Raw genomic sequence first — 72,089 nt, 5'->3', positions numbered from 1 at the left:
ATTCTATTTTTTTAATGATTTTTTTCCGCCGTGCGCGCACCGTGCGTGCACCGTGCGCGCACCTCGCGATTTAAAAAAAAAAGTTTTTTCACCCTTCGGGGTCCTTCAGGGACCCCCTGACAAAAGTTAGGGGGTCAGGAACTCTGTACCCTGCCCCCTTTTCACGTTCTCCACCTTTCTTCTTCACTGTCACACACAAAATGGCGGACGACACTTCCTGATTTTCACTTAAAAATAGTATTCTAAGTTGAAGACCCGGTTCAAGTCTAACCATATGGCAGTCAAAGCTAGTGCTGGAAAGAAAGCGTCTTGCGTGTGCTGAGCAATCTGCGCCTGTCGCCTTTGAAGCATGAAAGCGGAGGCAAGTGCCTGATTTTGCGCGCACGACTGACCACTACTTGGCGTGCTCTTGCAGTGGCTAGAAGCATGTCCGTCCAGTGACCTTGCTTAGTAGTGTCAGGTAGTCCCTGCCAGGTCCGCTAATCGTTGAAGGACGGGATCACCCCAATTTACTGCCCACGGAAATGCCCATTAAAGAAACACTGGTTTACACCCACCCAGGGTCTATTCAAAGAAAAGTGCAGTGTGAAGGGAAAAAGAGTAAGCAGGCATTAGTCATCAGAGCAGCCGCTCTGAGGACGTGGCTGTAGTGTGTCCAAAGAGGTTGATACTGTAGGATTGCTAGGAATGGGGGGGCGGGAGCAAGGGGAGGGGGGAGAGGGAGAGAAGGAGAGGAAAAGGGATTGAGGATTTCTTAGGGGGGATTTTAAAGTAAAGCTCCTCGACCAGAATGATATTATACATGCAGTGTCAAGGGACATTTGACAGTGCAACAGAGGTATATAATGACCATCTCTACCCTAGCCTAGATGCACATGGAGGTCCTTCTCATGGTTGAGGCCTCCAGGGATCTTGCTCTCTAGTAGTATAATATATTCAGATTCCAGGCGTCGCTGATGACGTTCCCGATCTCCTCCACGTGCTGAGGCTGGAACCCTGTCAATACCAAAGTATGAGATTTTAGTACTGATGTCCGTAACATTTCCATGCATTAAGCCACAATGCTTTGCCAAAGTGCAAGACATGTCACCATTTCTGATGGCATGTAAATGTTCTATGATGCGCTTCGTGACAGTGAAGATGGTGCTCCCCATGTATCGTAGGCCACATATACAAGTTAAGACATAGACAACAAAATCAGTGCTACAGTTGATAAAATTGTATATCCTCCCAGATTTGCCGTTTGGAAGATTGTATGATTTCACATTAACGCTGCTGCTACAAGCCTTGCACTGCCCACATTTATGGAAACCTGGGCGTTCCCTCAACCAGGTACCCTGTGTCTTGCTTTTCTGTGAGAGGTGACTGTGTAAAATTCTTTAAGGAGTTGTATTTCCTGTACGTGATATGTGGTATGGGGCTGACCAGCTTACCTATTATCAGATCGTTCTTGACTAAGTACCAATGTTTGCGCACTATCTTCTGTATAGCTTGTGAGGCATGGTTGAAAGTGGTGATAAGTCTAACTTCCTGTTTGCCACTGTCCTTTACTTTGGGAAGAAGGAGGCTATTCCTGTCCCTCTTGGCATCTTTCTCTGAAGCTATTTTGATGGTTTTACTGGTGTACCCCTAAGTTTGAAACGGCCATGCATGCTCTTTTTCTCCCTATTGTAAGCCTCAGCGGAGCTGCAGTTATGCTTTGTCCTAAGAAGCTCTCCATAAGGGATTCTCCCCTTCAGGCCCTCAGGATGATGAATATTGTCATGCAATATGCTGTTCCTTGAGGTGGGCTTCCTAAAAAGACTATTGTGTAGTGCTTCTCCATTAGCTTCCACCAGGACGTCAAGGAACTCCTGTGATGAAACTGTCTAAGTCCTCTTGTGGAACATCACTTATCAGAAAAATATAGTCTATGTAGCGGGTCTACAGGACAAGATTATTCATGTAGGTTTCATTTCCACTGTGCCACAGATGCTCCACCTCTCACCACCCCATAAACAAACAGGCGTAGCTAGGAGCGAAGCAATTTCCCATAGCAGTCCCAGTGTACTGTTCATACCATTTATCCTCAAAGAGGAAACAATTGTTGTGTAAGCAAAAATGCTACATTTTCAGTAAAAGCATGGTATGGTCATACATGGCCAAGGGCCTGTCTCTGAGGTAATATTTGCAGGCTTCAAGTCCCAAACTGTGCTCGATACAAGTATATAAGGCAACTACATCAACTGTAGCAAGAATGTATGAATCCTTCCAGGGAATCTCCTGTATTTTAGAAAGGAAATCCATGGTATCTCTGCAATAAGAGGGCAAATTGAAGACATATGGGCAAATCAAATAATCCAGATAAATCGAGGTGTTCTCTAAAAGGCTCTGATTTGCAAAGAATATGGGTCTGCCTGCAGGGTCTGTAGGATTTGTATGCAACTTCGGTAGCGTGTAGAAAACAGGGATCACTGGTTTCTTCACCAAACGAAAGAGAAATTTGTTTTGACTCAACATGTCTTTCTCGTACCAATTGTTTAGTAAGTTGTGATACTCCTGTACTGTTGTGCTGTATTTGGTTAAACTGGACCTCAGGTAGCTCCCTGAGAATTCAAGTTGCCGCTAAGCCTCTAATTGATATTTATTATGTCCCAGAGGACAACATTGCCCTCCTTACCTGAGGGCTTGATCACAAAGATTGTCGCTTGTTTCAAGGACTGTAGCCCTGCCCTTTGCGCAGGTGTCAAGTTTCTAGCAAAATTGTTACTCTCTTTCTTCCAGAGTTACATTAGATCAACTAAGATGGTTTCATGATACGTATCAATCCCATTGTGCAGATTCACAGGATTAAATTTAGATCTAGGTTTGAAGTCGTTTCTGGGTTTTCTATCTAGCACCACTTAGAGTGTGACTATTTCTATGCTCTTGAAAAAGGGGCACCATCTTTACAGTAAATAAAATGTTCTTGTAATTCACCCAAGTTAAGGTGTTTCCTATCACTTAATGACATTATCTTCCATCCTTATGTAGTTTTTTTATTTTCAATGATAACCCTAACTGCTGAACTTCATATCAACTAATTTCTCCTGGTTTTACCTCTCACGCTAAAGGTTCTTTCTAGCTTCTTTTAGGAGAAATTAGTATTGGAAAAAAATAAATCAGAACATCAGATCTAAATAGGGCTGATGGTTGGATACACCTACAGCAAAGTCCCCAATTCTGTTTGGCCATCAGTATAGGATTTCCACTAGCAGAGCCATCAAAAACATGACACTCTGCCTTTCTCTATATAGAAAAGGGTGATGGCCAGTTTGGTCCACACAGTACCTTGAAACACATCCGCTGAAATATAAATCCCTTAGGATATAATGTGATTTATATTTCAGCAGATGGGATATCCGTCACCATTATGACGGAGTAACCCGTCCACCAAGATCTAAATCAGGCCCTTAATCTTGATTTTATTTTGGATACTATCTTCCTTTCCTTTGTCTCACTGTATTCTTCTGACAAGCTTTGAAGGCCCTCAGGTTAGAATACCCTCACAGTGAGTTAATATTCTTGTACCTCTGCTCATTAATGCCGTCTTGAACAAATCATATGCATTAATTATTTGCCCAATCCATCTTATCATAACTGGATATTGATTCTATCCTCTTTGGTTACTAATGATTGCGTATTTGGTCTGAGCAGGAAATTTACATAGCTTGTCTCGTGATCATGAAGACAAACGTCTGTCATTCCACAAATTGTGAAATGTGCATACTAGATACACTAACATGGGTCCTCGTATAAGTCTATGATAAAGAAATGTTTCCAAAAAGATTCCAATTGAGATCTCATTTGGAGAGAAGGCATCGTTCTAATGTGTGGACCTGAAACATGTAGCTGTCTTCATGGATAATTTCTTGGTGAGCCTCAGTAAAAGTATAATAGGTCTGGCTTAGATGCGTGACCTAAATGTGTAGCACTTATGAAAAATATGCAGTGTATGCAAACCAAAATGTCATTAATAAGCGTAGAACAGGGATCGCATAGTGGAATGTCCGAGGAATGTTCAGAGCAGTGCATGTTAAATGAGGAAAACATCCGCAGCCTTGACTTTGTGGTATTCAATAGCTAGTAATGTATTTGCCACACATTTTCATGCTTTACAAATACTCAATAGTCTACATATAAGTTGCACAGACAGTAATGAAAGTGCACTTATGTCCCTGAGGAACTAATAGGAAAAGGCATTGAATTGAAAAATATTTACCATCGGGGAAAATTGGAAAAATGTTTATGAAAGTTCTTTAAATTCCTAAACGTACAAAGGGCTAGAGTATGCCAAAAATATATGGTTGTTCATACACTAAATTGTGTAACATTTGCAATATAAACTAAAAGACATTGTGAATCAGGTATCCAGTGCTTAAATTGACCCAGTGTTGGCAGGAGGGGCTCACCCGCACTTAATATTGGAGACCTGTACTTATTTTAGTTCATCAGGCTTTGATTCGAGTGACATAGAAGAGTAAAATTCAAAAGAGGGAATAGAAAAGAAAGGGAATAGAAAAACGGTGAAAATGCAAGAAAGCATAGATGGATCTAAAAGAAGTGAAGAAGAACGAGAGAAGAAGAGGAATCAAGGCTAGATAACCTTGGTATTCGGCAACCAGGCCATTCTGTAGCACTGGCCGCAGACTTCTGAACCAAACACTGGGCCACAGCACTTCTAGTTTTACAAATTAAGCCCTACGAGGGAGCCAGTCAAAAATCCCTGCAGTGCATTGATGCAGAACATGAATATAGATACATTCACATTAATGAATCATGCCATGATTTTCCATGCTTATTCTTCCTACTAATGAGAAAACATTTGAATCTCTCACTCCTGCCACCCTAAGATTCACGCTCCAAGACTAAAAACAATTACACATAAACGAAGCATACAATCCTTGCTTTCTTAGTACCATGGATTACTAGTACCAAGTTTGAAGGAAGTCTTTAAATATAATGCCTTCCAGGTGAAACTTAAAGATAATAATATTTCAAGAATGTTCAAAATGTTTCGGTTTTGTTAAGTCAGCAGTGCCACAATAGATGCATGAATGCCAACAGTTTACATGACCATCTTGCAGATGGTGTATGCGCGAAGCGCACACAGTTCACACACATCACCCAAATTCTACTTCTCTTCCACTTCAATACTGTATGAACTCCTAAGGAGCTGTGTCACTCTCCATAATGATATATTTTGAACAAGCTCAGAACATAATGAAATGAAACCTCAGCATCGTACTCGACTATTCCCTCTCCATGACCCGACAGGTCAATGCCATCACCTCCACCTGTTTCCACACCCTCCGCATGCTTTGCAAGACCTTCAAATGGATCCTCCCGAATCGAGAAAAACCCACGCACTCATAACCAGCAGACTAGACTAGGGAAACACCCTCCACGCTGGAATCAACAAGTCTCTGCTCTGCAAACTCCAGACCATACAGAACACCGCAGCCAGACTCGTCCTCAGCATCCCTAGACAAGAACACATCACCCAACATCTGTGAGACCTCCACTGGCTCCCCGTTGAGTAGACAGTAACCTTCAAGATACTCACCCACGCCTTCAAATGACTCCATAACACTGGACCCCAATACCTCAACGGGATCATCTCCTTCCACATACCTGAGAAACCTCGCCCTTGCGAAAACCCTGCACATCCGCAGAGCCAGAAAGGGCGGAAGGGCCTTCTCCTACATCGTGGCCAAGACCCAGAAAAAGGTCCTGATCGACATCAGACTCGCCCCCTCTCAGAACATCTTCAGGAAGACACTGAAGACCTGCTCTTCGACTGAACGGAGCAGCTTACCCCTCCCCCCCCCGCACGTCTAGACCCTCACAAGTGAGTATTGTGCTTTACAATTCCCTGATTGATTGATTGATTGATTGATTGATTGATTGATTGATTGATTGATTGATTGATTGATTGAACCTGAGCTTCCCAGAAGAATTAAGGTGAGAGGAACACTCAGTTTCAAGATCGGGCTAAATAGAACAGTGACAGGCATATCATTGTCTCTGCCTAAACTGCAGTGACAGGCACATCAATGACTATGTTCAATCATAGAGCTTGGTTTTGCAACAGTGATAGGAAAGCAGCACCTGTATTACTAGAATGGTGAGAAGCACGCTATCAGCAAGCAGTGCTTGGATTAGTGTTTTATTTTAATACCATGGTGACCGGCACACCCTTGACTCAATTATAGGACTTGTTTAAGCAGAGCTTGCATTAGGAAATTAATGATAGCACACTATTGACTCTGTAGAACTATACTGATTATCCTTTTGCAACGGTGATAAGGGCACCATTATCTATCTTTAAGTAGACATAAGGGAATACACTTGGTAGTTTGGTTTTTTTTACTTTGGACAATGCAGAATGTCACACCACCAACATTCTTCTGTCTAATCCTATGGAACCACCATTTAAGTGACAAAAGTGGAAAAAGATTTCTGGAAATGATAAAATGTATGTGGTGTTAATTTAAGTGCAGAACGTACAGTTTCACTACTTTAGTATTGTTTATGGGGAGTTGGACAGAAAATATTGGAAAATCTACCAGTATTGAGTGTGACTGATCAAAGATCTTTAAATGAATATGAAATGTGTATTCTTAAACGTGATCATTGTTATTTACCAAAGGTTAGAATGATAATGGAAAGGTACTACTTTGGATTAAGAGAACAAGGAAAAGATGAATTTGTGGAGGATTTTGTGACAGGTCTCAGAAAATTAGCATCAAGTTGTAAATTTCATGGACTAACAGAGGAGGGAATAAGAAATCAATTTGTATTGAAATGTTATAACAATAAGATAAGGGAAGACCTTTGGTCAAAAGACAAACTCGCATTGGAGGAAGTGATAGTGACTGCTAACCGTGTTGAACACATGATTAATGTGTAGGAGATCTAAGTAAGGAAAACAAGCAAAATAAAAGTACAAACTAGAAGAAGTTGTCTGTCAGGTTAAACATAAAACTATTGTTAATGTGAATAAGGGTTACATAAATGAGTCAAAAGTGGGACCTTTTTTTAGAGAACTTACTTGAACACAAGTCTAGTGCTCTTACATGTCTAGCAATTCATGATCGATTTAAAACTTGTGGGGAAAAAAAGGTAATCGTTGTAGGGGGAGAAAAAGAAGGAACAAAAACATGAGGTAATAGAGATTGTTTTTCAAGTGAATGAGTGTAAAAATTATCATCCCACCGAATGGGTGAAAATTGAAAATCTCAAGGTTATGATGAAATTTGATTCATGCTCGCAACTCACCAGGATTTCTTAAGACATTTTCGAAAAACACTTTAGGGGATGGTAAAAATGCACAGGAGGGATGTGAAACTGACTGGGTATTGTGGTGAACCAATTAGAATGTATGGCTATTTTGTTGCATGTCTGGATTACAAAGGGAGATTTGTGGTAGCAAAGGTATATGTGTCAGACAAAGAGGATAAGTTACTTGGTTGGCCTCATCAAAAACTTTTAGGGATAACCCTCAATCCCAGTGCAATTCCACATGTTCAGATGCAGGAGATAGATGGGGACAAAAGTGATTATGAAGTGACATTTGCTAAATTATTTCATGATGAATTGGGATGTCTGTTAGGTTACAAACATCATATAAAACTGAAATTCGGTGCAAAACCTGTGGTTGCCAAAGTGCGGAAAATACCACTTAGTGCACCAGAAGTAGTACAGTGAGAGCTTACATGATTGATTGACTTGCGGGTGATTGAGCCGGTAGAAGCCACTGAGTGGTTGGCTCCCATAGTGGTGGCGAAGAAATCTAACAATGAGATATGCTTGTATGTAGATCTCACAGCACTGAATAATGCGGTGATATTGGATAGGTACCTCTCCCAAACATTGATGAAATGGTGTTGGCTTTGGCTGGTGCTAATTATTTTACAACACTTGATTTAGAATCAGCCTACCATCAAGTTACATTGAATGAATCATCACAACAGTTGACAACATTTAGTACTCCCATGGGGGCTCACAAATGTCTTAGGATGCATTTTGGTCTTATATTGATGGCTTCAGAATTTCAAAGAGTTATGTCAACAGCACTGAAAGGGATACGTGTAGTACGTTGTTATCAAGATGATGTGTTGATTTTGGACAAAAGAAAAAGGAACATGACGGGAAAGTGTGTGCAGTGCTGGAGAGGATATTAAAAACAGGAATCACATTGAGAAAAGACAAGTGCAACATTTGTGTAAGTGAAGTCAACTATTTGGGATATCACGTCTCTGGGAAAAGGGATAAGACCAAAAAACAAACTTGTTGAAGCAATTGTGGATATGAAAGACCCCTGTTCCTATGAAGAACTGGTGTCTTTCTTTGGGATGGCAGAGTACTACAGTAAGTTCATAAAAAGATTTGTGAATGAAACAGTCCATCTTAGAGGGGAGACAGCGTTTACAACGCAGTCATTACATCGCAGTTCCTTTACAATGCGGTCATTACAACGACCGTATTGTTTACAAAGCAAGTCATTAGATCAACTTGCTGTAGGGGGCACTCTAACCTAAGGAATAGTATAATTTACTATACCAACACCTTCCCTAATGTTGCACAGGCTGGAGTTGGATTAGTAAATTATAGTATTCCTAAATCCAGCACACCCCCTACAGCAAGTCGATCTAATGACTTGCGTTGTAAAGGAATCGCGTTCTAACAACGCGTTCATTGTAACGACCGCGTTGTAAATGAACGCGTTGTAATAGCATGCGATGTAACATGCTATATTCTCTTAGAGAGTTATTAGGAAGGAAAGTGGAATTCTATTGGGATGTGGAGTGCCAGAAAGAATGTATTCATTTAAAGGAAGATCTAAGCAATGTACCCAATTTGCAGTCATTTGTTCGAGGCAAAGAAACCTGTATTATCATGGATGCCAGTAGTAAAGGAATTGGTGCAGTGATTGTTCAAAGGAAAGAGGGTACAGAACAACTGATTATGTGTACATCAAGATGCGTGAAAGGTGCAGAGTTGAACTACTCTGTGATTGAGAAGCAGGCACTTGCTATCTTTTGGGCACTAGCCAAATTCAGAAACCCATAATTGGAGAACCTCTTCTAGGGTAAAGTCTGATCACAAACCCTTAAAAGAAATCTTTCAGAATAAAGGCCTGGATTCAATTTCGTCTAGGATAAGTAGGTGGGTTATTGCTCTCCAAGAGTCTGATTTCACTGTTGAATATTTCCCAGGTGCACAATATTTCACAGCTGATTGCTTATCACGGTTGGTTGACACAGTAAATTCACAAGATTTGCAGGATTGTGAAATGATTTTCTAGAGCAAGAAGGCTAGTGTCTGTGAAGTTTCCCCAGGGGCAATAGAGGCGAATGAATGGGAAGGTGGAATTGGGAAGGATTCTTCTCTTTTGAATGCCATAGATACAATTTTGTAAGCAAAAATGAACAAACTGGAGAGACCATCGTCAAAGGTCAAAGAGGAATTGGCGGTGATTGATGGGATTTTAGCAAGAGGCCCTAGGCTGTTTCCTCTGGAATGATTGAGAGGTATATTGATTTCATTAGTGCATGAAGACCATATGGGGATAGCTAAAACACAAGAATGTGTACGTCAAGACTTTTGGTGGCCTGGATTATATTTGATGGTAGAACATACAGTGAGACATTGTGTGCAGTGTAATATGAGTGACAAATTGCTGAAAACTAGACATATGCCAATGATTTGTAGAGCATTTTCAAAATAGTCATGGAACAGAGGTAGCAATTGATATAGTGGGTCCTTTTCATGGCGAGCATCCCACACCTTATCTTATAGTACTGCTTGACTTACACTCACAATGGATTGAAGTGAGTTGTGTGCATGCTATTGCTTCAAATAATGTGATCAAATTCTTAGAGGAAGTATTTAAGCAGTTATCCACATTTTATGTTGTCTGACAATGGTCCACAATTCTGTTCAAAAGAAATGGAAAGCTAATTGAAGGTGAGTGTCACAAGTCATAAAAAAAGCTTGCTGTACCATCCCAAGTCAAATGGAGCAATTAAGAGGTTAAACATAAGCTTGCAAGAAAGTATACAATTGGCAATAGTAAACAGTTTAGATGGGAGAAGGGAGTTGCAAGAAATAATCACTGCTTACAGATTGTCACTACATGATACTAAAAGCAAAACGCTCTTTGAGCTGTTAAAAAAAAGGACTGCTAATAAACAATTATGTCCAGGTTGGATGTTGCTAGACATGGGTGAAGGGATTAATGGTATCGGTGAATGGAGAGAGAGAGAATTAAAATGTCGATGTGATAGGAAACATTATTTTGATGTACACAAGTGTGTTAAAAGGATTACATTTTAGGTTGGTGATTGTGTTAAAATTAAGGCACCAGTTGAGTGTCAAACTTGGTTAAAATTTACTAAGGAGAAACAGGTGGTCAAATTATTTAAAATGCCATTAAGACCAATGATGAGAGAATTTGAAATTTGAATCGGATAGTAAAAAAGCCTGATATTTGCTAGATGGTGACAAAACCAGGTGTATTCAGCCCGCTGACAAACGACCAGATGAGCAGAGATTGTTTGAACCAGGAGGATGTATCAGGAAAAGGCAGAGGATACACAAATGTCCTCAGTATTTAAAGGGTTATATAAGAGGTTACGGGAAAAGAAAATTGTATATTTCAGAAGTATTGTTATGAGCTGAATATCATTTTTAACGTATAAAAAACATGATACTATTGTTCTTGTAGGAATTTTTGTTTATATTGGGGCGGTGTGATGTAGTAATTAGCTTAGGATGTATTAGCATAGGGACATTCACTATTAATAATGAGGGAGAAGTGTGAGGTAGTTAAGTTCTAAGATAAAGTTCTCTCTCTTGTGATGTTAGAGAGAGAGAATGTGTAGGTTTAAATAGTAGTGACAGTTGTGTGTGGAGAGCTACTGGTGGATGAGATGAAAGAAAGAGATCCTACTTCAACCAACTGCCTGTCGTCTCAGTGAAATGCTTTTATCTGCAGCACTATACTCACCAAATGTGGTCTGGGATTCTTTTAAGGCATTTATAAGAGGGAGTATTATTAGCATAACTGTTCACAAAAGAAAAAAGGATAGGATAACCCCATATGGCTTGGAAGATAGAGGAGGAAAGTGTGGTGCTGATTTAACAAAGAGCGTAAAAAACATGAGGAGACAATTGTCAGGAGGTATGAGCATATAGTACTGAAACTGAGTAAATCTGTGTCAGTTTTTATGAAGATTTATAGACTGAAGGGGCTAGATTGTCAGGGGAAGATATTGAAGTTTGCATAGGAATGAATCCACTACTGAAAGTAAACTTAAGTAAAAAAATGGAGATACATTGGAAAATACAAGAGGAGGAGGTTAAAGATTCCCAGAAGGGTTGGAAGAGAGGTAGAGCAGCAGGCACTGATGGCTTACCAAATGAGATGTATGTGCTGCTAGACGATAAAATTGTACTGTCTTGACTAGTCTCTGTAATGCTATATTCATCAAAGATTACAACTTTTCAAACTCCTGGAGGGCAGCGACGATCAATGTGATCTTGAAGCCTAATGAGGCTAATCAGTGCAACTCCTATAGACTGATTTCTTTGATAAATTGTGGTATAAGCAGTACACACACATTTTAGCGAAACGTTCATGCAAAGTAATTGGGATGTTGATCCATGAGGACCAAAAGGTTTATTCCAGTCCAGCAGCTAGACAAAATAACACCCTGGCTCATAGAAGAAGTTGTTATAGCAACATCACAGCAGCTACAGCACCTACCACTGGCTGTTGTGACTGTCAATTCCACAAAGGTCTTCAATAGAGTCAATTGGAAATATTTTGCTGTAATCTTGAAGCATAATGGCTTAGGTGGTTTTGGTAGCGCAATTCAGGTGACCTACATGAACCCTCAGCAAGGAAACTACGGAATGCAAGACTTACATCATGATTTAATATACAGAGAGGTACAATACAAGGAGACCTGTATCTCCTTATAGAGCCTTTATCTAGGAGACTGAGGAAGGACATTAATATTATTTAATTTTTTCTTTAATGGATGGGAACAGAAAGTTGCATTGTATGTAGGTGACTTAATAATATACACATCAAACTGGAGAATTCACTTACAGTAATACATCAAATAATTTGTGAGCTCGGCCAACACATATAAAACAGAAATCATGAGGTGGAATATTGAGAGCGACACCACTTTAATTAAAATGAGACTAAGGGCCTGATTTAGAATTTGGTGGGTGGGTTACTCTGTCACAATATGCTGGATTTCCTGTCAGATGAAATATAAATCCCATTATATCCTATGGTAGTTATATTTCGGCAAACGGAATACCTGTCGCCCTTGTGACGGAGTAACCCGTCCACCAAAATCTATCAGGGCCTTAGTATCTAGATGTAAGGATAGGACAGGACTTGAATAGTTTAGTTCATTAAAATTTAAATAAAGTTATAGGGGACGTAGATAATTTACTTATTGGGCCAATCTACATGGCTGTTCTAATTTGATCAATATTATGCTACTTCCCAGGTTTACCTTTCTTTTTAATATGATTCCCTTGATCTTCAGGGAAAAACTGTTGAATAAGTTACAGGGGAAAATAAGTAGTTTAATCTGGGCTTTTACAGGGGTGAGGTTTTCCTGTAACAATTGCTGGGCCTTTCAACTGAAGAATAGCAACATGTTACTGAAGGGCCTGAATCAATCACAAATAGTTCTCATGCTGTGCACTATGATAAAGAAGATGCACCAGGGGGAGATGCAATTCCTGTATGTATTTGGAGCTCAAGGATTTAAAAAAAAAAATTTACGTTGAAAGTCCTTCAGTCACCAGGTAGAATTTGGGCTAACATTAGGAGAGCGGCAGGAATATCCTATTTTAGTCAACATGTGCCCATTTGGAACTTGTGAGGGACACCGGAATGTATGATGGATAAACTAGAAAAAACACTGATGAATGCTGCTTTCATCAGATGGGCGCGACACGCAAGGTTGCCTTGCGTGGCTTGATAAATCTGACTTTAGTGATGCGTCTCCCTTGTGCCCCCTTGTTGGGTGCAATGTCCACAGTACAATATCGTAAATACGGGCCACAATTTGTCACTAAGGGAACTCACTACATATATAAAGTTTGACTAGGAAAAGAATCCCACAGTGTTTTATATTATTAAAAAACAACATATTGCAATATTCTGGGGCCTGCACAGACCCTTAATTCACTGTCCAAGAAATAAGCTTCTAGAGCACTAAATGTTAATCATTAGATAGAATGTTTCAAACATAAGGTTGTTTACCTCAATATAGAAACATCAACTTGGGATGAAGTATAAGGAGAGCAAATACAATTCCTGTCAGATAGGTCTTATAAGTCTGATAAGAGAACTGTACACAAGGGAGTCCCTTCTTGCTAGAGGATTGCAATAAAAACCCTCAACTGGCTCAAATTCCCCTCTAGCTAAACAACAACCCAGTGTGGAGAAAGTACATATAGAGTAAATTTAATCCAGAGTGGGCGAATCAGACAAAAACATAGAGAACAGCCCCAAATTTAAATCATAGCTGCCAAGTACATCAGCCAAGTGTTAGCAACATTTCCTTAAAGCAGCTACTCTACTCAAAATTGTCATTACAGGGGTCCTCTCACATAGAGGAGCTAAATGAAAGGCTATGCCTCTAGCACCAAGGGGTAGTCCCTCAGGGTGCACTGCACTGCGTAGTGCATAAAATTGCCTTCGTCATTTAATTTAAGTGACGCCATTCCCTGAGCCCAACATTATTTAACTTGCATGTCACCCCCTTGGCTAGACTAATCAAAAGCTATGGCTTTGCTTTAGTGTCTTACGCCAACAAAACACTTAGATAATTGTTTCACTAACTAGTCCATCAAACACAACAACAGCCAGATTCCATGACTGCATGAGTAAATCAATCAATCAATGAAGTGTTATTTGATTTCTTGAAAAAAGAAAATCATAAAAGCATATGGATACACACATCATTAATAATGAAACATACTTTTTAAAACAGATAAAATGAAAAATTTAAAAATCAGTGCATAATTGGCCATCTGTATGGATCGCACACAAGGGGATTTTACATCAAGATAGATTTCCTGCATTTAAAAATATTCTTTAAAAACATAACGATAGAGAAAGTAAAATGTTCTCAAAAAGTTGTAAAACCAAGAGCGCGGGACACAATTGTCTTAAGTCAAGTATTCTTAAAATCGTGAGGATCCACCTCTTTCTCTGCACAGAGTAAAATTTACAGAGAAAAAGTGCATGTAAAGTCGACAGTTGGGACAAGTCGTCAGATGGGCACTTACACAAGTCTCTTGACCAATCGTTTAAATCAGGAAAACTGATTGATCTGTGAATTACTCCAAATCGGAATCGAGTTATCGGGAACATATCATAACCACCTGGAATATTTCTCAAGTACGGCTGCATACTCAATGTGGTCACTGTGAGCTGGTGAGCTTGTACGGTTGTTTTTGCCATTTCAGTAGTAGATCGATTTGCCTCCAAAAATGACAATCATCTGCCCTTAAGATCTTTCCTTGTTACTGTTCCCAGAGAGTTGGGATCATTGAAGTACTCAGGGTGTCCTAGGTTAGTTGTAAAAAATGTTACATACTTTAACCAGCTAATATTTAAGTCCCCTTGTAGTCTACAGCTGTCCTTTAGTATTTCGCAATTGAGTTTAGTATTGTCATTAGTCCAGATCCTGTGCCACAAAAATTTTTATGATGTCTGCTATATGTGATATTCCTAATTCAGCATGGCAGATATACGTTGAGGTACTGTTTGGGACCGCCAACAAGGATCTGAGGAAAGTATTTTCAGTGAGCTGTAGGGGATTGATGTCCACATGGCCCCAAGTTCCAACACTGTAAGTGGCTATTGGCACACACTTTGCTTTATACATTTTCAGCAGTTCAGCAGGTGGGCGTCTGCCAAGTTTTCTGCTGAAATGATTAAGGGCTGCCGTTGCCTTCATAAACAGTAACTTCCTCGATTGCACAGCCTCAGTCCAAGCCCCCGAATGGTCGAACAGTATCCCCAAATACGAAAACCTTTTTGTACATTTGTACATTTTACCGTCAATAAAGAAGTCTCTACATTTGTTGCTACCGGGACCGTATTTCATCACAAATGTTTTTGAGGTGTTAACTGCTAAACCCAGGTTGTGCATAAATGTGGCAATGCTTGACACCACCGGTTGGAGCCCCAACTTGGTACAGGCCATCAGGACAGCATCATCAGCATCCAGTAGGGCAGGTATTGGGCGCTTATCGATTAAAGGCATGTCCTGGCACTCATTTATCAGAGCCTGCCCCAAATCGTTTATATATAATGTAACAAAAAAAGGTGCCAGGATGCAGCCTTGTCTCACCGCTCTTAAGATACTGAACAGCACTGTTCATTCCCCACCCTGCCTGAAGCGGACTCTAGCCTTGGTGTCATTATAAAGTTGCCTCAAAAAATGGATGCGTGGCATGTCCACCCCTAGACCGGTCTAAAATCCTCCATAATTTGTCGTGAATGACGCAGTCGAAGTCAGCGGTTAAGTCAACAAATGCCCTGCTTGGCCTTGGTGTACTTTACCAGAATGATGTTTAAACCAAGGCCCTGTTCCACAGCCCCCAAACCCTTGCGGAAGCGAATTGAAGATCGGACACAATTGATTGCTTTTCCACCCACTCCTGTAGTCTAGATAGAATCACTCGGCCCACAATCTTGACCAAGAAGTCTAAAAGAGAAATAGGTCTGTAACATACAGGATTCTCGCGATTACCTATTTTTAAAGTAGGGACAATATCGAATCTGTCCAGGGTGGTATAAAACTAGTGATGCAACATGCGTTAATAACTTGTGTTAAAATGGGACCCCATAATGAAAAATTAGATTTAAAAAAGTCGACAGGGATGTCATTGGGTCCAGGAGCTTTCTCTCCCTTACTTGCCGTGATCGCACCATTGACCTCACTGAGGTCAAAATGTATGCCAAGAAGTTGACTAGTGGATGATGCTTCTTCAATGCCTGGAGTTACGCCGTCCCCATTTACCAAGCAGGATGGATTGTTAAACAGGCTTGAGTAGTGTTCCACCCATTCATGTTCTGTAATGGCTAACTCAATCCGCGGGGTATCTTGTTTGACCAAAAAAGGGGCATTTACTGCCCTCCAGAAGGCTGTATTATCTTTAATTACAGAGGCAGGATGTAGAGCAGACCAATCTTCTTCTCTCAGTGCCACTTTCCGATCTCTTAATGCCCACCTATTCTCTCTTCTAGCTGTTTTGACATCTTCGTGGTCTCTAACGGGATTGTCTATAGCATTCTTTAACCTGGAATATGCCTTGGTGCATTTTGTGTCAAACCACCCTTGATTCTTCTTGGACACTTTTTTGTTCACCCCACAAAGGCTTTTTTTATGTGTCCCGCTATAAGCATAAAATTGTGTACAATATCAGGGGGTGATGTTGTTTAATCAAGACAGGCAAGGAAGGCAGCTTCGCAATTTGCCACTGCCTTTTTTAAGAAATTATTTGGGTCCACATTGGCCCATCGGAGTGAGGACGCATTCATTCTGTTATTATTATTATTATTATGTGTGTTCTTATATAGCGCTCAACTTACCCTTGGGCATCTTGGCGCTTGCATTGGGAACCCGTCCTGGTTTTTCCCTGTGTGATAACCCGTACTGGGCATCCCCAAGGTGAAAGCCAGGCATCCCGCCGCGGGGGGGCCATTGTGGAGATTAAGCAAGCTTGTTGCCCAGAGCTGCATAGTGTGAACTCGTGCTTAGAGTGGGCACCGAAGCGAGAATTATCGAGTCCGTGGACAATTGGGTTCCGGACCCTGCCGCGTCGGGAATTGAACCCTGGTCCCAGGTCTGACCTCTGCTTCAGGGTATGCCTCCTCTAACCAGTGAGCTACACTTCTCCACAAGGCTATATTCTCAATGGTATGTGGAGATCTGCCCTTGGTATTTGTCACGTTACTGAGACTTATACTCAAGGGGGAAAAGATCACAGAGGGCGTTTTCATAAGTGGTGAAATTCATGACTCTAAATGAGTGTCTACTCGACATGAGAATATAGTCTAAAGTAGAGTAGGTCCCTCGACCATTAAAGGTAGTGTTAAAAGGAATATAAAAATTAAATAGAGCAAAACGGAATGATTTATCAATATCAATCGCAATGAGTTGGTAAAATCTATCAGTGACTTTCATTACAATGCTACTTGCATTCACATGGTTAGACACAAAAGTACAGAGACCGCCCTTTGATCTTCCATGAGGCGATGCTACTGCCGGTGTATGGAAGGTTCTATAACCATTAATATGTATGGGTTCCTCTACCCACGTTTCTTGTAAACATAATATTTCAAACTCACAAATAAAATCGGAACACAGCTGGTTACGTATTTTTGTTTTTAAGACGGCTATATTCCAAAATAATAACTGCGACAAATCGTTCCTCTTTGTACCAGGATAATTCTCAACCCTGACGTGAGTGGGTGAAGCACAAGAAATAGAGGCAGTAACAGGGAGTGGGGAATTAGCCTTGTTACCCTTTGTATCGGTAATTAAGAGAGTGATATCAGGGACAGAGCCGTTAATTACTGAGAGACCAGAAATTGTATCCGGATTGATAGATATTTCCAGGGCCTGTGTATCTGAGTATCTCATTGGATCTTTGGATAGACTATGCTCTTTTCTATGTACAAACCTAGGTTCGAGTGTTGGTGGTCAATCGACCTCCTCTAAGGTTGGGAGCATATCGAAAATGTTGTGGACAGGGACATTATATAAAAAGCAAGTGTTGGATATATACTCCCCCTAAGTGAGCCAATGTGTGTAATCTTTAGTGGCTGGTAAAAATATCCCAAGGGGACTAAATAATGCCCTGTGCAGAGATATGGTGACTTCCTGCTCTACTAAGGATGGTTTGTACCAACAGCGGGGTTCTAAAAGTTAGTACCACACAGTCCCCATAGAAGTTCTTACTACCTCTACCTATCTAACTCACTCTTCTCACCATTTTAAACTCAGAGAAAAGAGCTTCCGTTAAGCCCGTTTTAGTGCCCAATCAAAAAAGCGATTTATTCCTTAGGGTATCCCATGACTCTGACACCTGAGGAGAAAGTCTGGGCACGTCATCTAAAACTACAGTATTGGGAGTGGCGGCTGGTGGTAGGTCCAACTTTATCTTCTCGGTCTCTTGACTGATAGGCGCTATAGATATGTTCGAGGTATTGACCCTTAAATCGTCCTGCATGTAACTTCTTGCATTGTTACCCTTCCATGATGGTCCTATGTTGTCATTAGGTGGCTAGTAGTTGCGTGCAGACCTTGTGGGTACTAAGGATGGTAGGGGATATAAGGCAGTAGGTTTCGGGTCTAATAGCTGGTGAACCATATTTAAGGGAGCCCCAATTTGGCAATAGCTCTTCTATCTGGGAAGACAGTTAGTGGACTTCCCAACCTGGCCCTCTGCCAACCCCAACATTTAAGGCAAAAAATGTGAGTGTGAAATTTGACACAAAATTGTCATTTGAAGCCCCAATTAACTCCACTACCTCTGCTTGCTTTTTCATCCTCAAAATATTGAAGAAAATACTTCCTTTTATCGCTCTTGAGTTAAGTGAAACAGTGGTCTCTGTACTTATTTCATCTAGACTGGAAAACTGCAATTCTCTGTTTACCAGCTCACCACAACATAGTATTAATAAGCTCTAGATTGCACAAAATGCAGCAGCTTGAGTACTTCTGGGGATCACTAGATTAGAATTTGCTTCTAAGGCCTTGTTGCAACTGCACTGGTTGCCAAGCGGATCCATTTCAAAACCTTGTGCATAGCATTTAAATCTTTGCATGGACTAGGGCCTGAGCAGTTGTAACAATATCTGAAGCCTTTCACCTCTGCCAGATCCCTTAGATCAGCTGAGCATGGTAACCTTGTCATTCCCAGAGTGTGCAAAGTGAGCTGGGGTGGCAGGAGTTATACCACCACCATGGCTAGGCTCTGGATCTCCCTGCACACTATGCTTAAAAAATTAACTAACCTACTAAAATGTAGAAAGGGCATGGAAACCTGGCTTTTAAAAGGTTGAGCTTTATCAAGTCCATCTAGTTCTGTCTAGACACGTCAGGGTATATGCTGTGCTTCATAAATGTCTCATCATCATCATCATTGTCAAAAACATACATTTCAAATCGTCAGAATTTAGACAAGACACGTGATTATTTTCATTTTAGAAAAAGGTTTTATTGAAATTACCCAAATGAATCCATGGTGCAGTGTTGTTTTTTTAGGGTGTTATGTAAACAAGTATCATATAATTAGTATGAACTTGGAGAAGTTACTATTTTAACTCTAGTACAGCATGCATTTGTAGATAAGTATATAAACTGAGAGGCCATGTTTACTATTCCAATTCTAATCTAACAAATCCTGGGGAAAGTTGATGAATTAGAGGATCAGATTTACTAATCTACCTACAGTTTAACAAATGTGGTGGAAAGATTACATTCTCTTACTCCTGTCTAATAAACAATGGGGAAACTGCGCTAATTAAGGAGGTCAGATTTACTATTCTAACTCCAATAGATCATACAGTGGGAAAAGAGCATGTGAAGAGTTACTTTAACTACATCAAAATAATGTAATTTTTCTTAACTACCTAAAGATCATTAAATTATACTACATTTATTTGGAAAAGGTAAATATACATTTTAAAGTTAACATCAATTGGATGAATAAAAGTTATAATAAAGGTATTTAAAATGTTATTAAATGTAACACTGTGGCCCAATCTCACCTATAAAACACTAACATATTAAAGCATTTAGCTTTATCATAAAATATTTATTTAAAATTCCAGTTATTTATTTTTTCATTTTAGTAAAAATAAATATTCAATAACACTACAAAAAACTGCCAAAACACAATAAATATAAGAAAATATTACAAAGGCCATTAACAATAATAAATATTCTTTAAAAGTATATAAATTAACTATTATCAATAACATAGGTATTAAAAAAACCACTATTAAAATTTATAAATAAACATAGTTAATACATTAATCAATTAATTCTGATTAATAATTATTGTTTCAACTAAAATGACCTGCTAAAATTCTCAATAAATCCCACAATCCAAACCTCAAAGGTAATGCGTGAATAAAATAATGAATAAAATATTAAACAAATAAATAATTAATTAAAATATATAGAACAATCAACAAATTAATTAACAATATATAATATATACAAATTATACTCACCCAACACGCCTATGCCCCAATAAATAAAACAGCCCACAATTAAAATATAATATGTAAATAAACATTTCATTAAACAGTTGAAAAAGTAACAATAAAAAGAAAACATAACCAACAAATTAACATTAATTAATGTATCTTTAAAAAATACTACCCACCCATTCCCCAAATAATCTCAACAACCTGAAGGAAAAATAAATACCAATAATGTTAATGATTTTACATTTACATAGATCTAAAAATAAACAAATAAAACAAGACTATCAAACACCATAATATGCATTTTTTTTAAAGTAAGGAATATTTTACACTTTGATACAATACTAAAACAGATGTAAAAAATATACTTACACTCGAGGTTTGTGGGCCATGGTATTATATTTTGACCACACTGTCATGGTCAGACGATATTTTTAAGTCAATATTTTGGTAATTTTGGTGAAACACCTCATGAGGGAGGCTTCAATTATATTGCTATCAATCATTTTACCTTTTCTCTACTGGCCAATGAATTTACTCTGTTTCTATTTCACAAACTTTATTTTGGTCAAAGATCTTAAAAGCAAGTAGATCGACATGCAGTGTTACAATATTGCACAATTCTAAACGCAACAATTATGTCGAGAAACATATTTAAAAATTGGTAAAAATTAAAAAAAATACAAAAAATGTAAAGTGCTTGATATAGTCAATTTGTACAGCAGCAACAGAGGGCTTACTATAAATGAATCACATTTTAAAGATCACATAGTGTGCCTAATATACAAACAACTTCTGTTTTACAAGTTATAGGCTAAGACATAGTAAAAAAGTCAGCTATAAAGGATTTTAGTCTTCTGCAAGGAAAAAGAAGATAATTCATGTCCTTTCGCCCCAGCCCATAAAATAGAATGTCATAGTTACAGATATAATAAGAAAAATGATTATTGTGTAAACATAAAATCAATAAAAAGAACCGTAACAATAGTACAGATATAATCGAAACAAGGTGAGGCAATAGAGTGAACGTTGGATCTAATATTCCAGACACTTTCAAGATATTTTGCAATTGAAAATACAATTTAGGGTGCACTGTTGAACCTACAAACTCTCAATGCGACCCAAGATATACGCGTTCCCAACATCCGACATAGAGGCACAATCCAGCTCTTACGCTGTCTGATAGAAATTGGACAGAAAAAAACAGTGTTCGTAAGATTCCTCTGCTTTAGAACAGGGCAGGTTTTAAGACCTTCTGTGGGGACTTCCACTTAGCAGTAAAACCTGTGAGTGGGGCAGTACCTCGCCTGAGTCTGATATAGAGTGCTTTAGTATAGGGAGGGTCTATCTTGTCTAAAAAAGGCTCAAACCCCAGTGTTGGTTTTATTTCCTGGAATCTGTTTGCAAGGGAGCCAGGGTTTTGAGAGTGGATCCTAACCCTCACTTCGTTCTAACAGAAGAGGGTCTTAACTATTCCGTAGAGGAAGAGGTAATGGACACTGGGTTAGTCCAAAAGTCAGTAAGACCCAGGGAGGTTAATGCCTCATTCACAGGGCCTCTCCAAAATATCTCTCAAACCAGCCCTATGTTGTGCTACCTCAGCGGTATTCCAAACTCTCAGTCAGTGTAAAATTGGCTTGAGTGTCAACTTGGGGATAATAGATTATGGCAAAAAGAACAGCTGAAGGACGGAATGCTGAATTAATCAAACATTCACCCCCAGTCACAGATCTCAGTTAAATCCATAATTTTTTTGCATGCCAAGCCATTCCAGTTTGGACCCAGCCATATGCAAATCAGTCTTGACCCTGCTCCCCATGGGAACAGTCCAGCCTGAACTGCCACAGCCAGGTTCTTTCTGGGCCACAAACAAACATCCTCGGACAGGTTTCGGGGTATCTCCCCTCATCAGCCAGGCTAGATTGAATCTTGTGGCATAATGAGCACGGGACCCACATCTGGGCAGACCCTTCCCACTTAGGGTGACAAATGCAAAAACAAAAGCTGATGGACAGAATGCTGAATTGATCAAACATTCAACCCCAGTCATCTATCTGGGTTAAATCCATCATTTTTTGCATGCCACACCATTGAGCTTGGACCCTGCCATATGCAAATCAGTCTTGACCCTGATCCCCATGTGAACAGTCCAGATGAACTGCCAGGCCAGATCCTCCCTGGACCATAAACAAGCATCCTGGGATTGGTTTCAGGGTAACATCTTTCATCAGTCAGGCTAGCTTGAATCTGGTGGCATAGCGAGCACAGGACCCACGTCTAGGCAATGCCCATCCCATTTAGGGCGACAAATGCAAAAAGAACAGCTGATGGACAGAAGCTAAATTGATCAAGCATTCGCCCAGTCACAGATCTAGGTTAAATCCATAATTTCATTGCATGCAATGCCATTCCAGTTTGGACGCAGCCATATGCAAATCAGTCTTGACCCTGCTCCCCTTGAGAACAGTCCAGCCTGAACTGCCAGGTCAGGTCTTCCCTGGACCAGAAATGAGCATCCTGAGCCCAGTTTCGGGTAACACCCCTCATTAGCCAGGCTAGCTTGAATATGGTGGCGTAGCGAGCACAGGACCCACGTCTGAGCCTACCTTTCCCATTTAGCGCAAAAAATGCAAAACCAACAGCTAATAGACGCTATGCTGAATTAATCAAACATTCACCCCCAATCACAGATTTAGGTTAAATCCAACACTTGTTTTGCACGCCTCGCCATTACAGTTTGGACCCAGCCATATGCAAATCAATCTTGACCCTTTACCTCATGGGAATGGCCAGGACGGACTCTACATGGACCGGAAACAAGCATCCAAGACTGGTTTTGAGGTATTAGCTCTCATCAGCCAAACTAGCTTGAAAACAGTGGCACAGCGAGCAAGGGGCCCACGTCTCGGCATATCCTTGGCCACTTAGGGTGAACAGAGCAAACACAATAAGATGATGATGGACAGAGTACTGAAACTTTTCAACCACTCACCCCCAGTCACAGATCTGGGTTTAATCAATCGTTCTTTTGCTCACTATGCCACCCCAGTTTTAACCTAGTCATCTGTAAATTAATCTTTAGTCCAGCCCGAACTGCCAGGCCAGTCCCTCCTTGGACTGGAAACAAGTATCCTGGGACTGGTTTTGGGGTATTACCCCTCATCAGCTAGGCAAGCTTGAATCCAGTGGTACAGCAAGCAAGGGACCCACGTCTGGGCATACCAATGGCCACTTAGGGCGAACATAGCAAACACAATAAGATGATGGACGGAGTGCTGAAACCTTTCAACCACTCACCCTCAGTCACAGTTTTGGGTTTAATCCTTCGTTCTTTTGCTCACTATACTTTGAATGTTTGACATTGTGCAGCATTCTGTCCCTCAATTGTTTTTTTTGCATTTGCCACCCAGAGTGGGACGGGTATACCCAGACGTGGGTCCCGTGCTCTCCATGCCACTGGAGTCAAGATAGACTGGCTGATGAGGGCTGATGCCCCTAAACCGGTCCCAGGATCCTTGTTTCCGGTCAAGGAAGGACCTGGCTTGTCGGTTCGGGCTGGACTGTTCCCATAGGGAACAGGGTCAAGACTGATTTGCATATGGCTTGGTCTAAACTGGAAAGGCATGGGGATCAGAAAAGCAATGGATTTTGGCCCAGATCTCTGTACTGGGGGAATGTTTGACATTGTGCAGCATTCTGTCCATCAATTGTTCTTTTTTGCATTTGTCAAAGCGGGTAGTCTCACTGATTATTTTTAGACATCAAGCTCTGCCCCGCATATGAATCTTTTTTTGATATTCTCCTGGGTTCCATTACCCTGCAACTCTTCTTAAAATGGAGACATGGGGTTTTGCTGTTAAACAACTTCTGTTCAAAATGGGATGAGCAGTATTGTAGCTCTAATGTGTGTCCCGCATGCAAGTCAGCGGAAGAAAATGTGCATTACTTTGCCTTCTTCTGTAAGCCTATGTTAGACCATAAAAACAATGGCTGACGCCGCTATGTAACCTTTTGGGCTTTAGTCACTATGCTCACGCACTATGCACTTTACGATCGGACACATGAGTGGTAATTGTTGTTGGGGTGACAAAATATCTGCACTCTGCCTGGATCACTCACAGGTGCTATGTCAAGTCGTGGAGCAATGATGCCTAATAGTGAACCTTCCTACACTATTTATATATTGGATACTTCTTTCTCCTTTGAAATTTGAATCTATTTTTCTTCTCATGTCTTATCTTTTTTCTCCTACTCTTATTGTGGGATGGGGTTTTATGAGATTGCTGTCTAATGAGATGTTGAGCATATTGATGTCTATTTATTTGTTTTTACACGGTTATTTGCTGTACTGTGCTTTATGGATCCTTGCATTGGAAATCAACATTTTATGGGAAACAAATAAAGTTCTGGGAGATGTTTCTGAACTCTGAAAGCCCAAAAAACGCACTTCCTTTCATGATTCTCTATCTCGGTTACTCTAACTCTTTTTTATTACAGTATTGCTACTGCTCGTATTCCCTTTTCTACCTTCTCTTCATCCCATTTAAATCCTAATCTTAACCTTTCCCTTATCCCGTGACTTGGCGTGTGCTCGAACACGTTGATTTCTGATTCACTTGCTGTTTTTAACATTCTTATTTTAGTTCTCATTTTAGATTTAATTCATTTCAAGATGATTTTTGCGGACTTGCTCCTGTTCGATACAGCACCTTCTATTTCAAACTGTTGCGCGCACACACACACACACACACACACACGCCCACACACCCACACACACAGCACACATATTTGCTAAGCATTAATATCTTACTGATGTTCTTGCATCGTGACTCTGTCATTCTGTTTGCCATAACACCCTAAGGCCATGTTTGTGCTCTATAAACTGCAATAAATAAATAAATACAAACATAAATAAATAACCAAACTGTACGCTATTTCATTCTCAGGGTGTTTGACTCTTGCCATATGTTCTAAAGCAATGAAACGTTAAAATATTGCTTGACAATTACATTTAAAAAATAATGCATAGGTATCATCATTATATAAAAATACAACATTCTTCACCCTTCTCATTTGTAATTCTAAGACGCAAGTAAACAAAAAGAACATTAAAACCACTGTAAATACAGTCAATATAATGTTAAAATTGCAACTTAAAGAGTTGAAATGAAATTCAAAGTTACGAAACATTGACCACATTAGTTAGTTGCCCTTAACATTAAGTAGTTACAAAATCACTCACAGTGTACTATGAATCGGAAGCCGGTCTTCCACCTCTTTGGTTTGCTATGCACCTGTCTTAATCATCCCATTAACAGGGCATTATGCATCTCAAACATCTTGTATGTGTTCTTTTTCATATTGCAATTTGAAAATGTGCTCACTTGTTTAGCTTTAGCAATGCTTAGAGTTTATTTGATACACTGAAAGATGCATTCTTTAGTGTACCCAGTGTGTCATAGGCCTGAGGGCAGGCAAGAAAATGCTGGTTGAACTATAAAATACAGAATAATCAGGGTTCAGCGGGCCCCTTAGGCCTATGGGTCACTGGGTGTTCCCTAAACATTGCTGATTCTCTTGTAGTGACCTTAGGGCTTTGGGCAAGTTCCCACTGTAAATGCAGTGAGAAAGTGCATGTGCCCTTCCTACACACATTAGGAAATGGCACTTACCTGATCGTTCTAAACATGTGTCCAGCATGCAATTGCAGGACAATGTGTGTGCAATTGCCCTGCTGCTTGTATAGGCCTTTTTAATCACTAGCTATCCTTAGAGGACCTTTCACTATCACTAGAGCACCCAAGGGTATGTCTTAGGGATGAATTTAGTTGTAGATGAAAGGCCAGGCAGGTACACATGTGCGTTCTCTGCCCAGGTAGTGAGGAATACCCATGTGTGTTTTCACTACTGAGGTTTGCTCTTCCCATAGGCCACCATGGGGAAATGGTTGAAATTACTTCAAGCTGCATTAGTGGATTGCAGTGGAGCAGCCTGAGCAGCTTTCCTATCATTGGATTCACAATGACAAACCCTCTCCTGTGGTAAAGGAGGTTTTGTCATTACTAGCTTATAAATGGCTCTCCTAGAAAGTGAAAGACACACAAACAATGAAAGGAGTGCAGAACAAATCAAGCTTTCACCGCCAATCAAGATATCTAGGTTAAATCTATTGTTTTTGTGCCCACCAAGCCACCCCAGTTTAAACCCAGGCACATGCAAATCATTCTTGACCCTGCTCCTCATCTGAACAGTCTAGCCGGAACTGCCAAGCTATTTCCTCCCTATACCAGAAACAAGCATCCTAGGACCGGTTGTGGGGTATTAGCCCCTCATTTCCGTTTTCTCACCCGGCCCCTGACAACATTGTGTTGCCAGGTAATATTGCCCGGCTTGGGCTTGGTCAATGATAGTGATTGGCTGGGTTGAAGGAACGCTTCTGAGAGTGACCAGAAGCAGGTCAAGAGACTGCGGAACCTCCCTGTTCTTCAAAGAACTTTGCTGGTGCCGGAAGGCCCTTGTGAAAACCCTTTGAGTGACCAACTATTGCCCTCAGTCCGCTTCTGCTCCACATCTTGTGGGAGATCTTCCAGAGTGGCTGCCAAACCCCCATTTGATGACTGCCTCCTAATTGCAGACATCTACCCAGGGGTGGGGCTAATTATCTAGCATCTGTGGGCGTAGGATAGTTGGGGTGAGCTGGAGTTGGATGGAGGCTTAGGTCACGGGGTCTATAGTGGCTATCAGTTGATCTGCTGGTTATTTCGGTGCTGAGTGCATATATCTGTGAGCGGATTCTGCATGGACCTGCCTGATATTCGTTCCACCGTATATCGGTGCGAGTGCGTTTGTGTGTGTGAGAGTGGCAGTCTACACACTGCCTGTGATCCAAGACACCGGTCAGTGGTGTTGCCTTCCACATTAATTTCTTGCTAGAACAAAACTTCAGTTGACATTGGTTTTGCCCGTGCGGCTTCGGCCTGTGGTGCTGTTAAAAAGTATTATAATTCTTTATATGTACATATTTCTGATATTGTTGTGACCTGGGGTGCACCCTATAACTGTGTGGTATTAAATTATAAGATTTTCTAGAGTGGGTTTGGGGTTGACAACGTATTGCAACGCATAGGAGTGCTGGGGGGATTAGAATAAGATGTTTCCAAAGTATGCATATTATTGATGTCATTTCAACACGGTTAGGCCTAGTACTGATAGTAATATTTCCAGGTGTGATTCATGACCCCAAATACCGTGACATTCATGTTGTGTTGACTATTGTGTGTGTTGAATACAAACATTATTTACCTACCTCACATGTGAAGTCTCTTTTGTGGTGCTCAGTGTATTTATGCTGTACCAATGCTTTACACATTGTCTCTGTGAGAACCCTGACTGCCCAGTGCTAAGCTACCCAAGGTTATATAGTATTTGTAATCACCCACCTCTGCCAACTAGTAAGTGCCAGCTCCGACACAGGGCCACAGCACCTATGGCACCAATGAAAGCTACGTCCCTGGCTGCATTCTATCAAACATAGTGAATGTACTCCAATAATTTACGTTTGTAAAGACGATCAATGCCCAGATATACAAACTTTTGATCCAACACAATGACATAAGACACCTTACTGAACTCTGTAAGTAGCTTCTTGGAACTGCTAGTTTTCTGTAAAATAAGTAACTCAAATAATAAAAGTCCAACAGAACAGTTTTTATTTTTCTCATCATTCAATTATTGTTTTCTTTTTAGCTCTTGATAGTTCTCAGTTATTGTTTCAGCATTTCTTGGTTCTTTTTGTCACAAGCTTGCAATCAAGGTGGCTCATACAGTCCAAGGCTCGCATCACACAGTTCATCCAATGTGGCATTCTGTACCTTTTCATGCAGTATGACCACTCAGGTTCTGAATAACTCTGGCATTGCACCATCAATCATTTGGACTTTTTTATCTGTAGTTCTGCACACATCATCTTTGAGGACTCATTGATAGAATGAGTCGTTTGATATGACTTCAGCGAAACTCGCAATCTATACCTGGGCATCAGTTTTTGCAAGAACACATTTGCCACTGTGTAGTTGTCACTTTACCTGTGTGTGTAAGCTTTTACCCTTCTCATGAGGATGCACACTACGACTAGGACATATTGTAGCTCAAACTTCCCAAACTTTTGGTGGTATCTATCCTTTCGGAAGAGATGTTTCATTGAATCCCTCCCTACATGTGTGTGTCATGCACCTATCATTTTACTGAAAATAACAAACTATCTGGCAACAATGGTCTCTCATCAGATGACATTAGGGTGCTATTTGCATTTTTCTCAAAATCTGTTTTGATCCAACCTTATTGTTCTGCCTCTAAAACATTTTCTTGTACCCCCTTTAACTCTTTCCAAGTGTAAGAAATTGACATCAACATTAGATAGACAATGTTCTTCTCAGATTCACATGTGAAAACTCCATTCAATGTGTACGCTAACAGGACACAATATTGTGCAACTGAATTTGCATCTCTCTTTTCCATGACAATATTGACTCCCATTTAAACAGTTAGACTGCATGCTATGGTCAGGGCAATCAATTTGCATTTTAGGCTGAGGTAACTCCTTTAAGCCATGAAGCTTTGACAACATAATGTATAGGGAGCACGGCATGTGCTGCTCCTAATGTGCCATTGTTACCTCTCAAACATGGGCCATCTACAAAATGAACATGGTTGGGCTCAATCAGGGGTTCATAATTAATGTCTAATCTTGGCTTCATAGATTCATGACAACTAGACATTCATGTTCAGTTTCATCACAAACAATTTCATTTGCTGGCAGTAGACTCAATACATATGAATTTAGACATGTTTTGATCACAATATTTTTCAATAGCACCTCCGCAAAGTAAGGGACCATTCAGTTACTAGACATTTCCATCATTATATACTCATTCTTTTTGTAACTGACATGAACCACAGCTACTAAGTTTAGGCAGCTGGTCATTTCTGTGACGTTAGGGTAAAGGGTTATTGGGAAATACGTCACAGACTTTTGAACATCTTCATGTTTTTGAACAAGCACTAAGAGAGTGCAGCCCTCCCACTCACTGCAAATTGGTGTATTTTCTCTTAAAATAGACTGATATCCCTAGTGCAGGGGCAAAACACATTTTCTCTTTCAACTCCAGGAATGGTTTTGTACAATCGTTGTCCAATGGAAGTGGCTCAGCCACATCCTTTCGAGTCAACAGCAGCCAACCATTCCCAAAAGCATTCTGACTTCTTTCTGAATTTGAGGTGGCTTCATGTGGTGAATTGCTTCCACTCTCTCTGGGGACACCTTTCTAGTTTCTTTTCCAATTAAGTGTCCCAGATATTGATCTTCTTTTTAACAGTACTCCTGACTATCCACATTCAATGGTACTGTGATATAATCCTGATAAAAAGACAGTAAGCCATTCTTCAGTGCATGGAAAGTGAACTCCCATATTTCTGGGTTTCCTATTATTTTCAAATCAAAAGGTAATTTGTCAACTGTCATTTCTGAAAACCATACTACAGCTGTCTCCTGTTGGGCCATTTTAAACTGTACATCCTCATCAGGAGTCTGATATTTAACATCACCCAGTGTATAGTAAACGGTGTTGTTTAATTTGCAATACAAATGTTTTCCTGTCAGGCATACAGTGATTGAGTCACAAACAGCAAATTGATAACTTTTCTCAAATGAACCTCTTCTTACTGCAAACTTCTCTAGAACTGGGTTTGTAATGTGTCTGTTTAAAACTCCTGCAACTTAGATATTCTTCCCTAATTGGGCTAAGTCTGGAGCTTCCACTGTTCTCACAATGGATGGGGAAATATCAGAAATATTGGGGCTTAAACTCTCATTTTCAAATACAGCAAACTGTTCAAACGGGTTCTGATTTTGTTTCTTAAAAGAATTCACATTTGCTTTGGACAACTGATTTAAATAGATTTTAGTGTTTCCCATATTTTGTGGGAGCATCTGGGCTTGGAGAACTTGTGTCATTGGTACCTGTTTCTGAACTGACATTTGCACTTTTTGAACTGGCACATTTTGCACCTGCATTTCTCCGTGTGTTTGCGCATTTCCATTTACTGTGTCAGGTTTAAGTCTACACATCCTCTTCCAATGCTCAAATCTGTTACAAAGATGGCAAAAGGTCACTTTCTCCTGCATTGCGACATCCATACCTGAATTTGAACCAATCAAAACATCTCTTCCTCTATCCTGTGAAAATACCAAATCTTTCTTGAGAACCTTTTACTCCTGCTTGTGGAACAACACCCTGCAACTCACTTTCATTCCCCGCAAACAACTGATTCTGAAAACTTCTCTGAGCAAACTCCCTTTGAACAATTAGTTTTTCCCTAAAACTTTTTCTGCTTCATTCCTTGTTCAGCACTATAGTACCCTTCATCCTTCAGAATCCTCTTTATCACCTTTCCATGACAACAAACCAATATTTGCTGCATGTGTACACTGATCTGATCAGAGAGCATTAATCCAATACCAAACTGAGATGCAAAGAATCTCATGTCACTGGCATCAGAACTCTCTCCCACTGTGCTGTTGGAATTCTTTTAGTTCTTGTGTGGTTCTATTAATCGATTAATATCTTTTGGTGGCACTCTGCCCTTCAGAAAATAACCACTGACTAATTTTTCTCCATAACTACAGAACATGGTGCATCAATGCAAACATTTTTCATTTTCTCCTCCCCTAGCCCTTGTACAACAACTTTACGTTCAAACCACAATTCAGTTTGCATTGCAGTGTCAAAGAACATTTCGAAATTCATATACAACACCTTTGAAATTTCAACAAATCCATCAACTTGTAGGTACAACAGCATAGGCTTGTCTATCAACTTTGGGAATGTGTTCACAAATGCTGCAAGTTAATCTTTGTTCCATGGTCCATGAACACATAAGCTTTTTTCTTTCATGTAGAACAGGAAAGGGCAGAAAATGACAGTGCTAACTCTTTCAAAGCAAACTAAGTCAGAGCTGTAGTTCAGCTTTTTTCTACACTTTAAAATAAAAGTTAATTCAGTACAAATATATGCTATTTTTCAAGTTCCAAACAAGTTTTGCAAATTAAATTTACATTCTATGGTGAGGTCAAATCTAAACTAGCCCAAGAAGAAAATGTGGGTAGATGTGCACACCTAATTTACTAGAGTAGTATGAATTCATAATTTTAACGCAATAAGCATGCCACGCTGTCAAAAAGTGCCTGCCTGGCATGCACTAGATGTATTTGACAGTGGCCAAGTTCCAATGGGCAAGTTGGACTAAAGTGTGCACAAATTACTGCATTTCAAGCAATATATTTCCTTTTATACTGTTGAATTATTTTTTCTCTTATTGTTCTGTGGTATTGATTAAATGTTCGAAAAGATATGTAGAACATAACATTCCATAGTTTACATTTCCATAATTAATATAAAGCAGAATTAACAACGTAAATTAACATGTGCTATGCAATATAAGCATTCGATTTTGGAGCCCAATGCATTTTGGGACTTCCTTCCCTTCGTCAGGGGAAACCTGTTAAAAACAAACATAAATCAACTTATGTACAAAAGTGGTTCAAAACATTTCATCAGTTACAACCACTTCTCCAGGTGCGATGTTTACATTAAACCAGCATGTCTGAAGTGAACAAAAACCTTCAGTGACCTTTTTCACGCATGCCACCACTATTCAATGATTACCCACCAGTGTGCCAAAATTACGTGCTGATGCCAACACTATTACCAATGGTTTGTATATGCTAAACACCTCTACTCACAATTAATCGTCTCCTTCCAAGACTGGCCACCATGCGCCAAAACCTGCAGTGATCCAAAAAATCATGAACCTCAGCAGCCCAATTACTATCATCCCATCATTCTATACTGTCAATATAGCTGTGCACGCTTTACTCCAAGTTGCCCATCGGAACTTGGCCACTGTCACAAATCTAAACTAAACACATTTACATCAACCATGAATTAATTGTGCATGGTTTTACATGATTTATTAAATGGAAAACATCTGACTAGGCCTCATGTTTTCACTTTTCCAGCACCAAATGTCTGCGTGCCAACTAAGGCCTCATGTTTTCCTTTTTTCCAGCACCAAATGTCTGCTTGCCATTTTCTAAATGCCGTTTTATGTCTGAAGCTCAAGGCAGCTTTTGTCATTAGTAATGCGTAAATCTATGGGAGATATCTACGCTCTCTCAAATGCATGAGGATTGATAGTTTAGCCCTCTAATTGTTGAGTCACTATGTTTCTAACTGGTCACAGCAACTCAAAGTTGACAATCTCCTATCCAGTCCAGTTATCTTTAAGCAAGAATCCCACAAGGCTCCATTCTAGCACTAACTTTTTAAATCTTTCTACCAATCCCTATGCTATTCGATCAATATAATCAATACGCTGATGATACACCAATTTATTTCACAATATCCTTCATCAACTATGTTTAATTTCAAGTTGCTCATGACTGAATGAGCTCCTATTATCTGGAATGTAGACCTTACCTGTCCAATCCTCGAGTGGCACTTGTGGAATTCTTAGCTGCAAGCCAGCCATTATTGACAATGTGAAATCTCTAGGAGTCACCACATCAACAGACAAAGGGCCCGATTTTGAATTTGAGTGTTGGACTGTCCTCCACCAGGACAAACGAGCAAATTACTCTATCGCTCTGGTGGCAGTCCAGAGGACCAAATTTTGACATTTCTGTGGGAATATTTTGTAGTTTTCACTGCTCCTCACCACCAGGATTTTTCTGGTGATGACACACTTTGAAAGATAACCTGTATGTCTGCCCATCTAAAGAGATGAAGTAGTCTCTGCAGTCTTTCCTCCAAAGATCCATCCACACTTAAAATGGATAGGCAGACCATTATGCTGGCAGAAAGTGTACTCTTTCATCAGGGCAACAGAGGTACCCTTTCCACCAACATATGAATCGGTTCCTTAAACTGCAAACACAAGTGAGTGATAAAGTGTGACCACTACCAACTGCGTCACCTGAGGGGTACTCACCAGTTCATCCCTGAATCTGATCTAATGAATCTAGTCCAATCCCTCATCCTAACAAGGATTGATTATTGCAATTCTCTACTGCCTGGGCTTCCAAAGATACACCTGGTCCTTCTTGATGCAGTGCTTTATTTTGAAGACCATTTTGTTTCTGGAGAACCTTTGATCATAGCATATCAATAATGCTAGCTCTGCAATGGTTGCTATGTAAACACAGTGCCAGATACAGTTACCTTGCAGCCAAAACAAAAAGATAAGGTTTGACCTGGTTTACCAATCCAATAATAATGCACATACAAATACATAATGTTTATTCATATAAATTTAATACTGAATGTTTATTCAGAAAATTCCTCCATTAAACAAATACTCAGCCGCTAATACAGCAACATTTTGTAAATGTTATTAAAGCTTCTAATCACTACAGGATTTATGTGTATATTTTTACTTGCTGGTACTATGCTGATATCACTTCATTGGTTTTCCCAAGCCTTGAGAAACCCCAAGAGCCACAGCCCCGGGGTGAAACATGTTGGCACTACAGCTATTTCTTCGCTTTAGAAATTGCTTTAATTTACTCAAAAGAACATAAGGAAAGATCACTAATTTAATAATTCATTGCTCAGAGGTAATCAGCTTGATGTGAATACTTTATCAAGCATTTTTGAAGGGGTATGCGGACCTACATGTGGCCTGCGCCTACTGAAACATAGTATTTTCCGTTTATTTAACAGTAATATCATTTCGATCAATGTTTTTCAGCATAACAGTTTAGGTTCATAGATCTGTGAGGTGAAACTAGTAAATAAGACATTTATACTGAAGAGTAATTATACCAATTTTATTGATTTTTTATGAAAAGAAACATTAACTAGATAGACATTTCTATGAATAATGAAACAGCAGGCATGATTATCACACATGCATATATGTGTGCGTACACACACACGTACACACATTCACATTTATATATACGTTGTTCTCCTGATTGCTCTGCTTTTTTTGCCATTTTGCAAATTGGTGTTTGGAGCGTAGTGGATGGTGCAAGTGAACTAATTGTAAGGTTATGTATCAGTCTGTATTTAACTGTACATATCTCTTGTGTTTTTAGGACAATGCACTTTTATGGTCCTTGAGACTAAAATAAAGTTATTGAATGGAATGGATTTTCCAATAACTTTAGGCCCCATCAAACAATCTGCACCAAATTTGGCACCTGCTTAGCATAGTGAGATAAAGGTCAGCATGCAAAATGTTGTGCAGTTCCATGTATGGAAAACAAAATTTAAAGAGGTCAAATAAGATATGAATTCCCATTTACCTTTCACGACAAATTGTGCTCAACTTACAGCCAAAACCAGTGTAAGGAATTACACCAATGTTATCTTGAAAGTAGAACTATACTCAGAAAGCATGCTTTTGTTGGTTTGATTGAAATCTATAGAGCAGTTTTTGAGCTATTAGCATTGAAAAAGGTGCTGCCTGGGCTTTAAAGTGTTAATACATTTATGATCTTTTCAGTTAAAAAGCCATTTGTGGATTTGGTTAAAACATTGGCACCATTTGCATGAACTATGCACGAATATGAATGCAAACTTGCAAAAACGTAGGGGTGTATTCACAAGGATTTATCGCCGAGTTAACAGTACATTATTGCAGCCCAAAGTTGCAATAAACTTATCGCCCCATCACAAACACGTGTTAACAGCCCACAGCACCAGTTTACCGGCTATAGCAGCCGCAAAAAACATCGCCACAGATGACCGCCGCAACTATCGCAAATGAGATCCAGAGTAGGCATTCCCGTGCCAAAAGCCGTGAGAACACCACACCACAACATTCACAACGACCAGCCAGAACTGCGATAAGAACACAAACAGGCGATAAGGCGCGTCAGCAGCAGGAAAATAACACGTGTTTTGACCTGGTGCAAAGTCGGATGGCATCCTGCACCACAAAAGGGAGCCCAGCCCACAGCCACACCTGAAGAACAACAGATGCACCCGGACAACTGAACATGCAGCCTGGAGGGCTGAAAGGGCAACAACACCCGCCGCCACCACCCCAGCACCCCCCTCCCCGGCAACCTCCGACCAAAGACATGGCACATCAGTTACACCTAAACATGTACAAAATAATCTGCTTGATGTCGCAAAATCACAACTGGTGACATGCATGGTTCCTGGTTCCAAATTGGTTGCATCCTGAGGTGTCCACTCGCTACCTACACCAGTGCCTCTTACCTCGCTGTGCTGCTGTCCCCCGCCACCGCCACCTCCACCAGCGGCCTCAGAGCGAGACGGGGACGGACTACACTCCCTAGCATCCTGTGCGGCAGCGGAGCCGCTGACGCCGTGTTCGCGCCGGGAGGCGCCTAAAAGATCGTCATTGCCTCGACGGAGCGGGTTCCTGGTTCCAAATTGGTCGCATCCTGAGGTGTCCACTCGCTACCTACACCAGTGCCTCTTACCTCGCTGTGCTGCTGTCCCCCGCCGCCGCCACCTCCACCAGCGGCCGCAGAGCGGGGACGGGGACTGACTACACTCCCCAGCATCCTGTGCGGCAGCGGACCTGCTGACGCCGTGTTCGCGCCGGGAGGCGCCTAAAAGATCGTCGTTGCCTCGACGGAGCGGGTTCCTGGTTCCAAATTGGTCGCATCCTGAGGTGTCCACTCGCTACCTACACCAGTGCCTCTTACCTCGCTGTGCTGCTGTCCCCCGCCGCCGCCACCTCCACCAGCGGCCGCAGAGCGGGGACGGGGACGGACTACACTCCCCAGCATCCTGTGCGTCAGCGGAGCCGCTGACGCCGTGTTCGCACCGGGAGGCGCCTAAAAGATCATCGTTGTCTCCGCGTCGCGGGACGCGCGCGGGCGGTGCCGGGCTAAGCCCGGGACAAGGGCGGGACCGTCTGTGGCCGTCCGGGGCCGAGGGAGGCCGGGCTGGGCCGCATCTCTTGGTTTCTAAACCTGTTCCTGTCGCTGCAGTATAGCGTATTGACTGTGGGACTCTAGAGACACTTATCAGGGTGGGCTTGGAGTGTTGGCTAGTGTTTTGTGTTAGAATTCTGTGTGCCACCATTATCGGTCATTTGTTGTTAAAGAAGGGCAAAGCAATACATAATATATTATTACATTATATTACTTAGTCCCTTAAAGCCCCAACATGGGTAAAACAACAAAAAAAATCCCTTCCAAGACAGGAGGCGGAATTAAGGGAACTTTGGATGCCTTTATCACGAGAGCAGAGACTTTGCTGTCGCACGAAATACAGTTAACGGAACGAAGGCTGTCTCTCGACTCCCTTTTGGTACACAAACGCTCATCACTGGGGAAAATATCAAAGTGTGTCACGCCAGGTACAACTATCCTAGTAGACCAGGTTCCCCCTGCTCATAGCGCAACCCAGCGAGTCACTATAGCACAAGTTCATGCTTACACGCCTCCGTCTGGGGAATTGGAATTGGAGTTGATGAATTCTGTGGGGCCTGAAAAGACCACGCACCAGCCCGAACATTCCCCTTTGAGTTTAGAGCTAGAAGTGTTGGCAGATTTGTCGGGGAAGGGGGTGAAGGGAGTCCGAGAGCGGGGGGTGCCGAGTTGGGAGTGGAGAATGAGCCTAATGCATCAAGGAGAAAGGATAGGGAGGTGGTTACCCATTCCAAAACATCATTACTCGTTTTAGCTTCTCCCACAGACGTAGGCGCTTTAGAGGCTACAAGTACTATGGGTAATCCACATAACAACGGGGTGTGCAAAAAAAGAACAGATACCAAACCCAAAAAAGGAGGGGCGAGAAAAGCACCCTTAATGGTAGAGGATGGGGTTAATAGCTCAGTGTGTCAACATTGTAAAAATGGCTCCTCCATAAATGGGGCAGATTGGTCTCGGGAGATAACGAAAACATTAGAGGCCAACCTGGTAGCACTTATTTCTAAACATCTGGGCCCCTTAGTGGATTATATTAAGATAGTGGACGAGAAAGTCAGTAGGCTTCTAGAATTAAATAATGGAGGACCTCCTGCGCCCCTATCAAATTCGCAAAAGGAAGGGACAGGGACTGTACCTTGCTCAGGTAGTGCTTGGGTAAATAACAGTAGGAGGGAAGGAAACACAAGGGGAGTTAACTCCATCACTGGTAAGGACAAAGGTACTTTCATTGCTCCTGTCTCCCACATGCCACAACAGGAAGGCTGCACAAAAACGGCCGCAGTCTCTAATAGTATTACAAATGAGGAGGTGCATTGCACAACGGGGCTGCAGACGCTGGACTTACCTCCTGCTTCTTGCCCATACACGGTAGTTCTAGTGGGGGTCCCAGCACTTAACCAAGCTAGAGAAGAGACAACAAGCTCCCTGATAAACAAGGTCAAACATTGGATGCTTAATAACATGAAGGTGCCTAATTCGCAGAGTAGCCATATTCTCATGGCAAGGAGGGTAGCCTGGGTTGGAGCCTCCGAGAAAAAGTTCGCAGGAGACTGCGTTATTGTTAATTTTAGGTACCCTGAGCTGGTGAAAGAGTTACTAATTTCCAGTTAAGGGGTTTTTGATAGGGGAACGAACATAAAAATGCTCCCCCTGAACTTTTTTTTATAGGGATAACTTAAAAGACTCAGATCATATGGCACTCAGAAGAAGGGAGATCACCCATGGAGGGATTATTAGACTGGGTTTAACATCAAATAGGTTCACCTTGTTGTCTGAGGCGGCAGCAATGGATGAACTGGATTGACTGGCCCAAGGTGGAAACAAGAAGATTGCCTTTGCTCCTGTTAGCTCAGTGTCAAAGGGCATTGTCCTGTGGGAAAGTCACCTTTACCTGCCATCCCCCATAATGAGGCTTTACACAACCCTTTAGGAAAGTGTACTGCATTATCATCAAGTAGTGTAGTTAGATCCCCTCCGAAAGGGCAGATCAACCCAGTTAGGAGAGTGATAATACAAGTGGCCGAAGAACTCAGGGTAGTTTCGTGGAATATTGCAGGGATCTCAACTAAAATAAAAAATAAGGAATGGTTAGACTTTAGTCGACAGTTCCACATTATCTGCTTGCAGGAAACGTGGGAAACTGACAGTAGTGCCCCACATCTGGAGGAATATAAAATGTTTTTTGTTCCTGCCCAAAATTCTGTAATGGGTCGAGCAAGGGGGGGCTTAATAACGTATGGAGCTCGAGCTGGAGCTCGGATAACATCCAAGGTATTGGTTATTGCAAGAAGGGCCTAAAATTTGTTTTGATAAATTTTTACAATGCGGGCCAATCAATGCAGAGGTTGAACGAGCTCAATGAAAGATTGGCAGGTTTACATGATATGGAAGACAGTCACCCCAACCGGATTTTATTGGGCGACTTTAACTGTCACCAATGCCCACATTTGAAATGGGGAGGGGGTAAATGGGATTCCTGTCCTGTCACAACAGATTGGCATCTAGAGCATACAAGGGAAGGTGGTGAGTTAAGTAAGATCCTGGGTCTGTACGATCTTGCCCTCACGATGGATGTAATCAGGACCAGGAATTAATTCCTCCTTTAAAGGCAGGGGGAGGGATACAATTATCGACTTTATTTTTGTCTCACATGTTTTTAAAGGCAGGATTATAGATTTTAGTATAGAAATCAGCATTTTTAGCGATCATAACCCTTTGGTATTGTTTTTGAGGGATACAGATTTATTTACCCAGCCAAGGAATTTGATGACGAGGGGAACATTGAAAGCAGTTGATCAGGGTAGGCGCATAAGATGGACTAACATAGATGGGGAAGCATTTTATAAAAAGCTTATTAACCACCCGGAAAGTGGCATATGGAAGTGCTTAGACCAGGAAATCGAGGGTAGAGAACTCATAAGTGCTTTTGAAAGTACGGCAAGGGACATTGATAGGTTATTAAGGGGAAAACCAGCGCCCACGTTTAATCATGCACCAAAATGGTTCGATAAAGCCTGCTCTAGAGCTCAAAAAGAGCTGAAATTGGCACTCAAAATGGTTCCCAAGGATAGGAGTAGGATAATGGTCTGTAGGGCTCAATACAAATCGACCATAAAAAAGAGAAAATACACCATCCAATGTGAGGCCTGGGAGAACCTGAGGGAGGCAGCCGACAATAGAGACATGACGAGATTCTGGAAGGTGATCAACGATCCCAGTTTTCAGGTACCGAATAATGAGAAGATGGCTTGTCATGTCTTGCCTGAAGCATGGGTATCCCACTTTAGGAATTTGTATAACCATGGTAGCCCTACTGCTCGAAAAATCGCAGCTGTTGGCCCTCCTCCGGGTTCATTGCCGCAGTTTGAGGTGGGCGAGATCAAAGAAGGAATATATGCCCTAACAAGCAATAAGGCCCCAGGCCCGGATGGGATTCCCCCTGACTTATTTTTGTCACAGGTTGATCTCTGGGCACCTATACTCACGCGAGTTTTTAACACTGCAGTGGAAATGGGAATGCCCAGGTCATGGTCAACGGCTAGCATTGTACCCCTATTTAAAAAGGGCAACAAGTGTGACCCCAAACGTTACCGTCCAATCTCATTAATAGATGTGACCGTAAAAGTACTAGGGAAGGTTATCCTGAACCGTCTGACGGACTGGGCAGAGGAAAATGAGATCATTACTGATGTTCAGTATGGGTTGAGACCTGGTCGTTCTACCACGGACCAGTGTCTTAACCTGTATAACTTGGTGGCAAAGTACACCGTAGCAGGCGAGGGGACGGTCTTTTTGGCCTTTATGGACCTGACAGCAGCTTTTGACCGGGTGAATCGTGAGAAGTTGTGGGAGATTCTTGAGCTGCTGGGGGTCGACTCAGGACTAATATATATCCTTCGAACACTACACCAAAACACAACAGCTCAGGTGAGATATAGTAACGAGGGGAACCTTACCGAACATTTCTCATGTACTAGAGGCGTGAGACAAGGCTGCATTTTGGCGCCCTTTTTATTAACGTTATATATAAATGGCCTAGATAAAGCACTTGTGGACTTGGGGGTTGACTGTCCAAGAGTTGGCAAAAGAAGTATACCCGTCCTTTTATATGCGGACGACGCAGTCCTCTTATCCCGTACAGGGAGGGGACTTCAGTCTCTCATCGATGGCCCTAGTAGGTTTATGGCAAATTTAGATTTATCTCCTAATCTTACAAAATCCTACATAATGGAAGCAGGAAAAAGACCAACAAAGAATTTTAGCTTTAAAATTGAGGGACATAAATTAGAGAAGGTCGAGGTTTTTAATTATTTAGGGATATTATTGGACAAACACCTCAATTTTAATTCACTAATCACAGAGAAATGTAAGCAACAAACGAGTACAATGGGCTCAATTATGAATCGAGCCTCGAGATTAGGCCGTTGGTCACCAAATGAAATATTGCATTTATATAATTCAATTTGTTGCTCTAAAACCATGTACGGGAGCGAGGTATGGGGATTCCGAAATACGTCCTTGATACAACTGGAGGAAAATAAGTTCCTTAGAAGTATTTTGCAAGTTCCTCAGAGTATACCTGCCCACATTGCCCATGAGGAGCTAGGGATTCCCTACATTAGTGACAGGATAAGCACTAAACCAATAATGTGTTGGATTAAAATCTGGACCAACCCTGAGGCTAGTCTAAGTAGACAAATAATAAAGGACTGCATTAACAGGGACAAAGGACTCCGGATACCCTGGCTCAAATATGTGAAGGAGACTTTGAAGTGGTTGGGATTCGCAAACTACTTTGATGAGCCCACGACCTTGATGCCCCAGGTAAAAGCTGCCATAAAAGCTGAACATCTTAGGCGCCTTGCTTGTGCACGAGAAGACAGTGAAATATTGAAAGGTTCAGTGAGAGCCCACATTTTAACAAAATCTGTAGCAGGATTAGAACCTTACCTGGCATATATATATAATAAAAATGACAGATTTTTAATGATCAGATTTAGATTAGATATTTTGCACCATATTTAAGCCGTCCCTGCAGGGTACACAAAAGATGTTTTGTCAAAGGGTCCCTGCGGCTGCGATCTGGGATCTCCGCAGGATACCCTTCATTTTGTATTTTTTTGTCCGTTATATGAGTACCCAAGGGCAGTCTTTTTAAAAACTATTTTAAGAAAGAACAAATTTACCCAGGTAAGGGTGGCACTCTTATACCTGAAACTCTCAGCGGACCCCTTCACGTTGTTTTGCACAGTGAATTTTTTAAGACTAGCTGCAAAACTAAGGAAGACTAGACGCAAGGTGTAAACAACTCTGTTCTAGGGTAGAGAGGGTCGGGTATTATGATTAAGGTTGTTTTTAAATGCCCCAATGCATATTTTGGCCCCACTGCAGTCTTAGATAAGGTCCCAACCTAATTATGAAATGAACGGTTTATTGAACTTGGGAAGCGTTATGATATTTTAAATTGATATAGTCAATATTATTGTCTTAATTTGGTTATGATTATGCATTCTTAAAATTGTCGGTTGACCATGTGGTTCGTGGCCATTTTGTGTAGCCAGCCAATGTACTTTTGCCGTAGGCCTGCAAATAGTCTTTGTTGAGGCCATCTCTCCTTGATTGATGTTGTTGGTTGACCATGTGGTCAGCGGCCATTCCGTGTAGCCAGCCTATGTGCTTTTGCAATAGGCCTGCATGTGTTCTTAGTTGTGGCATCTCTCCTTGATTGCTGTTGTTGGTTTACCATGTAGTTGATGGCCCTTTTGTGTAGCCAGCCAGTGTGCTTTTGTCAAAGGCCTGCATGTGTTTTTGTTGCAGCCATGCCTCCTTGCTTGCTATTGTTGGTTGACTATGAAGGTGGGGGCCATTTTGCGCAGTCACCCTTATTTCCAGTTTTCAAAGGGAGATTGATAGGAGAGGGCTATACCTTTTTCTATCTGTAATTTTTTTTAACTATTCCATGTGAAGGACGGAGCCCTCTAGGGCAAGGTGGGTTCTAATTACCACCTGCTATGCCTTCCCAAAATGAAGAGTCAGTCAGACAGTAGAGAATGAAAACTTACATTTATTAAGGTATGTACTCTGCAGAGGAGCCCAGTCAGACCTTCACCCTAAGATGTCTGTCGAGGGGACTGGCTTTCCCAGACATAAAAGTAACAATTATACATTTTAGCAGGAGCACAAGACACACCCACCCAGTAACTTTCCACAGAAGGCAGCAAGAGACAAAGAGGGGCACACAAGGTTGAGCTAAGAGTCTGAGGCCAGGTACACACTATCTCTCTCTGGCAAGATCATTCTGTTTGTGCGTGCAGCTGAGCGAGTGGGAGCAGGCTCCGTCTCATGGGAAAGGTATGCATAGATATAAACAATATCCACTAGTACAGCGAGGCCCAACCTTAGTCGAAAATGCACCCCAGCAGCTTTCTGCTGAAGCAAGCAGTACATATAATAAAACTTAGTTCAGTCAAAATCTAATATGAATTGCGAAATACAAAATGTCACACGAGCTAACCAAAGTTTATATGCTGCGAGGATAACTCAGTGGGTTGCATAACGTGAATGCAAATGGCATCTATTTAGCCACATATTGCTAACCTAATATAGCATAACAGATGCATTACGGGGAAGGGGAATTTCAAAGCTAACAGACCCTCCTTTTTGCATATGTGGCTGAAAGCTTTATTGCTATCCGGAAGGGTATTTACAATTCTAAGTGGGGAGAAAGGAAATGCATGGTCACTCAAATCGCAAAGGGAAACAAGACAGCACAGGTATATCAACATGCATATAAACTTCTGGATGTAAGGCACCCTCTTTTTCAGATGATCTAGGTGTATAACCTTGGTGTACTACTATGTTCTTCAACACTGTGTCATAGTCAGACTGTATCAAAACTAATCAAATGTTCATTATTAAGATAGATCTAAATCAATTGCTCAACAACCCTCCTTCTGAAACATGATCTCAGCACTTATACTGTATGGGTGTCCTTTCCTCTACAGTTAATGCACTTACACAGTAAATGCAACAAACTGGGAGACAGTGTATACAAGGGTCTGTTTGTCGTGTCACATATTTTATATTATGAATGAGGATGAGCACAATTCATAGGTGAGGCAGCAAATACAGTGGGGATACGAAAACAAACTGTCATACTAACTATCATGAGAGGTCTCTGCCCAATATCCACATTCTTTTTTAGGGCATGAATCACTAAATGCATTATTGAGGACTGGAGAACTGAATCGAAGGTACACCAATCTGAACAACAGTATCATCATTTTATTTCCTTCTGTGCTCCTCTGTGCGAGGAGCCAAAGTAACAAACATGTTCACAAGAGAAGCAGGTGCTGTATGAACTTGGGAATGCACAAAATACTACTTATTCTGGGAGTAGCATGTTCCTAACACTATCATTAGCACAATAACAACTATGGATGCAACTTGTACTTTCTATGTACTGACCCCGCTCTGAACAGGGAGGGTCAAAAGGGCTGTTTTCCTCATCAATTGGTGAACCAAACGGATACATGGTGATTGGGAGAGAAATGCAACACAAATGGAATTGGTGGCCAGGGAACAAGGGGACGGGCAAAAACTCTTCTTTCCAGTGTCTTTTCAGAGAGCCATCACTGGTAGGCTCCTATTGTTCATCTCATGTAGGTTCTATTGAGCACCATGGTGGAGCTGTGCATCTAGCTCGGGTCCTGGTCCCACGTTGCAGGGCAAGGTATTTCTCTTTCCAGAATCACAGTCCCTTTGCCACATTTGTTGACTGTCCACACAATGCACCAACTCTCTTCCTCTACACTATCGCTGGTACCTAAGACAGGGTACCTGCACCCTATTCTTCATCCATGAAGTCCATCCCTACTAATACAACTTTCCCTCTGGTGCACTGTCCTTCCGTCGGGGCACAAATGGTGTGTTCAATACTCCGGGCACAAGGAGGTAAAGGTGAAATGGGGTCAGACTCAAGAGGACTAGGGGGCAGAGACTCAAACACAGGTGAACCAACAGGCTGATGCTCCTGGATAGCCCCTCTCTCTGTGGTGTTTTTCGGTGGTACTGCCTCGTCAAACACTTCTTTGACCTGCAGCTCTGCCCCAGTCACATTCATGGATGCTCCATAAAAAGCAGCCAGGCACGTCCGGGGCCCCTCTCTCTATGACTGCAGGTTGTCCCAGACCTATTAGGGGGTAGAATGCATAGTTTTAATGAACTGGCAAGAATAAAACGTCATACAATTGGTTGTTGTTTCTCCCAACACCAAGTAGCCGGGCAGGCCATAATTCATTTACTAAGCTCTGAAAGAACAATCCGGACATACTTCGAATCATTGCGTCTATCTATTCCTATATTATAGGGAATTTCAAAGGAAAGGCTTATTTTGTATTTCTCTAGCAGCTTGTGTTCAATAAGTCATAGAGATTACAACACAACTTCTACTTTGTGAACCTTCGCTGCTGTGCAGGACTGCAGATACCTCTAGAATTTTTTTTCTCAAAGAAAAACAACTACATATTACATTTGTGACCATGCTCTCTTGTTATAGACGTGGCTGGAGAATCTAAAACTGCAAATTTAACAGAGATCCTTATTGTATAAATAACTGACAAATTAAGCATAATGTAGCAAGTACATTAATTCTCCAGTAAAACTTGTTGATGCAAACAAACTCCTGTAGAGCTATATTTTCTTCAAAAACTGTTAACCACTAAAAATGTGTGTTGCGCATTTACCAAGGGCATACAGGCACCCTTCCTAGTATTGTGAATCATGTGCACCATACATCTCACTATCTGGGCCATGTGTCATCATATTCAGGGGAAAAACCTATTCACCAGCTCTAGTAAGGGCTATCAATTACACAGGCTAACTGATAAGGGGCTTGTGATGCCTCTGAGACTGTACGTAGTGTTGCAATAACATGAACAATAATGGTGTTGACACCTGGGAATTTTAAACAAAAACCACGACATATAGTTCTCATTAAGGCTCAAATAAGGGAGCATCAGTCTAGTCTACCCGTCCTTTCATCTTCATCCAATTCCAATTCCATCAATTTACAGAAAGGAGGGGCAGTAACATGGTGTGCATCAAGGTGACACATGTATTTTTATTATTTATTTATTTTTTAATCCTGACAATTGTTCAAACAGTGTTATTTTATAGCCAATTAGACGTGCACTGGTGAGGTGCTGTGTCTTTGTTTATTCAAAAGCATATTCACAGCATCCTGTGAAATGAACGGGCTAAAGCAAGCCCACCCGATTGTCTCATGGACGTTCCTAGACAGCTCGGGTAGGCTCAAAAGAGAGATAAAGCCCACAACAACAATCTGTCTTGCACACTTACCACGCAAAACAGCACACAACAATACACATAGTAAGCACATAAGCCAAGGAAAACGTAAAACGCACGGCCGTCTTGTGTATGCACAACACAAAAGAGGGCACAACAATACATGTACCAAGCACAGAAGCCACAGACAAACGCAGTGTTAGTTGGCCAAAAATACTTTTTCATGCACGTCATGCATCCCATGCGTTGTTAATGCACTTAATTTGCCCGGGAGCTAGTCTCCTAATTTGCCCAGGAGCTAGTCTCCTTCCCCCTTCAACATTAGGTGACCTAAGCAGGTGACCTTCTGTCGAAAATACTTACCCCATTTTGCGGAAAAAGAACCCCCCCGTCAGTCAAAAGTAAATATAAGAACTATGTGTTAAAGAAAAACTGGTGTCATTAGCTGGCAAAGGTAAGTACCTTTGTGCAAAATAGGTACCCTTCGCTCCAATCAACACCAGGGGTTTCGCACTTCAGACAACCCCTGCTCACGCCATCGGGAACTTGGTACGAGCATATAGTTGCATCCCAAAGGCAATGAGTCAAGTATTTGTGGCAACACCCACAGCAACACAATAAAAACACCACACAGAGACACCATACAAAATGCACATTCTCAGTCTCTGTCATACTGAGACCAAACAGCCTATCAACAATCAGGCAAAAAACACACAAGTAAACTGGACAAGAAAATAGCCACTTTCTGAAAGTGCTTGTTGCAAACTCAGACTTTAAAAACCATACTTACCAAGAGACATATTTTCATATTCCGAGCTCAGTCCTATTGTCTATCTTACCCCTATGAAGGATATACTCGTACTCTCCATTCCGTCCTATCAGCAGGACCGCCTTTCAAGAGTGAAATAGGAAAATTATATCTTTTCACCACAGGGACACAATACACACACCAGCACCCATCAGTACATATCCCACTCTTCACACACACCGTACCCCACCCCGGGGCCTTGTCTAGCAACTATTCATTTACCAGCCCTGGTACCATTTTTGCACTTCACTAGGGTCAACTAGTAAAACAAATATGCCAATCAGGGAGAATGAAGCACAATATCCATTTGCACAGAAAACACTAGCACTGTGACACTGATCAGCAGTGGCAAAATGCCCACAACATCTTAACCAGCAAAAACGAAATCCAGCACAAAATCAAAAACATAGGTGGTAGAGGCAAAAAGTCATGTAAAACCACACCAAGGACGACAGGTCTAACACTGTCTAACTGTGCTGTCCCTACAACTTAGTTGTGTGTCTGAAACAAGGAGCAGGTAACTCCCCTGTATTTCAAACTTTTATAGATGCCCTGTCTTTCTGCATGGTCCTAAAAGGCGCAGCAGAGCCTATATCTTTTACCAGCCAATGTTACTCCAAACAAGGACCTATTATATATATTCTATAAGCAATACTGCCAAAGAATGCCCTTTAGATCAGCGACAGAAAAAATATCGAGCAGCAGAACAAGCGTAATAATAGCCAAACTGGAATGGCATGGTGAGCAAAAAAACTGTGGATTTAGGCCCAGATCTCTGTACTGGGGTGAATGTGTGACATTGTTCTGCATTCTGTCCATCAACTGTTGTTTTTGCATTTGTCACCCCGAGTGGGACGGGTATGCCCAGACGTGGGTCCTGTTCTCTCCATGCCACTGGAATCAAGCTATCCTGGCTGAAGAGGGGTGAAACCCCGAAACCGGTCCTAGGATGCGTGTCTCCAGTCCAGGGAGGACCTGGATTGGCAGTTCGGGCTGGACTGTTCCCATGAGGCACAGGTTCAAGGCTGATTTGCATATGGCTGGGTTCAAACTGGAATGGCATGGTGAGCAAAAAACACGATGGATTTAGGCCCAGATCTCTGTACTGGGGTGCATGTATGACATTGTTCTGCATTCTGTCCATCAACTGTTGTTTTTGCATTTGTCACCCCGAGTGGGACGGGTATGCCCAGAAGTGGGTCCCATGCTCTCCATGCCACTGGAATCAAGCTATCCTGGCTGAAGAGGGGTGAAACCCCGAAACCGGTCCTAGGATGCTTGTTTCCAGTCCAGGGAGGACTTGGCTTGGCAGTTCGGGCTGGACTGTTCCCATGAGTCACAGGGTCAAGACTGATTTTCATATGGCTGGGTTCAAACTGGAATGGCATGGTGAGCAAAAAAACGATGGATTTAGGCCCAGATCTCTGTACTGGGGTGAATGTATGACATTGTTCTGCATTCTGTCCATCAACTGTTGTTTTGACAACTGGAGAGCCACATTTTTATTTTCCGTTTGAACTGCACACAGGTCAGTCACAGATAATAAACACAATTGAAATAGGACTATTGCAATGTACCAGCCTTCTCCTCACCAGCACCGTTCTCAACCAAATCCGGAATCATACACAACAAGGCTCTTTAACTCTGCAGGAATCCCAGCTCTACATCGCCTGTTGCCCACAAAGTGGGTGGCACATCCGCAAATACACGGGGGAAACAAACACAACTCTCTACTTACATTAAGGTCCATCAAAATCTCTGCCCATCATCAGATATTCACCTACTTGAGGGCAGTAATAATAGGATACCAAACCCATCACATGCCCACCACAACTAGGCATTAACTGAAATGAAATATTCACAGTAAAAAAAAGTCCAATAATCTGAGCAAAAGAGAGCAAAACATTAACTAATGTACCTGAAACACCCACCAATACACGCATAGCACTGTACTATGTTTATTACATAACAGAAGGAAACAATACAGACCAATCACTTTCCAATTTCTATAACCAAGTTGCTATTGCAAAAACACAATAAAAACGATCAAATTACTCTTTTAAGACACTATTCCTGTCCACTAAAATCTAAATAACACGTTTACTCCCTCATCTGTCATCTGACAGCAACAACCAGAACAGCCTGAACGCCACTACAGGGATTGAAACAGCAGAAATAAAAGAACTGCTGAATTTTAAAAGCAGTAAAATCAAAGGGATTAGCCCTTTCAAACTTAGCAAGATTTACTTTCAGGGGCCGCTGTTTTTTTCTGGTCCTACAGAGACCAGAACAGTCATTTTAGTTAACAAACAGAAATATACGCAAAAAATACTCAAATTCTTTTTCTCTTCCTGTTCTTCAACAGCAGTGCACTTCTGGTCCATCTTGCTTGGGTCGGGACATGGTTGGAATGATTTGTTAATCGGAGTCAGGAGGAGGAGAATGGAAGGACTCAGTGGTGCTACCTCTACAGCCAGAAGAAAGAAGATATTGATCATGTCTATCAACTTCAAAGTGAAATCAACATGATGATGACTCTGTGGAATACTCAGCTCTGTGGACTGCAGAGTCTGTGCGACCAGGATTTCCATACCTCTGGACAAAGGTGAGGCCGGTTTCTTCGGTTTCTTCGGCCATTGCCAGCGACCTCTGACCCTGTTTACCAGGCAGGTCGCTCCCCTCACCGCCACGCAGCCCCCTGTGTGACCACTGACCGCTGCTGCATTGTGTCTGCCTGCGTTAGAGTGACTGTGCCCTCCTTCTCTTCTGTACCCACGAGTGAGTGTTTCTCCCCCACTGTACCTGTGTATTTTGCTGCCTTGATTGTCCCCCTCTCCTTTGGTGCCCAGATTGTGTCCCTTTTTTGTTCTGTCATTCCCCGCGTCTCCCCCTCGCTGCCCGTTTCCCACCACCGCGTCCCGTAGCTCTGCCCCCTCGCACCCTATTGGCCACCGCGTCCCATAGCTCCGCCCCCTCGCACCCTATTGGCCGCCCCGCTCCCACCTCCCAGCTGCTCCTCCCTCCCTCTCCCACTCATATGGAGGCCGCGCAGCAGGCGCGCCGCTGGCGCGCCTAAGGCAAGCCCGTCTGCGCCCGACCGTGCCTGGCCCGCGCCCAGCGCCAGACCCCCTGGCCCCCGCAGATGCCAGCCCACCCGCAAGACCTACAACGCCGCCACTCTCATCGCACTCAACACCGGCCGGAGCCCCGGCTGCTGCAGAGCCACCCCAAGACGCACCCACGGACCCTTCACCTGCCAATCCTGCAAGTTCTCCTGCATCCGGACCCGTATCGCACCCGCCAAGCCAAGCACCAACAGCAACCACCTGAAGCACCTGAAGTGCATCCTGCTCAACACCCGCTCCGTCCACAGGCACGCAGTGGAACTCTGGAACCTGCTCGACGCCATATGCCCAGATGTCGCCTTCCTCACGGAAACCTGGATGAACGCCTCCTCAGCACCCGACATCGCCATCGCCATCCCGGAAGGATACAAGATCACCCGGAGGGACCGCGCCAACCAGAATGGAGGAGGCATCGCCATCGTCCACAAGAACACCATCCGCATCACGACCAACTCCGAAGACACCCTCACAGCCGCCGAACACCTGCACTTCCAGATCCACAATGACCCCAAGACCACCCTCAGAGGCACCCTCATCTACAGACCCCCGGGACCTCGCACACAATTCAGCGAAGACATCGCCGACTTCATCAGCCCGCACGCCCTCCCCTCCGCTGACTACATCCTCCTCGGGGACCTCAACTTCCACCTGGAGAACAACAACGACCGCAACACCACCACCCTGCTGGACAACCTCGCCAACCTCGGACTCAAGCAACTGGTGACCACCCCCACCCACTACGCCGGCCACACGCTCGACCCCGTCTTCTCCTCCAGCAAGGACATCACCTTCAGCCACGCCACCGGACTCCACTGGACAGACCACAGCTGCGTCCACTTCAGCTTCAGAAGGACCACGACTCACCACCACCCGCAACTGGTCCCCCGCAGAAGCTGGAACAAGATCACTGCCGACCAGCTCACCACATCCCTGAGCCAGAACCCCCCCACCAGATCAGCAAACCCCAACCAAGCCACCAACAACCTCACAAAATGGATCAGCAACTGCGCAGACGACCTCGCTCCACTGAAGACCCCCCCGCCAGACCCGGCACCAAGAAAGCATCTTGGTTTACCGACGAACTCAAGAGCTCCAAGAAGAGCTGCCGGGCCCTCGAGAAAGCCTGGCGCAGAGACCCAACTACAGACAACATGACCACCCTCAAGCTCGCCACTCGAAGACATCACCAGCTGATCCACACCACCAAGAAATCCGCATTCAAGGAACGACTGGACAATGCCCGCAACAGCAAGGAACTCTTCAACATCGTCAAAGAGCTCTCGAACCCCAGCGCCGGAAACAACAACATCACGCCCTCGCAAGACCTCTGCAACTCGCTCGTCTCGTTCTTCCACAGCAAGATCGCAGACATACACAACAGTTTCAGCACACAGCCAACGCACCCTACGACCGGAACAACGCCCCCCACCACCACCCTCCGCGCCTGGACCCCAGTCAACACCGAAGACACCATCCGCACGATGAACTCCATCCACTCAGGATCTCCAACCGACCCCTGCCCTCACCACGTCTTCAACAAGGCCGACTCCGTCATCGCACCCAACCTGTGGGACATCATCAACGCCTCCTTCGACACTGCCACCTTCCCAGAGAGCTGGAAGCATGCCCAACTCAGCGCCCTACTGAAGAAACCATCAGCGGACCCCACCGACCTCAAAAACTACCGCCCCATCTCGCTCCTTCCTTTTCCGGCCAAAGTCATCGAGAAAACCGTCAACAGACAACTGGCCGCCTTCCTCGAGACGAACGGATCCCTCGACCACTCGCAGTCCGGCTTCCGGGCCAACCACAGCACCGAGACCGCCCTCATCACAGCCACCGACGACATCCGAGCTTTGCTCGACAACGGGGAAACAACGGCCCTCATCCTCCTGGACCTCTCCACGGCGTTCGACACGGTCTGCCACCGCACCCTAGTGCAGCGCCTCAACAACATCGGTATCCAGGAGAAGGCACTGGAATGGATCATCTCTTTCCTCGCCGGAAGAACACAGAGAGTCCGCCTACCCCTGTTCAGATCTGAGGCCACCGAAGTCATCTGCGGCGTACCACAAGGATCATCACTCAGCCCCACCCTCTTCAATGTCTACATGAGCCCCCTCGCAGCCATCGCACGCCAACACAACCTCAACATCATCTCCTACGCCGATGACACCCAGCTGATCCTCTCCCTCAACAACGACCCCACCACCGCCAGAACCAACCTACACGAAGGGATGAAAGACGTAGCCGAGTGGATGACGAACAGCCGCCTGAAACTGAACTCAGATAAGATGGAAGTCCTCATCCTGGGATCATCACCCTCCGCCTGGGATGACTCCTGGTGGCCCCCTGCCCATGGCAGCGCACCCAAACCAACAGACCACGCACGCAACCTGGGCTTCGTCCTGGACTCCTCCCTCTCCATGACCAGACAAATCAACGACGTCTCCGCATCATGCTTCAACATCCTACGCATGCTACGTAAGATCTTCCGGTGGATCCCCACCAAAACCAGGAAGACGGTCACCCAGGCCCTCGTCACCAGCCGACTGGACTACGGCAACTCCCTCTACGCTGGAACCACAGCCAAACTCCAGAAACGACTCCAGCGCATCCAGAACGCCTCAGCACGCCTCATCCTGGACATTCCCCGACACAGCCACATCTCCGTACACCTGAGAAACCTGCACTGGCTCCCCGTCAGCAAGAGAATCACGTTCCGACTCCTCACCCACGCACACAAAGCTCTCCACAACCAAGGCCCAAGATACCTCAACGACCGCTTGACCTTCTACACTCCCACCCACCAGCTTCGATCAACCAGCCACGCCCTCGCCGCCGTCCCCCGCATCCGAAGAGCCACAACAGGAGGAAGATCCTTCTCCTACCTGGCTGCCAAGACGTGGAACTCCCTCCCCATCCACCTCCGCCTGACCCAAGACCACCTCTCCTTCAGGAAGCAACTCAAGACCTGGCTGTTCGAGCAGTAGCGGACCCCCCTCCCCCAAGCGCCTTGAGACGCGCCGGGTGAGTAGCGCACTATACAAATGCTTGATTGATTGATTGATTGAACAGTGGGTGATGTAAAAATGTGTGTTTTCTTGTCTAAGTGGTGCCCCTGTGTACAAGTGAAAATAATGAGTAGCGCTAAAGAAGTGGTTCACTGACCACTTCTGAACTCGGGCTTTGATATCGGAGTTCTAATGCCAGGACTTTTGGCTGTGCGCTGTCTGAATACAATAAATACCAAAGGAGGGAGTGGAGAATTGGTGTCCTACAAGAACACCTAGGGTGATCCAGACAACAACAGCCTACGGCAATGAATGTAAGAGACTACTGGGAGACAGGAGAAACTACAAAATTCTACGAGAGGACCCCACAGAATCCTTACGGATCCGGATCACGGGGATGGTGGAAGAAGCTTTGGCACATAACTGGGTATCTAAAAAGAAGGTAGAAATTTTGATCCAAAAATCACTGAGGACTCCCTATTTCTACACCATCCCCAAGATACACAAGAACCTGGAACAACCACCAGGCCGCCCCATAGTTTCGGGCATAGGTTCTATATTAGACCCCCTGTCAAAATTTTATGATGCCTTCCTCCGCCCACTAATTCAAAAAACCGATACCTATTTAAAAGACACAAAAGCAGTACTCCAGTTGCTGCAAAACTTAACTTTTGACCCTGAGAAACAACTACTAGTAGGGCTCGACATGGAGAGTTTGTACACAAGTTTACCCCACAACGAAACACTCAACATCATTGAGGAGATTCTTTTCTCAACCACATGGTATTACCAAACACCACGGAATCTAGTAATGGAGTGCATCTCCCTGTACCTGACTAAGAATTTCTTCTTATATGAGGACACACTCTACCTGCAGAAGCATGGGGCCAGCATGGGGAGTACCTTTGCTCCCAGTCTGGCTGGTCTCTACGTACACCATCTGGAGACCTGCAAGATCCTACATCATGACAACCCTTTCAGGCATAACATCAAGACCTGGAAGAGGTATATTGATGATGTGCTGGTCATTTGGGAAGGAGGCGTTCCATCGACCGAGGAGTTCATGAGATGGCTCAACCAGCAAAATACTTTTCTAAAGTTCACCAACACTACGTCACGCGATAATCTAGTATTTCTAGATTTAAACATATACCGGGATGGGGGCACACTGTCTGTTACTGTACAACAGTTTTCATGCACGTCACCTATGTGATAACCTCCCCTACGGGCAGTTCCTCCGTCTTCGGAGGAACTGCACCGAACTAACGGATTACAAAGCACAAGCTTTTGATTTAAAGACAAAGCTCTCCAACCGGAACGATCCTGTCTAAATTATTGACAGAGCAATGAAGAGGACCCGTGTGGCAACTGCAGCACTTGTCATCTCACCAAGAAGAGCAGACGGATTAAGTTTAGGAATGGCAGTGAATGGGAGCAAAAAAAATTTACAAACTGTAACAGCCGTAATGTCATTTACATGATCACATGCCCCTGCAGATTAGAGTATGTTGGAATGACCTCACAACCCATCAAAATCCGCATTGAGGGACATAAAAGTAATGTCCGTGCAAGAAAAGTACAACTAAAATGGCGACACACTAACTATCTGAAACACATACGGTGAACGACCTACAATGGACAATCATAGAGCAAATACAATCTGAGAGCGGTCTGCTGTAAAAAGAACAAAGATGGGTGTTCCGTCTGGGCACCCATAAAACGTGCCTCAATGATAATATACCGTGGAGCCAATTTACTTGAATAAAATAAGTATCTGATGCCACCCTGGACACACATCTACTAAGTGTCCCTCATTAATGATCTAGTAATCACAACTAGGGAATCCGGTAATCCAGACAATGACAACGTAACCGGCAAATCTAATGAGAGAAACACTTCCGGAGTGCACGTACACACCGCTAGTGGCGGGAAAACCAAGGCAATTAAGTATAATATAAATAAGAGCTCCTCCCGGCCTGACCACATCCACGGAGCCATGATGGGGGATGACAATCCGAGGTAGTACCCTGGTACATGTAAGTAGAGGCCACTTCTGTTCTCATCTTAAAGGACTTCCGACACCTACCTAATGTACTAATCTTTATCTAGAGAGTGCAAATAGCACCTGGTCCCTATTGTTTTTAAGACTCATGACGCCACTGCCTTCAATACAGCAAGTATGTAATCAGATTCCTTTCTTACAATACTTTTCCAATTACTAAACTCCTCAGTCACAGCAAGGACTACTTTGGGACATATTTTGTATAGTGTGTGTGTTTTTTGTTATATGTCTGTGCGTCTTGTATCAGTCTGATTTTAGAGGACACTACGCAGGCACAAGTATTTCACAGTTTACTCTATAAATAGTCACTGTATTTTTCACTTTTGCAGGTCACGATTGCTACATCCGGAGTCATTTTGCATACCTGATGATTTTTAAATATTGTGTTTCTTTTTCAGATTGTACTTAAGGAATTACCTTTTCACAAATCAGATTGAGACCATTGTGTCGTATTTGTAGTATTTAAAATCTGCCTACACTGAGCATCTAATTATTGTTGACATTGTCACACATTTCATGTGAGTAGGGTAGGGATCCGTGTACCCGTCCTGAAGAAGAAGCAGCACGCTTCAAAACATGTTGACACACAGAGGAGGTCTTGCACATTAACACAACACACCTCCGCCTCACACCTTTTAATAATACCGGTCCAAAGGCATATTCAATCTTTCTACTCCACAGGTGCTAGGTATTTTTTAACATTCACTTATCACTCACTCCTAACCCTACCACTCACCCTCTCTCACACTACACATAGTGAAAACATCAGTGCTCCCGCGCATTCGCTGGTAGTAGCACGCCGCATTCCGTAGAGGGACGCGAAGACCCCTATGATGGAGCATGACACCAAGGGCCCTTTTGGTGTGTGAGGGGTATTTAAGAAACACAGTGTGCTTCCCACCAATGTAGGAAACACAATTGACCCATGATCAAACATCATCCATCGCAATCTCTCATGGGTGGATCCCTTTGTTTATAAACATTCTCTCAGTTACCCATATGCTTCTGTCACTGTTCAGTCTCAAGTGGCAGGCTGGATGCATGTTGCTCAGTTATATACTATCCAGGCACTTGCCAGTCAGTATAGCCCCTCGGCACACTCAGACTACACTTCTTAAGTGTTCCCTACTCCATAATTTGTGTTTTTCAAACATAGATCATAGAACATTTAGATATATTATTAACTATGTCTCTGGGGCTGAAGGACTGTTTGCAAAGCATTAACTGAAATGTCATACTATTTTTCTCAATTTACTTCCACAAAAGGTTGTTGATGACCCCTGGGGGGTTACACATGGGTATTGCGAACCACTCCCTGTCATCTTTACCTCCGATCTCCTCTGAATCCCTTAAAGCTTTGTTTTACAAGATAAAGTCAGGGTCTCCAGATGACCCTCTTAAACTCAACCTCTTTATGAAGTTCCAAGAATGTCTTCTACCTGGATGCTTGGAACTCAATAATCTATCTTTGTCCTCGGCAGCTACCCTGAAATCATGGCAAAATGCCAAAGTCATTCCCCTGTTGAGAAAACCTTCACTAGATGCTACCAGGCCAAAGAACCTCTGTCCAATTTCCTTTTTTTTTTTTTTATTAAAACATGAACGTTATCACAAGTTACAATATTTTATAAAAACGATGGCTAGAGATATAATACAAATATCTTAGAAAAAATACACAAATTTCATAATACATAAGAAATAGTAGTGGTACTAAATACATAGGGTACTTTAAAGTGCAAGTGCAGATATTTAAGCACGAATATATATCTCCTCTAGCTATGCCATCAATCATTCATGTAGGACACCACTGGGCCCCATATCTCCATGCCCAATTTCTTTTTCCGGATGCCTTTAATTTCATATAAACTATATTCTATGTTAAATATAGACAGGGATCGAGCCCTCCAAAGTTCAAAAGAGGGCACATCTTTCTGGAGCCACATTGAAGCAGTGCATAGCCGAACCACAGCTGTTGCAAGAAAAATCAAATACCTATACCTATAGGCCAGTTGATTTGGGTCCTCTCTCTCAGTTACCCCCAACAATACCTGAGCGGATGACAAGCTTACTGGGCCCCCCCCACAATTTCCGTTAACAATTTCTCTATGTATACAAACAGAGTTGTTAAGTGTCTACATGCTTATAAAATATGTACAATATCAGCATCATCTAATCCACATCGGAAACATTTCCCATCATTTGTCCCCCCCCCATTTAGAAAGCTTGGCTGGGGTGTAATAAAGATTAAACAAAGTCTTGTAGTGTTGTGCATGGAGGTTCGCAGTTATAAACAATTTCCCTGCTAATTCAATAGATTTTTCTATCCGCATACCCGTACATCCCAGCCTGTCATCCCATTTGGTATTGTGAGACTCTATATCGCTACTCTTAGTGTCAGGCCCAAGTTGGAGCTGCCCCCTTATCATGGGATGAAGCCAATATTATAGTTAAAAAAAAAAAAGATAAACCGGTTGATCAACCTGGTTCATATCGACCGATTTCGCTTTTAAATGTAGATGGCAAAATCTACGCTAAGATCCTAGCGACCCGGTTGGCTGAAGTAATAACACCTTTAGTATCAGTGAGACAACGTGGCTTTATCCCTGAGAGGGGGACAACCAATCATATTAATAGAGTTGTAACCATGCTAGACATAGCTAAAATAGCGTGGAGTGCATCTAGCCTGATACTATTAGAAGCTGAAAAGACATTCGACCGGGTTGCATGGGAATTTTTATGGGCCGTGTTGCACTGTGTAGGTTTTAAACAGAACTTTATTACCTCCATACAAGCATTATATCGCTCTCCATCAGCCACGGTTTGCATTATGGGTCTCGAATCAAACCCACTATATATCTCGCGGGGAACTAGGCAGGGATGCCCCTGTTCTCCGCTGTTGTTCTCACTCTATATAGACCCGTTTAAAAAAATGTTAGAACAAAGTGCAGGATAGAGTCTATAATATGGAAGCAGGAGCATTATCGTGTGTTTGCTTATGCAGACGATGTCGCAGTAGTAACACCGAATCCCAGTATGGCCATGCCAGAAATTGAATGATTGGCTCGAGAGTTTGGGGCTGCCTCGGGATATAAACTTAACTTGGCAAAAAAACAGATCTTATGCTCTAATATTGTATTCCAAGATCCATGAGTTGTGAGTGAGGTGACATATTTAGGTGTCAAGTTAAGGGCGTGCTTAAAATTATTGGTTGAGGTTAACTGGGGCAGCATACTAAACAGTGTACGGAGGCAACTGGATCGATGTAAGTGTTAACATCTTTCACTTGTGGGACGCTGTAATGTCTTGAAAATGTTGATATTACCTAAAATCCTATATTTTTTTAGATCAGTACCGCTTGAAATCCCCCGTAATCAACTTGCAATATTACAGTCAGTATGTGCTAGATTCCTATGGGTCCAAGGTAAATCTCGTAGAGCTATGCGTTATATGACTCCCTTGTGAGAAAGGAGGTTGGGCCGTACCAGATTTGACCTTTTATCATTATGTCTGCATCCTGCAACATATGAATAATTTAATACTTAGTGACAATCCAATTGGTGTTGCAGAAGCCCCATCAATTTATCAAACGCTACTTGGGAGTAAGGCCAAAAATCGATTGTTTATCAACGTAGACCCAAGCTACTACAAGAAAACCAGGTTCAAGATTGTGAACACAGCTTACAAAGTGTGGAAAGCAGTGTGAAGACAGTATGGGTTAGAGAGGTTATCTCAGTATACCCTCATTACAGCTACAACACTTCTTCCATCGATATTTTGGGATAGGACTGTAGACAGATGGCGAGCTAAAGGGATCTATTATTTAGGGGACCTGTATGCTAACGGCTGCTTAATGTCTTTTGAAATGTTATCAGACAAATTTCATCTTAACACGTCTGAATTTTTTTAATATCTACAGATTCGGGATTTTTTAGGGAAACATCAAGTGAAATTAGGAGTAAACCCTGTTGTAGAAGCTGTAAGGAGGAAGGCACGTATTGGGATACTGTATAATATACTTCAGTCCGATTTCCTTGCTCCCACTTTTAGCCAAAAAACCTGAATCTCATGTCAACACTATCCTGACCCAGTATTTGTACTCTCATTCAGTACTTGACCCTTCCCAAAATGGTTTTAGGCCCCGTCACATCACTGAGTCAGCTTTACTGGCGGTTACTGAGCAACTACGAGCCTCTCTGGATGAGGCCAGAAGCTCAGCTCTGATCCTGTTCGACCTAAGTGCAGCATTGGATACGGTCTCCCATAAACTCCTGCTGCATCGGCTGCAGAAGATTGGTATCGTTGACAAAGCCCTCTCCTGGTTTTCTTCTTTTTTGACAGACAGGACCTTTCATTTCATTGCTCCTGCTTTTCATTCCATCACACATCCTTTACGCTATGGTGTCCCCCAAGGTTCAGCAATGAGTCCTATCTCCTTCACCAATGACCCTAGCCAGGACTCCTCAAAATTTCAGAAGGACCTCACCGCCATCTCTGATTGGATGGCAGCCAACTGTCTTCAGCTGAACTCTACCAAATCAGAGATCCTCATCCTATGGATAGACCCACATCTCTGGGGTAGCAATTGGTAGCCTCCCGAGCTTGACGCACTTCCCCAGCCAAAAACTGTTATCAAGAATCTGGACGAAGGCTCCAGCGCACCTAGAATGCAGCAGTCTGTACTTTGTTTGCCCTCCTAAAGCACTGCTCGGTCTTTGGTTTCCTTCGCCGACTACATTGGTTGCCCAGAGAGCAGAGTATTCACTTCAAAGCCTTTTGCTTCCTCCACAAGATTCTCTCTGGCCTCTGTCTCTGCCGTAATCTCGGCTGATCTCCACCTGGCTCGTGCTCCCCAGTTTTGCAGAGCCGAAGGACGTTCATTCCAGGTGATCACGCCTGCCCTTTGGAACTCCCTGCCCCTCTTTAACAGAAGTATTTCCAATAACTTGGCCTTCAGAAGGGCAGTGAATACTTGGCATTTCGCTGATCGTTAGTCTCCTCCACTCACTCACTCCTCCTGCTCTATTAGCGCTGGGACGTCCAATTGCTGGGTCAGCCATGCGATCTATAAATATTTTAACATGACATAATATAAACTGTGCTGCTCATGTCTCTGATGAATGTTGTGTTGTTGTGTAGTGTTTGCCTTTGTCACACCTTTCCCCAAATCCCCTTTCCCATCTATTCTTCAAACCCCTAACCCTCTTCCTGATGAGCTGTGTGATTTATTGAGGTGTGACTTAATTTACACCCTAAATGGACTACCTACTTGGTGGGGGAAGATGTGGTGAAAGTGACACCAACTCATTGTGAGATCTTCTATTACCCGAGCAATAGCCCACACCAATGCATAAAAGGGATTACATTAGATATAGAGAACATCATTTATCAACATCATCATTCAGGCCTTATGTTGCGTAAATGCTTAACCTTGTCGATTCCACTCCTGAGTACGAGTTCACCTCCCCTCCTGACTTGAGGATTTCATAACTTAGTTTTAAATTAAATTCTAGCTCCCCATTGCTCAGAAGAAGTTACTATTGCTAGTTTTTGTTATAATATCTGGTATTTTTTTCTTTACTATGTCATGGTGGTAGTAGTTTTGTCTCACTCTTTGTAAATATGATAATATATAATCAACTAACTCAGTGTTTTTCTTTCAATTTAGTTGCCTATTATGAATAATACTTTTGATTACAACAGGCCCACCCCTTTCTTCAAACAAATCTCCCTGTCTCCAACCAATGTCTAAATGTCCAACAAAAAGTCCAGAGAAACAGTCCTCGTCCCAATTCCCATCCCCAGTCCCACACTCTCCACCCACAACAAGTCCTTCCTGCCAAAATAAGTTTTCAAAAAGGGGCTAAAGAAGAAGACATTACGAGCGAGTAAGAAACTTCTTGAGGTGCTCCTCAATGTGTGCTGTTAAACCTTTTAGATGTGCCAGCCTCTGCAGGGTGCAGCACAGGAAAAGGCAGTCTGAGCAAAGAGGAGGGGCCAGCAGAGTTGTTGTGAGGGGCAGCTGCCGGAGGTGCTGGCATTGTTCTTGCAGGTAGGCTGGAGGTGCTGACAGCTGGCTGGGTCAGTGAGCAGTGGCAGCTGCTTCCACCTCCTCCTCCTGCAGGACCACCAGCCACTGAAATTCAGCCGCATAGCCCCAGTCTCTGCTGCCATGGCCAGGCTGCTATCTCCTGCCTAGTAGGTGGTCGACTAGCAGGAGTAGCTATATCAAGAAAGAAAAAAGACAAACTGTAAACAGTGCTCTGTGCAAAGCACTTGTTTAAAATTATAAAGTGTCACAGTAGAAGTACATTGATGGTCCCCTTGGCCCATTCAAATGTGATGATCTTAGAGTCACAGACATTTTTACTCGCACATGCCTCACATGAATGGCAAATATACTAACTGTCTGAAAGGAATTAAGGCAGAAAAACTGTTTTTTAAAGGATATCCTAGTAAAAACTTAAACAGACACTTTGTGTAGAAAAATAAAAATAAATTACCTGTCATTAATGAGCAAGGCATTATGTACTATAGAGTACAAGTATTGTTGTTGTGATAAATTAATGGAGGCATGCTAGCTAGCATTTTGGTAGTCGATACTTTGATACTCTCTGCAGTCTGCAGCTGAGCAGCTGTAATGGACAATTATCTTATTTATTTCCAATGGCGCTGCTCTTCTCCAAAATGTCTTTTAATTGTACCCTGACTCAAATAAGGCAGGTCAATAATAATGATACGTTATCACACACATTATTCACAAAATGCAGATATCCTGTCTGCCGTAAGCAGATGATGGGAAAAAATGCACTGCAAGGAATGGGATATATGGATTGCAATTGGCATGTTCACCACAGACTATTCCATCAGCAAAACTAAAGGCACTTAGTCCAACTTTGCTCCCTGGCCTCGGCCTCCATCACAATTTATAATTATTTCCAACCAAAACATTTGCTTGGCAGTAAGGAAACTTAACTTACTCTACTGCAGGGTAAGTTAGAGGGATTAGGCTAGGTAAGTAGAGGTTTTACTAAAGAATAGTGGGGTGTTCGTGATCATCATAATTGCATAATTGATATCTACCCGGTTGGCGAGGTGACAGGTTACTGCAACTTTACAGCACATTTGACGGGCTATCAAACCTATGGCTTTATTATTGTGCCACGGTCCTTTGAAGTTTACCTGCTCTGGGCGTGAAGGAACAATACATTGGGAATAAACAGATGCCACATTTCCTGCATGAATCATCTTGGGACTAATTGGACAACCTGCTGAATTAATATTGAAAAGCCCTGACGAAGTTCAAGTCTTAAATGAACGAAACGCATTGGCTGGATGTGTGTAAAGAATCTGAATTGATAAAGAGAGAATAAAAAGCAATACCTGTCCTCTTGTATAGCCTTACTGAATGTGGACAAGAACTTTAATGATGCACCAATCCAAAATTCAAAATATCTGTTCTGAGTTGCAGTTGCACCGAATGGCGGCAGGTGCAGGAGTTGCTGTGCCCATGTGTTTAGAACAAAAAGAAAAATAAACAGAACAGTGAAGTGCAGCTGTGATAGTCCGCCGTTGTGGTTGTTTTACTAATCATCATAATGTGCCTAAGCTTTGGCTTAGTCAGTCACTGTAGTTGACAAATGTTGAAAGGGATACATTTGAACAAGCTTAAATCCATTACAGAAGCCATGAAATATATAAATCGCTTGGCCAGAAAAATGTGACACATGCCAAGAATGGATGTTTCAATTTTTTTGCTAGGCTGGGACAGACAGAGGAAAGAATAAAGGAGGGAAGTAATAGGAGATAACTGAGTGGGCACTTGGAGGGAAATACACCATATTTCGTTATGCCATGCATTGAAAACTTTCTAAATGCTAAATTAACTGAAGCAGATGCACATTGCACAGCGAACACTGCAGTGCCGAAATGAACACTGCAGCAGATAGGTCATGGGTGGCATTGACGAGCAGGAAAATGATGATTGATGATGGGCGGGATACGTATCTGCCGGGCTTAACAAATACAGTGAGCCAAGGAAGTAGACAGCAATACCCCCCTACTTTGCACCAAAGCTTCAATAAAACCATTCCAAGCAAGCAAAGTATGTGAGAACGCACCTCACCAGAAGAGCTCCCTTGTTTCTTCCTCCAAGCAATTATCCATTCATCATTCCATTTTTCTCATATTCTTCACCTTTGATACTCACCATTTATGTGTACATTATTTCATCCAGTCTTTCACCATTGAAAGCCAACCAGCCATGTATTGCCCTATCAAAGGCTCTCAGCCGTCCTTTCACCAATCCATCCATTTACCCACCCACGCATCCTCTCACCCACTCACCCTTTCACCCATCCTGCTTAAACCCACCTGAGCATTCCTTTCACCCATTAACCCTTTCACCCACCCAGCCAGGCATCCTTTCATCCATATACCCCTTTATCTATCATTCACCCACCCATGGTCATATTACCTATTTATGCATCATTTCACTCACCCACACATCCTTTGGCTTATATAGCATTTCACCCATCCTCAGCCAACGGAGTATAAAAAAACTGTCTACAAACAGCAAAATATGTTTGGGGCATGAGTTATAGTGCACACCACACCATAACTCAGAAATTGCATTGTTTTGGGGGGTTGTGTTTGCTAAACAATAACTGATATTTAAATTTCAGTGAATCTCTCTCTCTCTTTCTCCTCTCTCTCTAGGTGTGTGTGTATGGGTGTGTGTGTTTCTATGTGTGTGCTTGTGTGTGTTAGTGTTTGCCATCAACTCTAACTTTCAGTGCCAGTGCCTTGAACAATCTGGCGCCATGGATTATTAATTTACTGTAATGTGAAAGGTGCTGATTGCTGTGCCAGCTAGACTCATTTGTGAATGTGTTATTATAATCTAATAGGCTCATTTAGAAAGAGGATGTGGTGTTAATATTTTGCAGTAGCATAGTTCCCTACAACCAGTTTGAGAGACATTGGTGTTAAACTGGGCATATAACACACATTGGACTTGGTACTAAATTGTGCAAATGTGTTTAATAGATTCTGCCACTCAAATCTTGGCACTATTACGTGATAATGCCCCAAAAACGACATGCCTTTTACACTACATTTTAATAGTCTACAATACAACATGATGGTGTAGGAGGCATGTACCCCCTGTGGATCTGTACACCTGCACTTCCTAGATGTTCATTGCCCACAAGTGCAGAATAGACTGCGAAGGAGTGAGAGTGTAGTAACTGAGTTTCTATGTTTTTGGTTTGTTATCCTGGTAAAATGCACTATTTGAGCCTGTGTTCGAAATAACACACTTCCTTCAGCAACATCTTTGTGTCCATGTGTGAAGTCTTCAATTTACCTACATTGTTCTGACATTACAGAAACTGTCACCTTGTAGCAGGACACAACTGACTCTGTTAAGATGGCTTATGGAGGACAGTGGCCTCTTGAGTTCCACTCTATTGTGGAGGCCAACACACTAATTGTAAAATTAGTGCTGTTACTTGTTTGCCACGTTGGCTTTATCAAGTGAAAGGGGGGAACGGGGGCTCGAAGGAGCCCACAGTCATCCTTCCTAGTGGCAAATGCAGCAACATACTGCTGCCACCTGCAAGGGGATTCCAGCCCCCCCCCCCCCCTTGAAAGGGAGGTGGGGTTCATCACCTACAGGGGAAGGAGAATCGTCTATTGAAACCGTTGAAACACCTTCCACTAATAAGCTGTTCCAATGAATAACAAATATTCACATCTGAACTGGGAACCATGTTTTTTGGGGTATTGGGGATTGCATAAAACCAATTCTCTGTCATCCAAAGTTTTAATTTGTTTGGCATAGTTAAAAAAAAAACAGCTTTTCTTTGAAATCATGAATCAGAAAGTGTACTGCTTAATGATAACAATGTACAGCAATTCTAATTATTTCACGCATCTCATCTGATTGAGTGTGTGCTTGGCAACCCCAGTGTCTGAAGTGAAAAGTAATAACTGGCTAGAAAAATGCGCCTCACAACATACGAACATTTTCAGTAAGGCACGCATTTTTCTTAAGAGCATCAAAAATGGAGATAGGAATTTAAAGGAACAAAACAAAAACATATCAAATTCTCATAAAAATATTATTTTTTACTACCTGTCCATATATCTATGTTCAAAGCTGCTATTGGGGCGGTGCCAGGTGCACCTCTGTGTGTTTTCACAATTTTAGTGACTAGGACATTATGTTATAGTACTGCGTTGACTTGTGTAGTTGACATTCTATAACTGAGTTTCCAATTACAGTTTGAAAATCTGAGGTTGCAAAATGATGAAGGTGTAAAGGAAGCCATGACTAGTTGACTGTGTTACTCATGACATGGGGTACATTGATATGTTCCACCTACTGTGCTTCATCTTATGCCCACATTTTAAATCATGTGCCCCTGTTGTGCAATGCCTTGTGGTTCCATAATGCTTGGTCCTCGCAGTCCAAAGACCCTGAACGGTACATCCCCCAATGCTCTCCTGATGCACGACACTCAGGTACTGATTCACAAATGGAACTTAGTAGTACGTTTTGCAGTACTACAAAACATACTACAAAATGTAGGTTTCACCTATACCTATGTGTGCTGAGTACATCTCTGCTGCTCCCATTCACAGGTGCAACTCCCTTTGAGGTCTCCTTTTGTACATCACAAAGTTCTACATTGTGACCTTTATGAAAATGGGGTGTGTGTAGGTCAGTCTGTTTATGTACATCTGTGTGCTAGACAAAAAGCCCAAACATTTGAATTTCAATGCACGTTAACTTTTTTTGTTGGCAATTACCACCAGCTAAAAGCTGATTATCACCAGCTGAAAGTTGTGTGTGTCCAAAAAAAGAACTGGGCAAACTATGTGCTTAGCTCTTAATAGGAGGTAGTACCAAAACAATCACAAACAACATTTACGTCAATTTTAGCCTAATCATGAGGGTATGACTGGAACTGTAAATTAGCTAACTGAGTATTCCAAAAAGTCGGCTTAAAAATAATAGTTTCCTGGGAAAAATAGTGGAATTCCATTGCACAAATGGTACAAAAACATATTTATGAAAATGTGGCTGTTGATTATGTGATCTATAGCACTTGCAACCAAAATTGCATTTTTTTCCGATGCAAGTCTAAATGCACTGTCCTGCAGGAAAGTCTGAGCTAACATTTGTACTTGTCATGACGCTGGGTTCCCATGCCTCCCTCTGTGTCATTTGTGCATTGAGATATGCCTCATGGCCCATATTGCCATCCTATGGGGCCCGTGATAGGCTTGACACTGAGATAATGATGCATCGCCTCATTGACATCCCCGGGAGCTGTGTACTGTCTGCTATTGGTATTATGTTTTATACCTTATCACTCCACTTATCCGGTATCCCCCAGGTCCTGCTATGAGCTTTAATCAGGTTCCTCAGAGTCCATTTATTAATGTTCGCACCTTCCTTTCCCCCAGAACCTTGTATTTACTGGCAGCCTTTTGTGTCTCATGTAACCTGAAATCTCGTGGGATTTCGGACGACATGTGCCACCAGCCATCCTGTTTTTGAGCGAGCTATAAATACTGCACACAAACGAAGAGGCAGTGCTTGGCTCCGCATCCTGTTGGGAGAGAGCAGATGCTCTCTCTTTCCATTTCCCTGGAGGCTGGCGCTCTGACAGAATCGGACACTGCCTATTGTATCCAGCTTACCTGCAATTGTGGTGAAGTCACATGATGACATTCTTCCTCTCAAGCTCGCCTGACCGCGGTTACACTGGAAACCTTCAAAGAAGGACAAAACGAGTAAGAATCGCTCAACAAAAGAGGATAGTGCACTAACTATCTAAAGGTCTAAAAGAAAGAAAGACATTACTTGACAGATGCTCATTCTCTCTCAAAAAACAGTATCGTTTGGAGATGTAAAGACTTGTACTAGCATTGCCAGTGATAGAGGCACATTGTGTAATGGATTTCGGACAATTTATGTCACACGCATTCCCTGATGAATTTGATTGGGTCACAAAACAGTGACAGAGATTACTTTATTTAAAGTGGACATTGCGCACAAGAGTGCCCGCAACTGCTTGGCCCAGAATAGGAGCAAGATAACTCCCCAAAGGGAATATTGTGCCACTGGACAATATAAAAATTCTATGCTGTAATAGAGTGTATCGTGTATATATAGGGTGCCATTGTATTATGGAGATGTTAAGGGTGTCTGATGCCCATAATACATGTTAAAGTAATGCCTTCTTTGTTGCTTATTTAGTGCAGATTTACACATCTCCTCACAGAGATGGAATCCAAGGTCCATGAAGAGCCAGTAGAGCAGACAAGAGACTTCCCTTGACAACCCTGAAGATAGAGGTATCCATGTTTGTTATTTTGTCTCTACCCCTTTCCCTTCTGGGGCACTGCCTGATATGAGGGTTCCATTTCCTTGATCAGATGCTGCACTAGGAGTGAGTGGAAGTCCAGCATTGTCTCAGCAGACAAGTACTCCAGTTGAGTTGCATGACAGAAAGCCAAGCCCACACTTTCTTCTCCGCTCTGATGAAATGAACCATTGTGACCAGATAAATGCCCAAGATCTAACGCAGGCCTTATTAGAAGAATCCCAGAGTGGTTTAGGTTTGGCTAGAGCCCTAGCTGATCGGCAGAGTGAAGTTAATTTCCTGTGTCATTAAAATCAGATGCTCTGAAATAAGCTCCAGGTCGTTCTTCTACATTATGAGATTTGGGGGCTATGCCCAAGGAAAAGTGCCAGGTTTTACAACCCTCATATTTTGGTGAATCAGACCAGAAGTCAACAGCTCGTTGTTGCATGGAAGATTGAATCCAGTAAATATTGCTGTGACAAATCCTATGCCTATTTCCTTTTTGGGAGGACAGTGCTAAATTTGATGCATTTTGGAGTCAATGTCAATTGAAATTCTTATGTAAGCTCAGGACTTTTCTTTCAGATACTGCTTACATTGCTTTTATAATTTCCTATCTGGGTGGCAATGCTGCCAACTGGTCAATTCCCCTCATAGAGAACAATGACCCATTATTGAATGACTTTTCAAGGTTCAAGAATCAATGTGTCACTTATTCGCTAAACATACATTTGTCCAAGCCAGCGACAATAGGTTTCTTGATCTGCGACAAGGAAGTAAAGATTTACTTTCTTATATCACAATGTTCTGTGTATTGGTCACAGAAACTAAGTGGCCTGAGGAAAAAAGAACCTGGCTCTTTTTTGTAGAGGATTGAGGGACTTAGTTGTCAAATTAGGTCTAAATGAGCGTAGAGGTGAACGACCTTAGGGTGTACCCAAAGTGCTAACAGAACAGTCAGAACATAAGGAAGCAGAGGCAAAAGCTCATGACACAGTGCAACCCATGCAAATTGGGGGAAAGTAGGGTCCCTTCTTCAGCGAAGAGAAAGAGATACAAAGAAAATTAAACCTATGCATATACTGCATCAAGGCAGGGCACTTTGCTGGTGATTATGTACCAAAACCCTAAAGTATATGAATGTTTGTAGTGGTTTTAGCTGATGCTGCTCAGGAAAACTAGCAAGCCTGACTCATGCAGAGGTTGATTGGTTAAGTATAACTTCTGAACAGACCTCACAATCCTTAGCTAATACCCTAGAAAGGATTCCTCGCCATCTCACCATACTAGTTACCATGATCATTTCTCCACAGCAAAGAAAGGTTTAAACAATGCTCTTAGAATCTGTAACCACTGGAAATTTCGTAGACCTTACATTGATCAGTTCCTTGAACAGCCCGAGAGCCATTGATGGTCTGAGCTCCCATCAAGATTGATCAAGTATCAAACCATTCCTTTAAACCTAGTATGTGAGAATGAACATACATAGTCCTTGACATTTGACTTAATGGACACCCCCCATTTGTGGCCATATTTAGGGCACCCTGGCTACAACTCCATGACCCTCTCATTCATTAGTCCTTACGTTTGGTAACTTTAGGGTCACAACATTGTCAGTCCAAATTTTATTCAACTGGTCAAGACCTGATGCTGCCCTTGACTTGTGCTGCAGTGGAACAGGGACCAGAAACTACTCTCCCAATTGAGGACTGTGATTTCCAAGATGTATCTGATGAGGAAAAAGTCAAGTAGTTACCTCCTTATAAGGAGTTTGGTTGCCGAATAGATTTGATTCCTGAAGCAGTCCTCTTATGCAGTCACATTTATGTGATATCTGAGCTGGAGACAAATCATCTGAAGCAATACCTGGATGCACTGCTTGAATTGGAGTTTATTTGACATTCTTCCTCTCCCGCCCCCCCCACTATTCTTTGTTCCAAAGAAAAATGGGGAGATATGTGCATGTATTATTTACAGAACACTCAACAAAGTAACAGTAATAAAGCAATATCCGTTACCCTTAATTCCTGTATCATAAGAGCAAATCCGGAATTCCATGATCTACACAAAACTGGACCTGCGAGGAGCTTACCGCCTTATCAGAGTAAAGGAAGGCGATGAACAGAAGACAGCCTTTCAGACCAAGATTAGTCTGTTTGAATACACTGCCCATCAACCTTTGCAATACCACTGCAGCGTTTCAGTTCTTTATCAATAAAGTGTGATGTCATGTATAGGATATTTGTGTCATTGTATACATATATGACAGACTCATCTATTGTCCAAACTTGACAGAACATCTTAGAGTAGTGTTACAAAGACTCTAAAACCATAACCTCTTTCCCAAATTGGAAAAGTGTACCTTCTACACCCAATCAGTGGAGTTCCTAGGGTATATCCTTTCTCCAGAACGAAGAACCATGGGTAAGAAAAAGGTCAATGCTATCCTGGACTAGCCAGCGCCCACCAATATTAAAGTGGTGCAAAGCTTCTTGGGGTTTGTGATCCTCTATAGGCGGTTTATTACACATTTTTTGATTTTGGCAGCCCAATCACCAAATTACTGAGAAAAAGGTCCAATTTTCCTTGTCTAAGGAACCCAATGAGGCCTTCTGCTTACTGAAAGAAAAGTTTACTTCTGTCCCAGAACTATGGCATCCTGACCCCACGCAGCCTTATTTCTTTGAGCCGGATGCCTCGTAAGTGGTCTAAGGATGCCGGTGAGGCCTTCTGCTTACTGAAAGAAAAGTTCACTTCTGCCCCAGAATACGCCATCCTGACCCAACACAGCCTCACTTTGTTAAGGCAGGTGTCTTATAAGATGAACTTCCATATCATGGTAATATGCTGTTCATACCTGATTAGGTCTTAGGCAAGAGGTTTTGAACTGGTGTCATAATACATTTCTCTCAGGGCATCCTGGAATCCAAAATTGTAAAAGATGGTTCTGGTCCCTGATCTATCCAAGTATCTGCACGACTATGCCCAAGCCTGCCCCATTTGTGTTCAGAATAAACCTCTCCACTCTGCAAAATTGGGACTACTTCACCAGTTACCGGTACCCCCATTTCCTTTGTATACCATCAGCATGGGTTTATTCACCAATTTACTCAACTCCAACGGACACAAAACAATTTGGTTAACTGTGGATCTGTTTTCCAAATGGCACACTTTGTCCCTCTAAAACAAATTCCAACTGCTAAGACTCTAGCCTCACTTTTTCTCCAACGCATCATATGGTTGCATGTCTCACATCAATCATCGTTTGATAGAGGCCCAAAATTTGTCTCAAGGTTCTGGCACAGTCTGTGCAGCTCCTTGGAAATTGATGTCCAATTATCGTCTGCCTACCACCCACAAACTGATGAGCAGACTGAGCTGGTAAATCCTTTATTGAAACAGATACAGTGTTGTTTGCTAACCTCACACTCCTCAGAATGGGAAACACTGCTACCACCAGAGGAGTTTGCTTATAATAACACAGATCACTCCGCCACTGGAGTATCACTTTTCTATTCTTTAACAGGTAAAAATCCACACGTTTCCTGAAGACACTTTGGGTTTCAAGAATTCCATACCTTCCTTCTAGATCTTTCTGGAGCAATTCCAAAGTGTTGTGCATGCACAACTACAACAATTAAAAAGCGACATGGAAAAATATGCCAATAAACATTGCAAGAGGCAACCCGAGTATAAGATTGGAGTTCAAATGTGGCTATCCACTAAGCACTTTAGACTAAAAGTCTCCCACAGAATAAAACCTTGTTATTTAGGCCCCTTTCAAGTGATCATTCCCGTGTCAGTGAAACTACAAATGCTAGATGGTCTCCCAATTCCTCTTGTGTTTCATGTCTCTCTGTTACATCCCTATTGTGCCCAAACTTGTCCCATGTGAACAACCCCTCTGATTAGAGTGGATGATCACTTGGAATTTGCTTTATCTAATAGATTGGAAAGGGTATGGAGTATGGACCAGACGATTAATCCTGGGAGCCTGCTGTCAATCTTCATGTCCTCTGTCTATTGCTCCTTTTACATGCCCACCATCCCAACAAACCCTGCCCTCTGGGCCGTTCATTGCACAGGGAACTGTCATGACCCTGGGTTCCCTTACCTCCCCGTGTCATCTGTGTATTGAGATACACCTCGTGGGAGCATATTGCCATCCTCCGGGGGCCCACATTAAACTTGACACTGATGTAATGTTGCATGGCCTCATTGATGTCCCCCAAGACCAGTATGCAGTCTGATATTGGCATTATGTATTATGCCTTATCACTCCACTTATCTGGCATCCCCCAGGACCGGTTCCTGTCTTTAATCATGATCCCCCGGTGCCATTTAATGAGGTTCTCACCAGTCCTTTCCCCGGGGCGATGTATATATTGGCAGTCTTTCATGCCTCTTGTCACTCAAAATCTCATGGGATTTTGGATAAAACGTCTTGCCGTCCATCTTGGTTTCTTGGTTTTAAGAGCGGTATAAATATTGTGCTTAAACCACAAGGCAGTCCTTTGTTTCGCATCCTGTTTGGGAAAAAGGAAATGTCTCTCTTTTTCCGCTCCCTTTGAGGTTGGCGCTCTGCACAGAATCAGACACCCCATCGAATCCCACTTACCTGCAATCCTTGACAACCTTCATCCTCTCGAGCTCACTAGACTACCACAACACTGGAAACCTGCGGACAAGGACAAAACAAGTAAGACAGTAAAACCACTCAACAAAAGATGTTAGTGCACTAACTATCTAAAGGTATAAAAGAAAGACAAAACTTGATATGTGCTTATTCTCTCATTGACAAAAAATGGTATCGTTTGGAGATGTGAAGACTTGCACATGCATTGACATTGATGGAGATGCATCGTACAATGGATTTTGGACAAGTTTTGCCTTATGCATTCCCTGTTGAACTTTGTTGAGCCCAGTGATGGCCAGCACAGGAATGAGTGGAGGGTGGGGGCAGGGTAGTTGACATATGATGGGATGAGGTAAATTAATTAAAAAATCATAAAGCGCTGGCTCGGCGATGCAGCGAGTGCAAGGTAAGTGGCTTTATTTAACTCATCCCTTCATATGTTGACTTCCCTGACCCCCGCACCGCCCCACCGCTCTTACCTGTGCTGGCCGTGAC

The sequence above is a fragment of the Triturus cristatus genome, chromosome 12, assembly GCF_964204655.1.
Source record: "Triturus cristatus chromosome 12, aTriCri1.1, whole genome shotgun sequence".
NCBI classification, from domain to species: Eukaryota; Metazoa; Chordata; class Amphibia; order Caudata; family Salamandridae; genus Triturus; species Triturus cristatus.
The sequence above is the reverse complement of the archived record's forward strand: the minus strand, read 5'-3'. Positions refer to the sequence as shown.